The following is a 72,089-nucleotide window of genomic DNA, read 5'->3' as shown; positions in this document are numbered from 1 at the left end:
CACGATTTAGTTGCTACAAGTGGTAAAAAAAAGAATACACATACAAATACATTTGCTTCAAGATGTATTTGCGGTTGTAAATCAGTGGTATAGAAACATAATTTGTAGGAGACAGGGTGAGAGAAGCCAAATTGCTTCTCAGGATAATTGATGTTTCACCTTTAGACAGCACTCTACAGACTAAACATTTGACTTCAGACTCAGGGTTTTGGTGCAGTGAGAGCTAAAGTTGTTCCATGTTGACTAAGTTGAGTAGAACAGTGATGTGTGAGTTTAGTGAAACTATGCATGGGGTGACAAAAACACTAAATCTCCATTAAAAAGAACACTGCAGTCATACGATCCTGTACAGTATGCATGCATTATTTTCACTTATGGAAAAGCATCTGTTTATCTACAGCGCAGTGAAGAGAAAAAGCAGGGGCCGGTGAAGCAGTGGAAATAAGCTTTCCCATAAACACTGGTTACAATTGGCTATGTAAGTGGCAGAGGAGGAAGGTATGAGCATGGTGTTTAGAGGTGAACACTGTACTATGTCATCTATCCGGAGACAAAAGATATGTGCAGCTATGAGAAAACTGAAACAACTAGTAATGTAATGCTCACATCAGGTTTTTAAATGTTAGACCCAGAGGGACACTTTATTAAATATCACAGTTTCCTCAGCTGCAAATGCCTTTAAATGACAGTTACTACTCTATCTGCTGTTAACCATTAACATGACTACTTGTTGTGTATGAAATTATTGTATACGTTTATGAACATCAAGAAATAATGAGCTGCAGTGCCATGAAATCAAACGTAACCTGTCTTTTCTCCTCGGCAGATGGACAGTGAGCCCACAGAGAGCCGGTGAGGCATGCAGGAGGCAGGCCTCATGATGCAGCAGAACATGCAGCAGTGAGAAAAAGGGGCAGAGAGTGAGCACAGAGGACTCCGGTTCAGCACGTGTTCTGCTATTCTCTGCTCCAGATGTTCAGTCTTGCTCTTTCAGCATTTTACCTAAAGCCTCTGTGTCAGAACAACAAGGCTTCCATTTGTTCTTAACCCCAAAAAACGGCTGTTTATCACCACAGTTCAGCTCGTAATGGAATCTCGGCTCATGAGGCAACTATTCAAGCATTTATCCCTATATTTTCTGTTTCTGTCTGTGTTTTTCTGTTGCGGTAAGCCTGCATTTCACATAGTTCTGGAGTGTGTTCTCTTACTATGCAAGACTACCTTCATGACCTTTAGCTTTCCTCAAGTCTTTTGCCAATTTTTGCGTGTTAACAGTTCTGCAATACCGAGCTTGTACATGCAAACTTTTAAAGTGCATTGCTCTGCAGAGAGAGGAAATAAGATTAGATGAGATGAAATCATGTGAGATGCAGTGAATTTAGGCAGAATGACATTAAATGAGATGAAATAAGATTTGATGAGATTAAGGCCAATGAGATGCGATTACGTGGCATAAAATGAGATGAGATTAGACTGAATGACATACTAGAGACAATCTTGCAATGGGATCACATCAGCCGCGATGCTGACGTTCCAACCCAGAGTCGGACCACACCGACATACTAACCTAGTATTTTGCGCAAACATCCGTTCAGAACGACCATTAACAGTGATCTGCGACCGCTTTGCAAAGTACTCAAAACCACTTCCGCTAAAAGTTAAAGAGAAACTCCATCGATCTCACTTATCAAAGTCTGTTTACAGGTGCTGGGGAGTACTACTGCACAAGTGAAAAAAAGTTGTGTTATGTCTATAGAGTCAACGTCAGTTGAGGCTGAAGTTTGAAATTGTAAAAAACTCTGGGGGTGTGGAGTTGGAAAGAAGTGATCTTACCAGACCTCTGAAGCCCGCTCCTCGTCTCTGTTTGAGGCTAGCGAGTCGAGGCTACTTTAGCCACTACTAGCACACCTGATTCTGTCGGAGGTTGAGTTGCATTGTGGGTGACAACAGTATTATAGCAGTGCAATGCTATGCAGTGGTGTACTCTTTTAAATAGTACAGCAAACACGTGTAATGTGAGAGGGGTCCCTCATAGTGATGAGCCCACAGTGAATTATCACCCAACTCACTGCATTTCCCTTCAGACCAACGGAGCGCTTTAGCGTCTTTTAGCTCTGAAAAGTAAGTGATGCTAATATCAACGAGATCAAATTTAAAACAGGAACACTGGATTACATACATGCATCATTTTCTGTGAATCCCCTGTACATACAGTAGGTAGACTATTTGAATCCAGCACAAGAATGGTGGACCCCGCCACCAACAAAGAAAACTAGTGTATAGAGAGGTAATTACAGAATGTAAATACACTGAATGGCTATTGCAGAAAATGTTGACCATAAACAGTTAAAACATTGGGGTTTGATTTCATGAAAATTTTAAGGATCATAACTTTAAATGTAATTCAAAGTAATCCACATTTCTATGTGAGGATAGATGACAAAACTAATCAAAGAGGGTTATCTAATGTTGTGATAAAATTGGCATTTTATCAACGTGCCAGGATGTCCTACAGTACTGTCTACGTATAAATTGGCATCTTGTTTGTCTTTGTTAATTGAAAGCCTCTATACAAGCATGCAGAGCGGAGCTCAGCCGTCATCAAACTAACCAGATCACAACAGAAAATTCTTGCAAAGGATCAAATGAGTGATGGAACATGACAATAAAGACATTGCCCACCCTTTGGTTTTTTTTGCTGCCCTACTTTTGTCAAATGGTACGGAGGGAGACTAGAGGTAGTGTTGCAGTAATTCAAGCTCTTATCCACATATGAGGAGGGGAAAAGGAAACACTTTGAACTCAGCAGGAACAGCAAACAGATGCTAATGAACATGATGTTCTAGTACAGGCCTCTGGCAACAGGATTAAAACAATTTAGAAGGAAGTAAGGAAGAGTAGATATCCACATGAGCAAAGATGAACACTGAAAATACAGTACTGACGATGATTCATACACGGCCTGATTAGTATTATAAAGTAAATTATTTTCCTTATTAACTGTTTTCATGAACAGCGGAGCCATTCTAATATTACACTGATCCAATTCAAATGTTATTTTTGAGAATTTGTCCATAATTTGAATTTCAGTTAATATGGCACGATACTCCTGCAAGCAATTATGCTTTTGAGGTCATACAGACTAAATGAAAATGAAAGTTTGGGTTTTAAGGTCTCTCTAACTTTCGAGCACTTTGTCAATTATCTTTTTTTCCAGTTAATTTTCATCAAGGACATAATCTAATGGGCTGAAATGATCACAACATGATCTTTTAACTGTGAGAAATAAATAAAAGAAATGTAATTTGTAGCATCATCATATCAATTGTGAATGTGTAAAAGAATGTCTTTTAATCAGTGCATGGCACAAGGAAAGATTTTTCTGCCATGTTTCCTGATGTGATGTCAAGTTTCAGAGTTTTGTCCATTATTATAGTGAATTGACCGTCCCTGCCATCCACCCCAGTCCTTGTAACAGGAGAGCCAGGTGTAATTGCTTATTTGACCAGCTTAGTTTGTCTGAGATAGACTGTGATGGCTGCAACAGTGAAAGATGAGGCATAAAATTACATATACTGAGACAGCCAGCCAGCTAGTTCTGGTACAAAAGGTTGGAAAATGTCATAAGCTGCATCTTGGTGTAGCAATAACAAGCAGCAGCATAGCACAATCAGAAGCATGAATAATGTATTTACATGTGCACACACATGCCCCTCACACAAACACACAAGCACAGTACACATGTGCGTGAGCGCACACATGAAACAAACCGTGTCAAATAAATGCTTGATTATAATGTATGAAATGTTTCTGATCAGTCAGCTGAAAATCTAATTTCATTTTCTCATTAGAAGGCTCTGCCTCAGGCTCATTCTCTTGTCAGTGTTTATTACTCTGAAAACAGAAAATTAAAATCATCAGCTTGGTCAGAATCAGAGCTGTGAATCACTATTTATGACAGAGAGAGGGAGAGAAAAAAAAATATTAAAGACTGGACAACAATTGAAGGAACCCATCTCATTTTACTGAGGCAGTGGATTTATAGCTCACATGACCTTTCCTTCTCCAGAGATTTGTTGCTATGCGGTCGTCCATCATGTTTCTAATTTGGCATAAGGTACAGTGGGTTAGTGAATAGTTTCCATTAAGTTAGTGAGTCGATTTAGGCAAGTTAATGAATGGGTTTCAGTGATGAAATGATAACAGAGTATAACCATTTTTATGATCCGCTAAAATATTTCTGTTTGTGAGACTTTCAAATGCAATTTAAAGTGTTTTGTGCATCATCATAACTCATCGCAACACATAATTCAGCTTCAGCCGTTATAAACCCAACCAAATCACTGTAACTGTAACATATTGTCAGGGGAGCAGAGACATTGCAGAAAAAAACACAATACCAACAAATACAAAACTACAGAGATGACCAATAACAGAAAGGAAATAAATTGATTCATTTGTTTTCAGAGATGTACTTAAAGCTGCTCTAATAAATATTTTTATATTAATAGATCAAATAATTATGTGTAATATGCTGGTGTCTCTCATAGTCATGAACCGACGGAGAATTATCATGTGACTCTGCGCTTCCCCTCAGCTCGACGGAGCATTTCAGCCTCTTTCGGCTCATTGTTTCTGTTATATGGCCTGCAACTTTACTGTTTTAGTTCACTCCCACTGGTCTCATCAGCAGGCAGCTGTTTTCAGTGAAACATCTCTGATAAACCCACTGCACACGACCTGCTCAGCACCAAACAGCTTACAGTGTTACAGACACATTGAGCATTTAGCAGCTAAAGAGCCAGATCATTTCCACAGGAGTAAATTAGCAACTGTTTGCTAAGTTCTTCATAGGTTATAATATGTCACTGCATTTACTACATGTTGTTGTTGTGTAAGTTAGTCACTACTGGTTTTAATAGGCAGTTAACTGTGTAAAAATAGGTGTCACCTTTTTAAAAATTGGAACTCTATTCATGAATTCACCAAAGGCAGCAAACCTTGGCTGGTATTTTTATCCCCTCCCCTTGGATCTCGTACATAAGACAGGCTCCAATTTCCATTTGTGCCAAACAGTGTGCTGCACTGATGTGAACTGCTGCAACAGTTTCAACATAGACTCACATTCGACAGGCATATGTCTTCTTTTTTGGATCTCAGGTTTTTTTGTGGGTACAGTTAATGTTGATGTAAGGTTTTTACTCCAGACACCCCGAGCCTCCCAAATAATTTTGACACTATTAAATAAAGATCAAACCATGTGTTTCTCCCATGGGGGTTGATTATAAACAGTTTTTTACCTGACCTTACACATCAAAATATACAGACTGTTGAGATGAATTTACATTGTATACGTTTGAAAATAAATCAGGCTACAGAATTATTTTAAAGAGAGAAGCTGAACGCGATGTAGCCAATACTGTTTTACTGTATTAAAAACATGAACCACACTGTTGTTCATCTTCTTCTATGGTGATTTTCCTCTTAGTGCGAGCTGTGGGCTGCAAAATTGACATTTGTGCAAAGATGAATCAAATGAACTGCTACTGAATCAATTTAGTTCTGTCTGAGTTACAGTAGTTAAAAGAATCAGGCTCCTCTGAATAAACTGTGGGCTGCTGTACAGTCAGTACTGATGGTTCAGTCTCCGTATGCAAACTCAGGTTAGTCAGACACACTGTTGTCTATTACAACAAACCACAACAAACACTGAGCAGTGCTTGAGGTAACAGTGTGACTATTGCAAAAATATAACCTTTAACTATAAACTGTTACACTTACATATACTGCGAATGTCTTGGACTTAGCATGCCGACATGTGAGGATTCTTTCCTTAATCTGCTCTTATCTGTACTGTCTCATCATCGCACACTAACTAGGCATGTGTTTTGCAGACACCTCTGCAAAGACTTACTGCATTGCCTATTGCCTCATAATGTTTTCTCTATGCAGTATTACAGCCTTACTGGAGCAAAGCACAATTTCACACATCTCACATTAGGCTAACATCTGGTCTTACCTCTAAATGTTGTCTATGGGAATACTTCCATGCTTGATTTTTTTTTCTCATCTCATCATCCAATGGCAAGTGATGAATGTAAACCATGCAGGTATAAACAAGTGCAGATTCACAGCCTTTCTGCCAACTTTGATGAATATTTAAGTCCACTGATGTCGGTCATATCTGATGAAATATAAAATAAAGAGTCAAAGCGTAAAGTATTTCAGCTATGTAAGTCAATATCTTCAGCCTTAACTTGTCGACCACAGGATGTTTTACAAATTCCTAAAGCATGATCATATATATGCAGAAAGTATTTCACTGAGACTGTTGATTTGTTGGATTCTTTGTGGCAAGGTGCAGTCAGCCAAACCTTTGCTATAAACAGACTTTATTCCACATCACAGAAACATGTGTCCTGACCTTTCCACCAAGACCTTTCATTTATTTTCTAATACAGTTCCCCTTGTGAGTAACTCTGTTCTCATAGTCATAGAAAAGGTCAAAGCAAGCACTCACGTCTGATGTCTGCCTGCTGAATTAGCTGTGTCACCTTTAATTTCTTCAGAATCAGACCCCACCACTCTGCTGGGTCCCATTTGATTGTAGTGTGTGCTCAGTATTCATGCTGTATTAAGCATGGTGATTGTGCTGTATGTATGAATATGAAAGTACAATGGCAACAATAAACTAAAATATCCTAATTTAATACTTACAGAGCATACAAGATAACAAATATTAAGACATTTGTATCCTTGCAATGAGTGGGCACCAAAAATAATCATTTTGTATCTCTCTTGACTTTTTTCAGTGGGTAAAATAGACATGAAAGAGGTGCATCTCTTTTGCAAATCCCATTTATCCAAAACAGAGACGCTCCTTTAATAACCCAAAAAAGAATGAGGGGATGTGATTTTCCATTAATCAACAATGGCAGAGCAAGCTCATTTGTATTGTTATGGAGTGAATTCTGAATTTAGGACATTGTGAAGAAATGACCCCTTTATGCATGAGAACAGCCTCTGAGAGAGGAGGCGGGGGGTGGGGCCTGTCAAAGCGATGTTGATCGATGATGCTGCCTCAGATTATGAACACAGAATTAGCACATTAGGACTTGTATGATAAATAGACCAACCACCAGCCAGTCCCCAAATCACCTCCAAGAGCAGCTCAGCAGTTTGACTGCACCTGCAATTTAAGATGATTTCAGATTGCCAGCGTGTGTTTGCATGGAGCCTTCTGCTCAGCTCTTTGGGGTTACGCAACTGCCCACAGTGTCAATTTAGGCCACACTGGATGCTAAAGGTGAGGATTGACCTAACTGCATACAGCATTACTGTATGCAGGGCTGGTCACAGTGGCAACATTTCTACACAAAATCATTTGCATTCAATGAAATCACCACAATTAGTGGATTCACTCGCGGGGGAGAAGTAAGTTCAACTTTGCGCTGTTGACCAATCGCAAGTTGTCTTAGTGCTCACATGTTCTGGAACGAACAGCTGGAGATTTAAAAATGGAGGAAGCTAGCTTATGAGCTGTGTAGCACCATACACCTTTATTCAAACCCTCCTCTGTTGGAGCATGAACTTCTCCACAAAAAAGGAATGGGTTTACAGACAGTTATGTGACAGGAGGCGATGGTACCAATATATCTTTGAATAAAACGTGAACTTATTGTCCCGTTTGCATTCCAGCAAACCAGTTTGCTAACTGACAGTTAGCCAGCTACAGTGGCCTTTGGGTGGTTGACATATCACTGTTGAGGTGGTGAGGGAAATTAGCTCCTCACGTTTTGTTATAAAAATGTTTATTAGTTTATTTACAGTACTTTAACCAACGGATTAGCCTCCGTGGGTGTGTACTGAATTGGTTTGATTGACATCTCCCTCGCTTGTTTGTTAGTTTTGTTGCACCTGTTAAGGCGGGACAGCTTAACCTTTATCATTCTTATTTGTTCGGTGACTTCAGGTAATTCTCAGCGTTACTCCGCCCAACGTCAACCTGAGCACAGGTCTACTCAGCCGGAATAATTTAACACCTGTGTGAGAGGAAAAGGTCTTTAACTGGAGATTCACTCTTTACAGATACAGCTCAGCCTGTGGACGTCTTTTCCAAACATCTCTCACTTCATTTATTTTGTTCAGCGCAGCACTAAAGCTACACAGCGAGGTGACCTTGCTCAGCTGTAGCTATTATTAACTTCCTTGAGTTAATGAGCCACAACAATGGAGGTTTGTCTGACATGATAAGATGAACCTCAGAAGTCTGTCTGCTCTGTTGTCATGAATATTGCTGCAGTAAACTGGCCCAAGACACACAGTGCCTTAAAGCAAACAGTGAAAAGGTTTTATGAGAGGAGATATCACTACTTCAGTGTGCAAAAAAAGAATAATTGGTTGCACACCCACATCTGAAACGGACACTGGCTGAGATAAGGCTACGAATAGGAAACTTTGTAAATTGCTGACTGGCATGAGCAATTGGACACCTCTTTCTTTAATCAGTGATAAACAATACTCTTACTACTGCTACTATTAATTATAACAATAACACATATTTTTTATATATAAAGATAAAAGATATAAATGATGTAAATGAAGCCTTTGCCTGGACCTGGTATAGTGGGTTGATCATTGTGAGAGTACTGAGGGCACACTTTGCCACGGTTTGTGTTTAATATTAAACTAACAGTGTAGCTAAACAGTGCTGTACATCGCTAGAGCCTTGCAAATGAAGCTGAAAACAATGTTAACGTCTCACTTGTTTGTGCTGCAACAATGAAGACAAGTGTCTCTCTAATTTGGAACAATTTGAAAACAGAGTTAAGGCCAGTGGAGAAGCTCGACCAAAGATCGACCACCTGTCGCCACTTTCTTTCACCGACTGCAGAATGCAATCTTCAAAAGGTGGCTTCAAGTGGCCGGATGTTCAGTGCTATTTGTTTAAAATCCCCAGATCACACAATACTGAGCCCAGTGACTGTTTTAATTGCAATTTATTTGCCATTTGTGTCTTTCTATTGATTACCCCATTTGTCAGAAGAAAAGGTATCACCAAAATAATAAAACATGTGCAAAAGTGAAACAAAGGAACAGTAAACAGTCCAGCACTTTAAGTTGCTTTCAATAGTCAATCCATCCAAATGTAGCACACATTTTAACTGCATCTACTGCTGTTATGTCAGAATTACTATTATTATTATGTGCATTGACATAAACAGTTGATGGCGCAACCTTTTGAAAAAAAAAATTCTGCTTTATTCTTTTTTTTTTCAATGCACAAATTGAAAATGTGCATAAATACAGGTCGATGGAAATGCATGGAAAATACTTGCAGCTTCACAGAGAAGCTGGATTCTATCGTAGCACAGAGGAGGGGAAAGACTGGAGAGATACTGCAAGGATAAGCTAGACACAGTAGTTATGTATGTGGGAGCAAACCTACATAAACACCAGGGGAACATGCCACCTCCACCCAAAAACGTGGGACTCTGTGAAAACGATTTCTTCACTGAGCCACCATGAATCCTCTCAGTGCTTCACAGCATATTGTGTATGGACTAAACAGCCAACACCTGATGAGCTGAAAACTCCCACAGGCTTGTACAAACCCCATCGTTTTTGAAGTTGTCTTTTGCATCTCTGCAGGCTAACCTGTTTAATCTACTGTTTTGTTTTATGGGACTGTTTATTAAAAGCTGCAAGGAGGCAACTGCAAAATACTGAATCAAACCGTTTGGATCACTTTTACTCTGAAACCTGACAACAGTAGGTTTATATCTGTCTGATCTCCAACCAAACAGACAAGACTGCTACTGCTCTGCAGGGTGGACCCTCCCTCTCTCCCTGCTGCTGCTCTTCCATGTTCATGTCATTGCAATTGTTGCAGGCAGATACTAATATTCTTAACTCTGTCTTACTTTCTTACAGCTTTTTACATGAAACTTTCACATCAGTGAGATCAGTCTGCTTTTATGCTTACAATAAAACACACAGCTGACCTTCTCTTTTCTATCTTCCCTGCCTGGATGCTCACAAAGTGTCAGTATTTTAAATATTTCAGCTGCATATAGAAAAATCTGACCTGTAGTGTAAGCCTGAAGTACAGCGTCTCCAGTGTGTGTGTGTGTGTGTGTGTGTGTGTGTGTGTGCCAAAACATTGGTACACATAATGAACATTAGATTGTGTGGCCTTTCAGGACTAAAAGGACTGTAGGTGAGAATGTGTTGAGGGTAAGTGCAGACCCCTGGCACCCGGCGAGACCCCAGCCCTGCTCCGTCCCTCCCCTTTAGCTGGCCCCTTCTCTCTCTGCAGGCACTGAACAAAGAGAGGACCCAAACAATGGATCACTCTGAGAGCTGAATGGCTTTGCGGGTCAAGCACTAACCCCCACCCCCCTCCCTCTTTGACAGAAACACAACCCACACTTGTTCTGCTGAAGAGAGGCTGACCCTCCCGGCAAAGAAATAATGAACGCTGCCTGGGCATTAAACTGATAAAACTACTGGGACTGGAATCAGTTTGGCAGACAAATCACCTCTAATGGCGTGAGGCTGGAGCCTGTCTTCTGTCCTGTCTCCCTCCTCTTCATTATGAGTCTACTGTACACTGTCCAGGCATCCACGCAGCCATGCTAAGACGGTCGGCAGAGTTCATAGCTCAGGACGTGACCTTAAAGAGCAGCTGGCCGCTCTTCCTCCAAGCATCGCTCATTTTTTTATTTTTTTACGTTTATTTCATTTTATGTTTTCGGCTCAAGGTTGCTTGAAACAGTGTCACAAACAAAGAGGTGATTGTGCATGGCCAACTGAAAATGTGTTGGAGAGTTATTTGTTAGGCAAATTGACTGATCAACTGCCACAGGAGCTCCTGTTTATAAATATAAGCTCTGCCTATGAGATTTGCATGTTTCACAGTCAAATTGGTTAAAACTACATACTTGCAAATCATCCCCAGCTTTTATTAGGCTTGCTCCTTCCTGGAGTTTCATAGCATCACTTAGGTTAAAAACCAGACCACAGAAACATGAAGAACTAATTTTACACTTTGTTTTCCTGTGATTGTTTGAAGCTTCTCATCCAAATTTTGTAGCTGCAAAACACACCATCTGGTACTGTGAGGTTAAGGAATTATTTTAATGTTATGAATTATGCCAAAATGCAATTAGATCCAGGTCTGTTCATAGTCAGCATAAGGTACGATAAGATAAAACTTAATTATCCCCATGGGGACAATGGGTAAGATCATCATCATTTACTGACCCGCCCCCCTCCTCTTCGTCTTCCTCCACTTTGATTTTGTTCCTCCTCAGACCGCTGTTTAATCCCCATATTGTATATCAGGTGCATTTGAGTTCCTGTTGGCGTTGTATATGGCTGCCGTGACACTTCTGTGTGGCTCAAACGGTGGTTTTACAGCTCACCGTCTGCATGGGCAGCTGAGGTCTGGAGGCATGCAAGCTGTTCGGTCTTTCACCTTCGCTCGCAGCCCCTCCCCCAGGTCAGCGGCCATACATCGGATCAAGCTAGGCCTCATAGGGTCGAGGAACCGGTGCCAATCACCCGACAATGCAGCCTAAAGCGGGAGTGGGCGGAAGCTGTAAGACTTGCTGAAGCAATGGCACATGTATTTCTATCCTTTATTGCCATCAGTGTTTGTTTTTATTACTGGCTATTGTTCATTATTATTCATTTTTCCCTATACAACATGTATCTGGAGTTTTTGTCATCAAAGTTTTACTGTTTGTGAATGATTATTTCAGATTTCCTGTATATTCTTATATAATTACTCATATGGACTGAAAACCTACAATGAGTAAGGTAAAGGACATACTGCTTTATCAAACCAAGTCTTACCAACTTTGTATTTTTGCTAGCATGTCATTGTTGACTTAATAAACTGCATAAAATACAGTGCAGGTGAAATAATTAGTCGATTATTAGATGAGTTGATAGTTAGAAAATTGATTGGCAATAATTTCTTTGAGTCACTTTTCAAGCAAAAATACCACAAATTGACTTACAGCCTCTCGAAAGTACATTTTTGCTGGCTTTCAGCTGTGAAAAGTACACTTATTTAAGTACTTTACTTCAGTACAAATTTGAGGTACTAGTATCATTTCAATTTTGTTACCTTATTTATTTGTTTCACAGCTACTCCTGAATTTGCAAATTAACATTTTACACACGAAACACATGATCAGATCATGAAATATAATGCATTTTTATTCTTACAACAATTATAATAGTAATGCTTCAATAATAAACCAATTATACAATGTAAAATTATGATCTCAAGGGGGCAATTTTTTAAGCATTAGTACTTTAAGTACACTTTGGTGATAATACTTATGCACTTTTTTAAGTAACATTTTTTTAACATTTTTTAATTGTAACAATTAAATAATAATAAATACTACTACTACTACTACTAATAATAATAATAATAATTGTAATAAATAATAATTTATATTATGGTATTATTACATATACAGTATGTAAGCAAAGGTACTGAGTACTTCTCAGGAAGTCTATAGAAAACTGAATATCTTTTGGACAAAACAAGCAATTTAAATAAGTTAAACTGGGCTCTAAGAACTTGAGTTTTATCAATATTTTCTGACATTTTTAAGACCAAGCTATTAATTGAGGAAATAATTGGCAGATTAATTGATAATATGAATAATCGTTAGTTGCAGCCCTAAAACCACACAGTAACCTTCTAATGTCAACAGGTATGTACAGTATAAAGAATAGCAAGCAGCTGTTGCTGGATGGCCTGTGTGTGTCTGTACCTGCACACAGCAGTCGTCCTCTGTGAGGAGACTCCATGGCTCATTTGCCTGTGCTCCTGCACCCTGAGAATTGACTGTGTAAAAGAATCATCCTCAGCTTGAATGTATTATCACCTGATGCTGAACTGTTTAAAGTCTGCCAGCCCCAGAGATTGAACGCCTCACGTTTAACCCTTTCCCCACCTCTCTGCTGGATGGCATCCCATTTCCCTGACTATTACCGTGAGCAAATGTTTTCCTTCGCCCTCTCCAATGAGTAATTTTTGGTGTCTAACTTGTCTCTAACCTTTTCCTACCCCCCTTTTGTTTGGCTTTTGTTTGGCAACAGCTGTTATCATGGATTTCTTTTTTTTTTTTTTCCTTTCTGTTTTTTTTTTTTTCTGGTCAGCTGTGATTGCTCGGGGCAAAACAGGAGCAGATGGTGTTTTGCTATGCATGAATGGAGCGTTAGAGGAGTTGGACTGAATAGGCCAAGTTTTGAATGGTGTCTACACAGCACCTGCCTCTTGTAGCAGCAGGGACATCCTAGTGGCATGATCTGTCTTGGCTTCGCTGCCATCGTGAGGGATGAAAGAAAGAAACAGAGGGGGAACCTTGTTGGGTACCGTCCATATTTATTGATTTTCCTGCAAGTCGTGGCATAATGTGGTGTACAGTCAGTTTGAGTTAATTGGATGTGACACAGCGTGCACGTGTAATCTATCACTCTGGTCTCCTGGTACACTTTATCAGTTTTGTTACCATAGAAACGTGTTGGCTCTGTAATAGCCCATATTAACAGGCTAAGTAAGTTGCAATAAAAGGCAATTTCAGAGTTGGGATCCTCTGCTGAACACAGAGCCTATAAAATACTGATGAAATAAATCGGAAAGTGGCAGTGGGGGGAGGGCGAGCTGGATTTTACATTTTTAAACCAAACAAGTCCAAATAAAAAGGGACTGCTATCGTTTCCATGCAATGCAGGGACATCTGTCAACCTCTGGGGCATGATGATCTGTCACAATAAAGAAAGCTTTCTCAAATCACTGACAGCTTGCTGTGCAATGTTTTTTTTTAGAGCGACTGTATAACTCAACAGAGAATAAATGCTCCAGATGCATTTGGTCGGCTAAATACTGACAATGCACAATAACATACTGAGTGAACCATAATAATCTGAAACAAACCAGCTCCTCATATGCTCGCTGCTGTTATTGTTATGGTGACAACTGCCTCCAATAAACAGTTTTTCTTTGGGCTTCAGATGTTTATTCCATGACCTTTATGACGTTGACAGCGGGATAATGGCAGTTAGCTTATCTGCCCTCATTGTAGCTCGCGCTCAACTGCACAATACACAGTCAAAAATATATAAAAGGCATCGGCATTAGCATGAAAAATCCCATTATTTGAGTTTTGTTTGAGTGATTGCAAGTATCTAATGACTCTCGAGGCATTTCAAAGCAATCACAAGGCAGGTAGTTTCATCTGTTAGACTTCCTTGAATTGAGCATGTTGCAAAATTCAGATGTGGTGTTTTAACATTACAACAGATCCATATCAATCATCTGATTTTGATTACATACTGTTAATCATTTACAGTAAATAGGGTAATTGATAGTAATTAACAGCCACTTCGTCTGGTAATATTAAACATACAACTGGATTATCAATCCTTGCAGATGGTCTACTATATCAGAAAGGTTGTATCAGAGTTGTGATAGTGTGGCTGACAGAGGTTCAATTCAACAAAGGGGGAGGGGGGGGGGGGGGGGTGTAAGCCTAATGGCTGAATCACTGCGTCACCAAGGCAACATCATGGTGTAGAAATCCAAGGATGGAAAATGTGAGTTTGCATGTTGCGTGTGCACGCATGTGGCTGTGAGAGACGGAAACAAGAGAGTGCACATGCAATTGATCGTGCTTGGGCTCATATTTTCTGAAGAGTAGCACATTTGTATATTTTGTAGGGATTTTCTTCCTGATAATATATAAATATGAGCACTGCCTTCATTTATTTGCTTATTTTATTAGAATGAATGTGCTTAATCAGCAGACCACATCAATGATAAATAGAACTAAATTCAAAGATGTAGATAAGATCAGAAAGGTTGTGCAAGAGTATCATAATATTTATACTAGCCCCCCCTGAATATACTATTAACTTTGCTCGGAGGCACCATCTCTGGCGCTCCTTTAGTCTGGCAGGTCAAAAGTTCTCTAAACAAATGTTACCATTGGTCAGGGATGTCAACAATCCAGCCAGCCAACAGAGCAGCCAGAAGCCCCCCAAACAAAGGTCACTATTCATCTCAGAGGTCAATAGTTCTCTCCGTGAAGCTCATCATCGCAAGGTCAAGAATTCCTTTAACACAGTCAGCCATTCGACTGGAGGCCTACTTCCTCCCTCTAAACAAGGCTTGGCATTGGACTTGTAGAGTGGACTGTGTCTGCACTTCCCTGGACCAGGTCTTATCAGAGAAACCTGGGCCTGTTTTTTTTATAAGAGTAGAGTGGCAGGTCCTACATCTGCGACCAGACAGTCCAGACTGCGCGATTGGCTGCAGCGTGGGTCTGGTGGTCAGATGGTCAGTGTCAGCAGGGCTTTTGTTATGCTCACATTGTATCTGTGCGGTGAACGGGAAAACAACAAAAGGGCCAAATAAATCATTAAAATACAGAATCCCTCAGCTTCCACATCTGACTCCTCAGTCATCCTCGGCACGCTGCCGAACAACTGACCTCGGTGGGGAGGAGGAGGACAATTAGGTCACCTCATGATTGCATTACTCAAATGACATATTAATGTCATAGCGCCCTTTATGCATTTAATCAGCGTTAGTTAATGATGAGGACAGAAAGAAAGAAGAGCACGGGTGATATTGATCGCTTCATGCTTCTGTGATCGTATCATATTGCACTTTGGAAAAAAAAATGTTATCTTGCGAATACAACAAACAAAGTCTACAGCATAAAGCAGGTGAAATTTATTTATTCACCTATTCAAATTAAACCAACCCATTATAGGAAGAGCAGTGTATTATCCTTGTAAATTATGCGTGTGTGTGTACAGCAGTGTTTTGAAAATATCTGTAACCTTTTTATTGCAGAGTCCCATAACTCCAACCCTGGCTGTGAGATATTTGTACACACAGTGACCGCAGTACTGAGGGGTTATGGAATAACAAGGAGCTCCATGCATTATTAATGGGCTCTGCTGTGAATCTGTTCAGAATAATAACGGCGATTTCCCAGAGCCTCATTACTGTGTGTTTTTAAAGCATGTGTTTGGTATCCATGGACACCCGCTCTCACATTCTCCTCTTCTCCCCCTGTGTTAAGATTCAGGTCATGCACGGCACTTGCTGTTTTTAATTTTCATTTCATCATAAGCACTTTAAGACTGTTGCCAGCGCTTATTTGCAGTTTTTCCTGCAGACCTCTTCACTCGGGCTTCTGACAGGACAGATGCTGCAATTAATCACGGCAGAGAAATGGGCATCGTTTCCACACCGAGCTGAGGAGACGATCACCGCAGCAGCAGCGGCAGCAGGGCCTCAGCCCAAATTACAAACACTTCCCTAAAACTAGCTAATTGAAAACAAACCTAAATGAAAATTCTATCAAGCCGCTATCACAGAAGCACAGGAGCAGATTCTCTCTCCTAATTTGTAACTAACATTAACTCATGTATGAAATGTCTCAGCTGCCTTTGGAGAGAAAAAAAGCCCTTCTCTGGGCCAGTGGATTCACAGGCTATTGTGAAGATATGATAATTATTGTTTGCCTGCCTTCCCTCCCCCGCTCACCATATTATTCAAGGGAGCTCAGCAAACCCCTGGGGATGTCTTGGAAATGAAGCGATTTTGAAGGGAGTAAGAAAGAGGCAGAATCCAATGCACTGGTGTGTGAGAAGCTGACTGTTATTGAGACAAGTACCAGTTACATGCTGACCTTGTCCAGTATCAACACTGTTTTTACACACAGTTACAATGGACTTCCATTCAAATCACTGAGAAACAGCACACACTATAATAACGCCAACATGAATGCTCATATACCCCTGCCAAATATTTTTTCTCTCATAGAATTACTCCATAGAAAACATACAAATTTATTTTGCAATATCTCATAAAGAACTGAGTGCTATGAATATTTATCAGTGTAGTTATTTCCAATAGCTAACAAGGAGACGTGGAGCAATACCTCATAGAAATTATGGCTAATATAACTTTTGAAATAAACCGATTCCCTCAAATAAATATTTGTGATTGATAGTTTAATTTTGAACAGAGACACAAAGAAATATATAATACTTCATACAAAATTATGGCTACTATCATATTAGTGATGGAATGTCTCTGGATTTGTCTTCATGGCCGAGCAAAAACTCAAAACATTAAATTACTTTTCCTAGCGTGAGCGGGAAAACAACTTTTCAAGAACTCCATACCGATATGCATTTATTCTATGGACAGTTTTCAAAAGCAGTTGAGTTTGTAAGCAAAATACAAACAAAATTAATCGCTGCTATTGTAACTCATAAAAAAGTATAAAAGAGCAGAAATGCACTATGTGATATAGCAATCCACAGGTCGTTTAACAATGTTTTAATTAAAGCCTCACATATTAAAACTTTACAACAGGTGATATGAAAAATGTACAACATTTTCTTTTTTTTTTTCAGGGACTTCTGTACAGCTGGCAAAAATACCTCCGATGCCTTTTCAGTTGGCTTTGGCAGTGCAACAAACTGGCTCTGCTAGTTTTCTTTTTTTCCTGTTTTAAAACAATGACGGTATCAAGGAGCAGAGTAAAAATACATCAATCCCCAAACCATCTGCCCTGATCCGGAAATTTGTATTTACCATAAAATATCCCCTTTGTTACACAAAATAAAAACATAATTTAATTGTTAAACATCTGAAGTAAAAACAAATAGATTAAAGAAGATTTTTTTGGGAGGGGGTGCCAGTTACAAGCTTTTGGGCAAATCATCTGGAGGGTCGATTATTTGATAAAGGAGGTCTCGTCTCTCCCCACTCTACAAAACATGTACAGCAGATTACAGCTACAGTTTGATGATGTGATGACATAAATGATTTATGGCAGTTTCTGTCTCAGTCTGTTCATTCGTTCACCCAGAGATCTGAGTCCCAATACCTTATACTTTCAGTTCCCCTTATTCTTCAAGACATTGTCTGCGTTTGTGACATGGTTTTTAAAAGTGTTCAGATATCACTGGGCCTCCGACGTGTGATGATTTGATCAACCATTTCCTCCATGCCATTGTTGAACAGTTACATCTGCGAGAATGATGGGTGAAAGAGAAAGGTTGGAGTAAAGAAAGTCTCGCTATATACTGGCCAGTGTGGGAACAAAGACTGATGTGTGGGTTACTGGTTTCCAGCAAGGATCCTGTGAGTCATTCAGTCCAGGCAAGAGCTGATAGAAATCCTTTTGTTGAAACGCATTCAAAATGTCCTTTTGCTGCGTTGAACTGACAACTCTGGCCTCATAAATAAAGCTTTATCGTTAAATAAAACAGTGAAAGACACACGTCTTTCAACATATTGTGTGCCCAGTCAGTTTAAATTGACAACTGAAAGACCTCACAAACAAACAAACAATCACTGGGCACTAGCCCCAACAGGCTTCCGTCATAGCTAAGCCTATGACAGAAAAAACCCAGTTAACATGTTTACCCCCTGTACACGTGTCTGCATATCCGTCTATAACAATGGACAAGTTCTTTGTATAACATTCTAAATCTTACACACTTCTTAAGTGCAACTTAGAAAAGCAACGTGGAATGATGCTTTTATTCTATTCCTGTTCTTTGAGATAGGATTTCCTTTTGGCTCAGTAAATGCTGACCTGGGACAGGACCTGGGCGTGGGCCTGGATTTGGGAGGGGTGTGGTTGCTGCTGTGGGGCCGGCTGGGGGCTCCCTAGCGATGCAGAGCCTCCCACTGAATGGGGTGTACCAGGAGAGTGCTGGGGTGGGGAACACTGGGACTGGTGCTGCTGCTGCTGCTGCTGCTGTTGTTGCTGTTGCTGGAGATGTTGAATCTGCTGCTGATGCAGCTGATGCTGCAGCTGCATGTGCTGCAGCTGCATCTGCTGTTGCTGTTGCTGCTGATGCTGATGTTGTTGTTGTTGTTGTTGTTGTTGTTGTTGTTGTTGTTGTTGTTGTTGCTGCTGCTGCTGCTGCTGCTGCTGCATGTGGTGCTGCTGCAGCTGCTGCTGGAGGTGATGTTGGAAATGCTGATGCTGCATCTGCTGCTGGATCTGCTGGTGGTGCATCTGCTGCTGCTGCATCTGATGGTGCTGGAGGTGCTGCTGCATCTGCTGCTGCTGCTGCATCTGCTGCATTGCATGCTGCTGCACCGGTTGCATGGGTGGGCTCATCTGAGACACCGCTGTGGACTGGGCACCCGCCACCATGCCCCCTCCGGCACCCATCTGGCCGAGCATCTGCGGTGGCATCCCGGAGGACATGTTCGGGTGGGAGACTGTAACCGAGGTCACGATCTGACTGCCCCCTAGTCTCATCTGCAGAGGTTTTGGGGCAATGGCCCGTGGTATGGCTTGTTGGAGGGCCTGGGCAGCTGATGACATGGTGGGGTGCTGGTTGAGGGGTGAAGGCAGCACTAGGCCTGGGGACAGGCTGGTGGAGGCCAGGGTCTGCTGTACTGAGCGGATAGTCTGGGCCTCAGCTGATTCTGCTGCAGCCTGGATGGAGAAAAAAAAATATCAAAACCTGTATAGTTTCTAGACCTCAAATTGCTTCATTACAAAAGAGCCATCTACAACTTCACAGTGCACTATGTAATACAAGGAACACTGAGAAATGTAATTCACTTTTCTGTCAAATTCACACATTTTTCAGGTGAAAAGAAGAAACGGTTTCTCACCTTGGAAACCAGGCTTGCACGGTATGCGGCGAGGGCTTTTAAATATTCTTTCTTGGCAGCTTCTGTTTTGCTTTTGTAAACCTGTGATGACACAAAGGTACGTGTGAATGGACAAATACAGCTTCTTTTTAATTAGAGACAGTCCCTATTACCTAAGGCAATAAATACTTACACAGATCACATACAGTATATACATATTGTTTCCTGCCTGAATCTCTGATGATCTAATGTTCTGCAACTCTTCTTAACTAGTGCAGATGACATTTTTGACGAGTCTGAATAATCACACTTTGTAGTACCTGCTTCTGCTCTTCTCCCAGACCGTCCCACATGGAGGCCACAATCTTGGACACCTCTCCAAAGGTGGCGTTGGGATTCTGCCCCTTAATAGCGGCCTGGGTGTCTCTGAAGAACAGGGCATAAGCTGACACTGGCTTCTGAGGCTCATTGGGATCCTTCTTCTTCTTCTTCTTAGGAGTCTTGGGCTTCTTTGTGGGATCTATGGGGGCTGGTCGCTTCTCTCCAATGACCTGCAATGATTGACGTGAATTTGTTTAAAAAATCCCCACAATTACACTTTAATACAGTCATCCAAATGATGTCTAACTTCGCTCACCCTGTTGCCTTCGTCCTGGTCGTCTTCGTTGATGGAGCTGGACGGAGACGGCGTGGCGGACTTGCTGGCAGGCGGTGACGGGGAAGTATGGGTGATGTTGGGTCCCGCCATGTTTAGGCTCAACTGTGCATTGAGCTGGGATTGGTTGATGGTGGTCAGCTGATTCCGTGATATCATCCCATTGGGGCTGTTCATGCTGATGATGGACTTCATCACCATGGCTGGGTTGGGCGGGTACTGGCGAAGATGGCCTGGCCCAACATTCTGTAAAGAGATTAACACAAAAGCACAGGGGGCTTTGGTAAGAAAATAATAATCGAACGTAATATTTTATTGATCCCGTTCCCTCTGCTTTCACGCTTCCCTTGAGGTTCTGGCTGCAGAGACTTGCACCTCACTCTCCAGCTCAAAGGTATCACTGTCCTCAGTGTGATGCTCATGAAGCTGTGTCTCTTCACCAGAGAGGAAATCGGGTCATTGGATTCTGTGGATTGTTATGTGGCCGATCGCATGTCACAATGTCCTGGGTCTTAAATGTCTCCATTACAGGCCATGATAAATTATCTTGACACCCGAGGATCTGACTTTATAAGCCAGTAATAGATGGCTACACTGCTCAGTTGATTCATTTCAAAACTCTATTGTATGGAAATCTGTGACACAGCTTTTGACTGGCTGGTCCCTGGAGGCAAACAGTGGACTCAGTTCCCCCGCGCTGTGGTACATAACTTCAAAATACCACAATAACAAGAAAGACAAGTTCAAGTCGCAGTTGGTATGCATGCACCTACATGTCAGTTTAGTTTGAGGTGGCCACGAGCCTTCCTAGTTACTTTAAGGTTATAACTCTGTGAAAGGCGCCTCTTTCATAGATCATGTTTGACTGCCAAATTGTGGGAAAAAAATACTTCTATATAATCAACTCCATAAATCAACTGGCTGAAGGTATGACACTTAAGAGCTTTGGACAGGTCCCCTCCCTTCTACGATCTAGGGTATAATGCAATAACGTCTTCAAAATCTCTTTCACTTTTTTTTTCCTGGTAAAACATTTGGTTCTTGAAAGAGTCTCAGAGAAGGTGCAGGCAACATGTTTGCATTGATTGTGGCGAGGATGAAATTACAAGGACTGCCAGCTCCCCAGAGGGAAGACTGATCAGAGAGCCAGCAGAGCTGACATGGAACAGAGGAGGGGACGTGAGCACAACAGAAAAGGTGATTTGTTCTCCCTGGGTACATCCATCTGGTATTCAGCAGCACAAACCCAATCTCTCCCAACATCAACACATCATAAACCCACACACCTGGCTTTATTGAAAGAACCTTATGAAAGCCTGTCTTCAAAAACAATATTGTAACACCATTTCAGACAGAAACATATTGGATCTACAATCCATTTCTTTCTCATATGCCATGTCTACTGCTTATCATAAATACAATCTATGAAGTGAGAGCGGATTTATATTTACATGTGCTTGGAATACTCTGCAAAAGGTGAGGCAAAGGTGGAGAAGAAATTGAAGACATATTGTTGCGATTCTTCAGTTTTCTCGCTAATAAAAGCTGCAATAAACAAGCCTGTGAAATGACTGTGATTTACATATCTGCAACCCGCCATGTTCCAAGTGCTATTGTCATCTTCATTACTGGGAACACGATGGCTCGCAGTTTGCTCTCTGCTCGCTGCGAACATCAAAGATGCACACACTGAGCTCATTAGTCGTGGCCATCTGTATAATAGCACTTTTGCCCAATCCCAATGTTGCAGTTTTGACTTAGAGCAATGGCCCATTCTGCCATTTGTTTGGAATATGGCGATTGCTTCTAAATGGCCTTTGGATGGTGTGCATTTAAAAAAAAAATGCACTGGTGACCACAGTTAAAACACTTAACCATATCAGATTCAGTCTTACTTTATCACATATTATAGCAATAACTGGAGCAGCAGAAACGTTGCTTTTCGCTCTGTGTAACAAAAGAGCGACAGTGGTTACGTCAGTGAGACGCCAGCATTAGCACATGTCTGATTAGAATGAAAAGATAACAGTTAATAACACACTAGTGGAGGAAATCATCTTAAGTAACAGTCGCCTTGATTGTGAATATGAATCTGGTAGTAGGATGTTTATTTATGTCCCTCTACCTTCTCATTTGCATTTTGATTGCAGTATTGTCAGCAGTCACAGCAGACATCTAACTAGATATTTTGATAGTCATCGTAAATCTGCAAATAAGTCCTTATCTTGAGTACACAGTGGCCAGATGTGCCCTCCTCAGTCAGTTCTAGGTGTGCCGTCTGTCTGGCTGTTTGTACGTCAAACACTGACGAGCTGAAATCTACTCCCAAATCAATAAGAGTTTTTTTTTCCAGTGTAAATTAATTTTGTAATATTCCCCATTGTGTTGCTTTTAATGTGAAAGCTGAAAAAACTGGCAAAAACATAATGCTGTGAACAATATGCTGCAAAAAAAGAAGAGAAACAAAAAGCTTGTTTTGTACATTATTGTTGACCTCATACACACTTAACACAGCAAACACTCCACACTGAGCCACATAAAGCATTCTGAAAACTAGCAGATGAGAAAAAATAAACACTACTGACAACGTGTGAAACCCTTTCCACAATAAAACGCGGGCCAATAAACACAGCAGCTGGACTCAAAATGCAACATTATGCATTCACCGAGTGATAAAAATCTCAACACCGATGTCAGAGAAAGCAGGCTCCAGTCTGTTCTTAAAGATATTGGAAATCAGAATTTGGGGAGAATGTATGAACAGTGGCACCATGTACTGAGCTGTAACAGGCTGAAAAGAATGTTAACAAGTTCAATTTCCATTCAATCAATGCCAGAGCTCTTGGAAATGTTCCATGGCAGGAGAGGGGTAAAATCATCTATATGGTAATTATAAGGATGAATCCCCCAGTAACTTTCGCCAGCATGAAAGGTCAGTCCTATTAAAGATAGTTTATCAGTGCTCTGCACATATTCCTTTACTCGGCTTCTAAACGGGTACATCATTTTATTTTTTTTTTCCTCCATTTTCAGCAACCTGCTGAAGTCTGTGCTTAAGCCAAATGAGAAAAATGGAATTTTGAATGCCGGTAAAGGCTATAATAGCATGAAGATAAATTGTTTTTCTTTCCCCTGCCCTGTCTCAGTCAAACACACGTCTCTGTCCTTCTCTCTCTGTGCTGTGCAAACTGAGTCTATCTATCTCCACAACCTCTAACCCCCACTTTAAACAAATCTCTCTCCCTCTCCCTGGTTCTCCCCCCGCCCCCTCAGACTGTGAGGCCAGTAGGTTCCCTCCCCTTGGTCCGGTACAGCCACTGACCCATACCCCCTTTTCACCATTTCTCCTGATGCATTATGGGTATTTAAAACTTGTCCAACATGACATCATTTCATTTTGAGAGCAGCCTGAGAAAAGTAAATTACAGAATCAATCATGCAGAAGGTCAAGCTGAGACTTCATTACAAGTATTGCATGCCTGCATGAATATCTTTCATTTCTGACTGACCCAATATGTCACAATAGCTGTCTGTCGATGGGAGAAAAGAAAAAAGAAACAGAGTGAAAAAAAAAAAAAAAAAAAATCCACTCTCTTAAATTGATGTACAACTCATGTCAGTGCTTCTTGGCTTGGAAGGGAGATAAGAGGGAAGTGTGGAAAAACATGCTTTCTGCTACAGTGCTCACATTTTCCATTTAATTCAGGATATAGTGGTTTTTGACCAGTCAAAACCGAGAGTATTATACTCACTGGCAATCTACACAATATCAAGGCATATCAAATCATGTGAACAACAAACTACAAATGGCTTTTTCAGCCTCCATTTCATCTTGCATGTTGCATGTGGTCCAAACACACTATTCTGTATTCAGTATTAGCATATCTTTGCTGCTGTAAAGCTAATGGAATGAAACAGCTAGTTGGAAATAAAAAATATATAATGCATCGACTCATAGTGGCAAATGTAACAAGACAGCAGGGCTCATATCTCTTAAATATTGATTTTAACATCTAGTACAACTACTTGACTACTGCAGGTTTCCAATCCAATCATGGAGGACATTTCAGTACATGCTTACATGTGTCAAGAAAAACCTAAAATGTGGTGAAGGCACCAGGTGTTTTTTGAAATGGAACCCAGAGACCCTCGCTGTGCAGCAGGGAGAAAATCGAGAAGAAATTGTGAATAAAGCAATACTGGCAGCTCTAACTCCAGTACTATTTGGCACTATTGAGATTCAATCACAAATCAGGAGGACACATGCTGGGAGACAAAAATGAGAGTCAGAAGCTTGTTAGGAGAGCAGATTAAATAAATAATGACTACAGATTCAAGGCTTGCCAGACACATTGCAGCTGAGAAAATGTATTTCTCTTTGTAGAAGCCCGGCATCTGTGGCCAATTTGCAAGACATACGCTGAGCATTATGGGGAGAGGAATTAGCAGAACACTTGGCAATGCAATGACATGGAAGAAGCTTTTGAAAATAGCCCAGGTATATTCACTGGTTGGGTTTCTCATTAAGTTCTGATAAGAGACAGGCTTTCACACACACTAAATATTCTCAACCAGTAAGCCAGCATACAGAAAGAGAACCAGGACGAGTGTTTGGGAAATATGAGCATGGTGGCTTGATGAAAATGTAATTGCAATAGTGCATGGTTTATTTGTTTGCCCCTGCAGCCATAACAAATAACACAGAATGTAATCATGTATATAAGGTTGTCATTCCTTTATCAGTGTGCTGACAAAATGACAAAACACCCCTCTTAGGGCCTTCGTAAATCATTGTCTCTGTACAGAGAATGCACTGCGAACAGCTCTGTTACTTATCTCATTTAAAAAGTTGCGTTGGCTTTTCAAGGCGAAGATAAAAACCATAGATGAATAGAATTTCTATAGGCTCAAGACTTTTGGGGATCAATCCCATTTACAGGAAAAATGAGGGGCCACCACGAGCCTTCCTGCGGTACAATGTGTGATGACTGATAACGAGTGAGTAGTGTGCCGACGACAATGCCACGAGGCAAGGAGCAGAAACCACATTCTGCCCTCAGTTTTTAATAGAGTCTCCGCACAATCAGAGACATGAGCCATGCAAATGGTGTTAAAGAGGAATAATGTTTGAGAATCAAATCTAATCCTCCAGCAAGTCGTGAGAACAGTCAGGAATGTAATTGTGTCAGGGTTTCCGTTTCTTCCAGATGTAGAAAGCTTAACTGACCATGAAATGAAAATTCTTTAGGCAAAAGCCTTCAGGGCTCTCTCTTACTGTATGCAGCGGAGATATTTTAAAAGCCGCAATTATTTTACATGCCAGAAGCATGGAAGCAGGAAAAAGATCTGTAAAATTTTATAGCCCCCTTCTTATAAGGAATGTAAATAAATATCTGTGATATCAGTGGGATTCAACAAATGTGCTGGAGAGGAGGAGGGGGGGAGCAGGGGGTCTAAAACACATTTCATTTATTCACACAGTTCTAATGATCATGGCACCTCTTCTCAATGTGTTTTGTGGTTCACAAAGCAAATTCAGCATCAACATTATCATCATCATCACCTCTCCACTCATGCCTTTGTCCTTTCATTTCTTTCCTCATAAATGAATCTTCCATTTTTGTAATAGGTCTGTAAGACAACTAGTCAGCCAGTGACATTTCCATTATTCCTCCTCAATGCTTCTATGATTGTGGCATTTGGAAATGCCTTTCCATCCCAAGACAACAATCTTACAATCTATAGTATATAACAGCATCAACATAAAGACAGTGATTGCTTCATCTACTGCTCCATGTTTGACCATCTGTATCAGGGGGAAGGAGGATTAAGCTAAAAATATGTTCATCCACTTGTTTCTTTGAGGCTAGTTCTCTACAACACAAAGACAAAGCTGATCCTAAACTCCAAACAAAGCATGCGTCTCTTCTAAAGACCTCGTGTGACATTGGACAGAAGCATGCATCAGCATTTACGGCACAAAAAAACGGCTTCTGGAGGCAACATGAATTAAATATGAGCATGTGAAACTGTGGCACTTTTGGGTCCCATTTTCACTGTCCTTCTGGGGCTGAATGCGCTTTGTACTCTAACACCTGTGATCTATTCACATCTGCTCACCTTACAAAGGGGGATCATCCACACTCTGTGTGCTTTTTAAAAAAAAACTCCTCACAGTAAGTAACATAATATCATGACATTTACTCAATGTGATCATATACCTCCTGTGCTGTAAACAAGGCCAGATGCTGTGCCAGATGCACTGACAACAGGAGGCGTACAAAAACTGTGAAGGTGACATTACGGTTCAGTAAAAGGTCTCATTTAAGGACTGTATGCTTCTGATATCAAGGGTCTCCAGTAGTATATACTTATAAATAATATCTTTTAGTTTGGATACACCATCAAAAACCACATCTGGAGCAGCAGCTACAAGTAGGACACATACTGGAGCAGCACTAGTGCAGGATTTTCTGTGTGTTGACAAATGAGGATAACAATTCTCTGGTCGCAGAAAATAAAGAGACTTTAGTCCACTACTTTAGTAGTGGTATATATGCATAGCAGTGCTCACCACAGGTTGGCCATTGTTGACAGACACCCCTTCCTGGTCCATCATGTTGCGTGAGATGGTAATAGAGGGCAGATCCAGGCTCTGAGGAGGGAACTGAGGGATTAAGGGACCCCTGTGCAGAGCTGGGGGCTCTGGCATTGCCGGGAAAGGTGAGTCCACTTCTGATAGACCCAGACCAGACTCCGTCTCAGGTGGAGGTGTAATGGGAGGAATCTCAAACTCCTCGTCTCCCAAGCTAGGTGTATGAAAAGTCTGCAAGGAGGAAGGGAGGAAGAGGAAAATTGTGAAATCCAGCAACACAAAAACAGCCAGGAAGCATTCGCTGAGGTGGGCCTTATCTAACATGCCGGAAGGAAACCTTCAGGGATTAAATCAGACAACTTTGTTTAAGAGAAGGAGTGTTTTAGTAGCGTGGTAATACACTTGTCTGTAAGTGCACTAAGATGTAACATTTCCTAAACCTATTAAAGTCCACTTTGAGGAAAAAGATGGAAAAAGGAGCATGTGGAAGAAGACGTCAAAAGCAAAAATATCAAGCAGCAATCACGGGAGGGAGAGGATACATGATAAAAGCCCTTAATCTTTGGGATGGAAGATGTTGGGTTGAAGTGCAGTGAAAATACACGTCACAGGGAGATGGGTTTAAAGAACATTTTCAAAGATTATTACGCTTGGCCAGAAGTGTTTCTTTTTGTTCCCCTTGCCTGCACCCTTAAATCTGCTCATCAAACAGCCTAATCCTTCTGCCTTTCGAATTAAAGCTTTTGGTCACACTTAATTTGCTTATGTGCCTTTTTGGAGATGGGACTGTTCACCTACTTGGTTCTTGTTTTCATCTGCACATTGCATTAAGCTGCTCTTTGGAAAGCCAATATATTCATATCCTCACAATGACCATGCTGCAGGTCCACATACATGCAGCTGCACAGGGCCCAGCATTCTATCTGAGGCGCCAAGTTACTGAAAAGCTCTTCAAAGCATGGGTCTCCTACTAAAAGTGACATGATTTTAACTGCTAGCACTTGGCATACGGCTTGAAATCATAGTGGCATGGTGCTAAAATCAGGTTAAACTCCCTGTGCTGTTGGATGCGTTGAACAGCATGTGACACGAAACAAAAAGAAGCCAGCTCTGCATCGAGAAAAACTAAGTGCTTCAGGTTGATCTCAAACACCACTTTCTTGGTCTCGGGTCACTTTTACAGTGTAAAACCTGCCTCCAGCGACCTCATCAACTATTTGAGATTGCAGACAGTCCTGGCATGAAAAGAATTGGTTTGGAGGCCAAAAAACAGGAGTAAATAGACATTCATACCAATTCGAAGAGGCACCAATGAGTCTGCCGCATGCAATTCACCTTTTCACACACCTGTGTTTCATTTTCAGCAGGATTGTGAGTCCTGGAGATGATCATGTCTCACTTTTTGAGATAAACCCGGTTTCTTTGAAAGGGGAGCTGGTTTTACTCACATCCTTCGTTGGCTCACTTTTAACAAAATGTGACAACATTACAACATTTAGTCACATGTAAAGCATTATTGCATGCATAGGAATCAAACTCCTACCCCAACAGAGGTGAAGTTCTACTGACGTCCAACCTATAAACCTGATATTAGGAGCTGCATGACCTGCCAGCAGAGCTACCTATGGCCAACAACAAAGCTAACCAGGCATGTCTTCCCTGTCTTCCCTGTCTTCCCTGTCTTCCTCTGCTCTGTCTTTCTGTCTCTGGTATAGGATAGAATAACAGTAGGGAGACAACGGAGGGGAATATGCCAACACAGCCCCTGATTAGGGAGTATTAATGTTCCCCTTGCTTGCTTTAGCACACAGACACTTGAAACTAATTCATTGCCTACTCAGGGCAGCTGTCTTGACAAGCACTGATGAATTCCAGTGGCAGAGGCAGCTAATAGAGTTTTCATTCCCCCCTTTTCTGCCTCTCTTCCTGCTCCCTACCACTGTTTCACTTTTCACTGCTTGTTTCAAAGCTAGAGAATCAGTTCTCCTTTCAAAAGGAGCTAAGGTCATATTCATCACAGCCCTGGCCTCTGGCTCGCAGAGTGCAGAATAAATCACAAGCACCTTCAGTAGGAACCATTTACTCGGAGTCCTCTGCTGTCATATGTCATATGCCTCAGTCCACTCAAAAACCTCTGGAACTTAGTTCACATTAATGCCTACTCAACAGCATGTGAATCAAAACAGAGCATAAAAAATATAAAACAAAACTGCCATTAGTCATGGACAAAAAGTTCCTGTGGCACATGGAAAGGATCAGAGATCGTTCATCATCACGGTCTTCATTCATCCTTTTCAACGTCCCCTGTGGAGCAGGGTCAATCTCCACACCAGCCTTGGGATCTATGGTCCCAGCCTCATCTGTATCATATCCTGTAGCAATCTGAAAACACTGGCACACTATTATAATCTCTCTGACAGAAAAGAATCAGCCCTGTCTTGCCTTGTCCAGTACAGTCAGATAAACTGTGCAGGCTGTGATACTTTGGCCACATTTATCCACATAAGCCCTTGCAGTAATGCTTTTGAGGAAGGAAACATATCACTTCCATTTTCTTTTTTCTTGCTCTTGCTCTACTATGGATACTATTTGCTGATGCAAGTAGGTTTCCTCTGTGTAAGGTAAACCAGGGCAGGACTATATAGGCCATTGGATCCTATAGGTGGGTGCATTGTGGCCTGAATTACAGAGCCAACCTAGAGATTTGAGATGTCAAAGAAGAAGGTTGGCTGAGGTGAACTTCACTTTTGTAGGAGAGCAGCACAAGCGTGACCGTGACCTTTAAGCAAAACACAGACATGTACTTGGAGGAGAGGAATGCTAGTGTTTAGTGTCTGCTCAACAGAATGGAAGTAGAGGACAGAAAAAGAAAATAATTACCGTGGTGGAGGGAAAATAGAGCCGGATCGGTATCAAAGACTGAGCTTGTGTGCATCGCCTCTCTTTGTTAATGATGATACAAATTAACATCTGCACCAGGGGCACTGATAATGGAGACATGGCGTTTGTGTCTCATTTGGGGGGGTATGGAAGATGTCAGCTGTCTGCGAAGAAAAGGCCCTCTCCCCGGGGAAGAGGTGCCAGATTTTACTGGAACCCACAGAGTGTTGCAGTGTTGCACACTGTCTAGTGTCATTTCACATAAAGCCAGTCTAATTCTGCACCAGGAGCAGCTTAGGGGGCTCTGATCGGAGATTAAGAGATGCACAATCCACTTTCTTTGCATCACCAGCCTGATTATCCATTTAAATTGTTCTGAAAGGCTCAGCAGAGCCAAGTGCCAAGCCAGATGCTGGCTTGGGATGTGCAGGCATGTACATGTTAAAGGGTGGGCAAGGAAGAGCATGAGAGAGAGAGAGAGAGAGAGTGTGTGTGTGTCTTTCAATTGGCAGCCACAGGGTCCAGTGGTATGAGGGACAGAGCAGGGCTTGTAACAGAGAGGCCTGATGTACCCAGCATGAGCATCCTGAGCAGGTATGTGGGAAATCCCCAGTCCTGAATGCCTAATGGAGGTGGTAAACCTGGACCAAACTATAATGTACTTCACATAATTATATAGACAAAGAAAAAGGGTGGGGTTTATCTAGGATGTAGTGATAAACAACTTAATAAATTATAATAATCAGAATTACTTGCATATGTACAGCAGTAAATAAAGTACATTCAATGGTAAATGTTGTGCCTATCCATCTAGCGGATGTTGAGATATTTCATATTCATCCTCTAGGCACCATGAATATCTCTCCCAAACTTCATGGCAAACTTTCCTTTAATTGTCAAGGTATGTCACTAAAAAACAAATATGTCAACCTCAATGTGGCGCTAGAGGAAAAGTCAGGGGATCACCGAAGTCAGTAGGCTTCATCTTCTAGGAAACATGAATGTGTATACAAAAATTCCATCCAATAGTTAAGATACTTCAGTCTGGACCGCCCGACCAATATTGCTATCCCTCGTGTAAAGATTGGCTAAAAGTGACTATAGTGCAAAGGGTCTACAAAATGTTGTGTTAAACTCTATATGCTGCTTTATATGAAGTATAAGCTCATTGTTTTAACTCTATATACCAAATGAAACACGAAAACAATATTTACAACAATAGAAACATACAGGGAGGCGAGTAGGAGATGTGGATCAGTGAATTTTCCCTTCCGATGTTTTTATCTCTGTGGTGCCATGGTGCTCTTTCAATATCAGGACAAAGAGCAAGAAAAAGCTTTTCAGGCAATATTCCCAGTCCTTCAATAAACATAGTAATGCAATTCACAGATGCAATAACCAAGACTTGTTAAAGGCAGCAGCATGCAATTACAGCATATAATAGGCCCTGGAATCAATAGAGGCAGGATTGAGGATCCAGTTTCAAATATCTAGACAGGCAGAGTGCAGCTACTCAAATGACAACATCAACCATGGCACCCCTAATCAACATTATTTCAAATTTGGATCATTTGTAGTCAATTTCTACATATTTATAGTTCATTACACGTCCCTAATTTGATTGGGAAAGTAAAGTGATACATCTGAGTGGAACACAATCTCAGTGTACAGTATCCTCTTCCCTGAGGGAAGCAGTCAAGCTTTCCCTGCTAGGATGTATGCTTTACCAGGCACACCAAGGTCATCTTATCTCATCGTCTAAGTGCATAAGGTAAATGATACACTGGCCATCTAAACAGCAAATACAAGTCTGCTGTTCTGATGTAGCAGCACTCTGCCTTGTGCACAATACACACTGTATGCAATTTCAAGTATATAGTGTGTGTTGTGCACACAAATAGTAGCTGGATGTAAATAGGTTTATATTTAGCTTCAAGGCATTTGCAGTAACGCTTCTTGTTTGCAAGCAGTTGTTTCCAAGAGTCAAAGCCCTGACAACCAGAGTAGTAAAAAAATTAAATATACTCTCACCAAAGACAACAAACTATAATACAGTATATTTAAGTGAAACATTATTCTTTCTTTTGAAGAAAGAAAATACACATTCTTCCTCTTATAGATGAAAGGTTTAAGTCATAAGCAATTTCTGCTACAGTCTCACTTGGCCTGGGACTGGTATGGCCAGTAGCTTATGGCAGCTTATGTTAGCTAATGTTAGCAAACTTTAGATAGACATATTAGTGACTCAGTGACTGACTTTATGGCCCTACTTGTGTAACTGTTACACATGTTTTAGCATTTACCATTTTCCCAAAATTGTCAATTGTGCCCCACAGTAGGCTAGCAGCTGTTAGCAAAAGTTACATTGTCGCACTTGAAATGATAAAACAACAGAACACTTGCGTTGCAATTTCTTCACGTAAATCAACAGGTGGTTGGAAAAAAAGGGCCGCAAAGCTATTGACTGATTGTTCAAGCAGTCAAATTTCACCAGGTTGAAGCTAAGCACTGCTGCTAACTTGCACACTGTCTTAGGAACAACATGGAAGTTATAATATTATTGTGGGAAAACTTGTTACAATAAGTAATGTGCTTCTAAGAGAGATACATTTTGAAGTTACACTAATTAGAAAAGAAAATCATTTGGAGAACTAGCGAGCTGGCGGTACAGCCTAGCTAACAACGGAATCTTTCTACACAAGCCAGATGTTTGAGTCCAACTAAAGACACAAAAAGTAGGGGTGAATCTTCATAAAATACATAAAGGCACAACCCTCTGGTTGAATTTGAAAACAATAGCTAACCAAATGTGGTGGCATAAATTTAGCCTTGCTGTCAAAGTCAGCTGTTCATCATGGAGCTCTCATAACGGAGACTTCCTTTCCCACTGTACCCTCAGCCCAAGGCAGGCACATTAAGTAGATTAATATGGCATTACAGTGAAGATAGTGTGAAACCTCACAACTCAAAGTGGAAATTACATTAATCTTACTTTAGCTCAGGTTGCAACAAACAATACTTTGGACACTCCATCCCTTGAAAGGAAAAGTCTATGCTTAAGACTTCTTCTCTCTGCTAAGCACAATACCATCTGTGCCCTAACACTGGAAACAGTTGTTCCTTTTGATAAAATGCAAATGAGCTAGGCTGTTTTTATCAAGGAGCCCCCCCCCTCTCCCAGCCCATCCCCCCTTTCCCTGACTGCCACAGTGGGCCCTCGCAGCTGGGGGCTGAACGCTCTCCAAGCAGCTTGTGTCGGCGTGGTCCCCGCTGCAGTGGGCCTCAGCAGCCAGTGGATACAGAGGATGTGCCCACTCAGCGTAAATGTGGGGGAAAATTAAACTTCTTCCACAACAGTCTGTGGCTTTGTGAAGTGGCCACTTTATGAACATGAGGTCACACACTCAAAACACTTCTGTGTAGCTGCCCGAGCATGAAAGTCACAGTTGCATCCCAACAGCCCAAGTGACGTGAATGAAAACAATAAGGTTAACAATGACATCTATCTCAGTAGTTTGGAGCAGTGTAATGATGCTTTACTGTGGGTTTTGAAGCCAGATCAATCTCCCTTGCTAAACTGGATGAGATTGGCCTGTTTGAACCACAGAGGATGACGGATATTTTTGGTGCACTTGTCTCTAATGACAGGGCAGCGGAGTGGGTGGAGGGGGAATAGAATGGGTAAATTTAGCACACTGTTAGGACTACTATGGCTCAGAGAGGCGGTTATATACCTCGAAAGAAACAACTGTTCCCTTCTTTCTTTTAATGCAACAGTACCGGGCACATAGTTATTTCAGCAGCTCCACAGACTCAGATTGTTGGTGACATTTCACTTTTTCTAAGTGTCAGCAGATAGAGTGGCTCTCAGAGTGACAGAACTATACAACCTCTTTGGGCTCCTTCATTATGTCTTTGAAAAGAGGAAGAAAACAGGTGTTTATATCCGCAGCTTTCTGGGATATCACTTTATCTTACAGAGTGCAGCTAACACAGTCAGATCACGTCAACTCTCAGAAGTTACTATGAGGCAATATGTGGTGAGCCTAGGTCATCTTTCTGTAAGCATATTGTCTTGTGTGGATCTCAGGACAGGCAGCATTTGAGCAGGAGGCATTTCAGGCAATAAAAGAATGTTAACTGTGACAAAGATGGAGAAATTCATATCGGAATTTATCGTTATGGATGTTTTGGAGGGCTTTACTGTGTGAAATATAGGGCTTATAGGGAGTATGTTTGCATGTTCAAATGAATTTTAATATGGAAAAAAGTAAAGTATACTCACATCACCAGCAGCGAGCAGGGCACCGTTCGCCTCCGCCATGTTCATGTAGTTGTTGTTATTCTGGAACTGCAAATGAAGACAAAAAAAAACACAATGAGCCTACTCGTCTCCAGATAACATCCAGTGCAACTCGAGCTCTCCCCTTTCATAACGGACACCTGTCACTCAAACAGATTGTCACACTTGGCTCTGAATGTTTACACACCGAGTTAACCCCTTTCTCTACGTGCACGGGCGCATTCTGCCACTCTGCCATTATTGTGACATGACAAGAGGCATGCGAGAGGCCCTGGTCAATTCAAACCAGGGTAATGAGAATCTGGTCTGGCTATTCAGCTCTTATGGGATGGCAATTAAGAATATGTTTGCATCACAAAGCCAAGTATCAAGATGCGGTGGCAGGTTATTAACTTCAAATAAACTATGGCAGAGGAGTGATACTGAGGGGAAATAAGGAGGTGGAGAGTGTTTTTCATATGGGTGGAGTACATTTTCAGTTAATGGGAGCTGGGTTTTACAATTCATTTCACCCACATGATTTTGACATTTATCCTTTCTCAGGAAGAATCTGATTTCAACATAAAAGTCTTTTGGATCCATCATATTTTGGTGCAACAAACGTTAACGAGTAACCACAGTGTCACATTGTAAAGACACATTAGTATTTAAGACAGTTGATAAGCTATTGAAACCCTGTACTTTGGTAAGAAATAACATGTTTTCAAAACATACCCCCCCCCCCACCCACAACCCACACATAGCCTGCTGGCAAAATGGCAGCCACTTCCTTTCTTTGGAGACACAACCATGCTGACAGGTAGGAACAATGGGACATAGAATGAAGAATTATGGGCTAGCAGCTGGGCCCAGGAGCACAATGCACCTCTCTGTGAGTGTGGAGTGCAAAACCCAGCCTACACGGCACGGAGGAGAAAGAATCACAGCGAGTCTGCGTCTTCATGAGGTTCCACTGAGAACACATTTTCAACAAAGCTCTGCAGTAATCTCTTTTGTGTGTTTATTACAAAGTCACTCTCTTAAAAACATTATGAGACGAAGAACTTCAATAGAAGGAGGGAGAGAAAGAGGGAAAAAGTGGCTTCTTATCTTAACAGAAGAAAGCAAACAATAGTGAAAACAAATGAAGATCAGAGCGAACTGAGAAGTGCATTAATATAGTTTCTAACCCTTTGTGTTTTTACCCCTTCTCCTTTTCTTCGGAGTGGTTAGTATGCGAATGTAATTACCGAAAGAACTGCTGCTAATCAACTGCGAATGGTATCCATTAATTAGTCTATGCCCTGGAGAGGGAGTGGGGAATCAGCAGCAATGTTAACAGTGTTACGCACCAATGAGAAGGGGAGCCACAAGCTCTGCTAGCAGTTGCTGAAGCAGGTGGTTTGTGCTGTCTAGGCCTCCGGTGCCGTCTTACCTGGAGCTGCCCCACTAAACTATATCTGACTTGAGCAATGGGGGTTTACATGTTTGCACGAATGCACACACAAGTGTATAAAGACACACACACACACACACACACACACACACACACACACACACACACACACACACACTCAAGTGAGAAACATCTGTCAATAGCTAGCACCCCTTCATTTCCCAGCTGTGTGTAACTTTGAGACATGACATGGCTGGGTTACGTCAGCCACTCGGCTGGTAATTAACCTTATGCTGGGCTTATCTTGGAAGTGTTACTCCGTCCCCCTTCTTCTTTTAGATAACAAATTGAAGTCTCAGAGATATCCTTCTCTATTCAAGCACTAGGAACATTGTTCTGATTGTGGGGGGAGATAGGGCTTCGTGCAGTGCTGTCTCTGTTTCTTCTATCCCTGTGTCTCTCTGGATGTGAATAAGATTTTAAAAGAGCGAGCAGACAATTGCTCTTTGTTGTAAATAGTTAACTGAGAATTCAGGAAAACCCCATAGAAATATAGACAGATCTGAAATCTTTATACTACTTTTAATGTAGATGCCTCTGTACTTTCCTGCATGTTGCACGGAAGAAAACGAGCTGAGAAATGTTTCTGTAAGGGGAGTAGCTTTGTCTCAGGTTCTGTGCAAACGTCTTAATAGTCACACTTTCAACTCAATTACTCGCCATCTTACACATCACTGGTTAATGTGGATGACAACTTCATGAGCATGTAAGTGTTTATAAATCAGTAAGCGATGTGTCATTAATACAAACACCACATTGAGAGGTACGGTTGCATTACATACTGTAAGCACAGGACATTAGATTCATTAGAGAAAACATAATCAAGTTAAGTCCAAGTGCTAATTAGTGGTGTGAAACTCCCTGGGCTCTGTCTCTGTGAGTCATGTTTTATTGTATTTCCAGGGCCTTTTAAAAGCAGTTCCACGTCTCCTCTGAGAACTGTGACTAACATCCCAAGAAATGTCCCCAGCCACCGTATCAATCTTCACCATTAAAAGCTGTACCATGTTGCGGCGCAGCCTGGGCCGGAGGCCTCGGTGGACGACCAGAGCAGGGACTGGAGATTATTATTGTTATTCCCAATTCATTTTTTTTTTTGGGGGGGGGGGGGGGGCATTCGGTGCTCATGTTCAAGGCAGTGCCGATTGAGTCAAATGCCAGATTAAATTAAGTGTGATTGGAGGGACCACGCAGCTGACGGTAAGAGCCCGCGCTAAAATGGGTCAGCGTAGACAATGAAGGCTCTGTAATTAAAATGATGTGACGAGCTAGATGAGGGCAACTGCGTGCGTGTGCACGGAAAAGCATTTTGGAATCAGAGATGTAACAAAAGTTGGGGGAAACCTGAGGAGTGGAATCACTTGATTTTTGCAAAACAAAAGCTCCTGAAACAATAAACTGGCATTAAAACATCTAGTAAAGCACAATAGCAACAGCTCAGGCAGTGATGTTACGTGCACTCAACAAACCAGCATCTCACTTCTTCACATTTCTAAAAATCAGTCATGTACTTCAAGAAGGGACCCAAAGGGAAGCCATAGAAAAGAGTGCTTTAAAATAGCTGTGGGGTTGGAGGCTTTTATTAACAGAGTGAATTCACAGTTAAAGGTGCTCTGTAATATGAGTCACACTAAGAACCAGACATGGCTACATGGCAGAGCAAACCCTGGGCACTCAGTGTTTTTATTTCTCCTTCTGCACCACCAGCACATTTCTTCAATAACTGTTTAACAGGAGAGAATTAAGAGCTTACATGGACCCTGATCCTGATGTGAAAAGACTCGACTGTGTGCATGATCGCAGGCAGACAGAGAACCAAGCAACCTCGCAGTGAATGGCATGAATATGAATTTCTAGGTTTTTCCGTCAATGCTCAGTACTGCCTTTCTTTGTAGTCGAGATGACTTCAAGGATATTGTTTGAATAGTTGTGAAAGCTTCAGTTATACATTATCAGACAAAATGGTTCCAATCACAACAAACATCAGCAAGCATACTGCCCATTTGTTATTTTTCTGACTGAAGCCAGTATAATTTTGATGCTTGATCCCCCCCCCCCCACACATTTTAAATCCCAGAGCAGGAATATTTGTATGAAAGAGTGTCCAGTGGGAAATAAGATGTTTTACAGCTATTATAGCAAACAAAATTATTTCAACCTCAGGGCGAACACAATATTGCACCAACATGACCCCATCTCACCCCCCATATGGTGGAGTAACCACACAGATCCTATCAGTAAACATGAACTGGACAACCAAGATCCACAGAATACCCGCCTGAAGAGCCTCTGATAGCACAGCTGCCGTCTCTGCATGCATACAAATGGAAAACAAACATGCACATACCTCCTCATCTGAGCAGTGACTACTGCTTGGTCAATGGTGATTAAATGGTCAAGAGTGACTGGGAAAGATACTAGATGACACTGACACAGCGTTTTACCATAAAAAATAAGTTATCTTTAAAATCTGTATTTTCAAATTACCTTCAGCAGACTGTTCCTTGGTTTTACAGAAGGATCAAGAAGTCACAATATCGGTGCTGTCTGTCAGCAGGTAACCAAATTGGACACATTCTTCCTCCCCACTGAAAACCCACCAAACTAATTCAATCAAGAGCCCAGGCTTTTCCAGAAATATATCAACTGCTGACAAGCGATTTTACAGTTCAGCTTGAGCTCAGTAATCACAGCCTAGCATGTGTTCTCTGGGACATGACACTTGTGCTAATATGTTCTCCAGTGGTGTCCATAAAAGACAGCAAAAACACCACAGTTAAAACTCAACCCCCAATCCAGAGAAACCTGCGGTAATTTGCTGTATATTATTTTACGCAATTTCCTTTAAAGCTCGGCCTACCACCAGGTTTGAGCCTCTCGTTCCACGAGGGGGATTGGAAACTCAAAAGAGCAGCACCGTTTCCTTTCCTGCGACCCTGGTTAGGCCCCGTAGCCTCTGGAAAAGTTATCTCCTGATTCCCAAGGTCCTCCTCACCAAATACATGCTCATTTACAACCCAATTCAGCATAAACACTCTGCAGCTGCCTCTCTGGTGATCACAAGGCCTATTCACGCCCAGCAGGCCGCCGCGCGAGCAGCGTCGAGCTGACATATATAGATATATTTCCTCCTATGTGTGCAGCAGTCAATTTGTAAAGCGACTCCACAACACAGCATGTCCACACAGCCGGCTCGCAACCTGTGTTCTGATCTGCAGGCCGAATTGATTGGTAATTCAGTTTAAAGCTAAAATCGTTACTCCCCCAGCCCAGCACTTTCTTCCAGCATTAGGACTGCTACTCCTCACCTACATATGGTAGGATTGAGGGGAAGTTCATTGTAAGCATCTCACTCTTCCTCTGCCTCTCAGTGTGGAGTACCACCACAAAAGTGCAGAGAATCCAGCGTGAGAAAAAGTCTAGGTCTTATCTGGGATCTGAATCAAGCTGATGACAGTTTTGTTCAGGCTGTGTGCTGATTATCTCCTCTCTCACACCACGCTGACCACTGTGGCCTGAACAAGTGTCATCATAGCTTGCTTTGCTTTAGTAAACAAAGACCAGGAGGAACAGTTTAAACCCTTGCGGATATCTCACACCTGCCACAAAAGACCATGTTTCCTGGTACGGAATATGTTAGACATGAATGAGATTCAGGTAGGAATTTGGACTTTTAACTTTTGGAGGCTAAGGTCTCTAAAGTATGTGTAAGACATTATAGACAGAGGTTGTCATGAGCAAAACCAAAAGCAGAGCCTCTGTTCTTCAAATTACTACACATGGTACAGGAACATTACAAATTCTGTCACGGGGTATGAAACCAAGTTTGCATATGCAACCAAAATGACAAGCTTAACTATCAAAATAAAGGAAAAACTTTAAGCGATTTCACAGCTCACCAAATATGTATTATGTTTTTTCAAGCTTCCCAGTCATTATGGCAGTGTTGAAAGACAGTAAAAGGCGAGCTATAGTTGGTGCATTCAGCATGTTCCTTGGGGCTAAATTTATATTCAGCACAGACGCACGTCTGTGTACAAGAGTGATAACATGGAAACACAAACAGACCAGGGTGAAACAGCATTTGTGAGATTTCTGCATTTCTTTTAAAGTGTTTGAGAATGACATTGTTGAGTTAACTGCATCAATACATATATTAGTTCAGGCAGAAAAGCTGTCAATCACAGAAAAGTAAACTTCTGGCACACACTGTATTGCCGGAATCCACTAGTTGTAATTTAATAATGGATCTCGCAATTTAAAAGCACAATTACAGTCATGCTGGCAGCTCTGTGAGGCCGTACTTAGGAACAGCAGTGCATGCAAACATTCTCACTATAGAAACACACACTGATGTTTAGCAGGTAATGTTTAGCATGTTCACGATCTTAGTTTAGAGTGTTAGCATGCTAACATTTGGTAATTAGCATTAAACACAAAGTACAGATGAGGCTGACTGCAATTTCATTGGTTTTGCAGGTATTTAGTCATAATTGGACAAATCAAAAATGTTACCTGATGATGGTGCAAGACAAAGGTAAAGAGTTATCAAATTAATGTCTGTTCCAAATGTGCAATCCATCCAATAGCTGTCGCGACATTTCACGCAAAACCACAAATGTCAACCTCATTGAGGAGCTTAATGAAAAGTCAGTCAATAGGATCCATCCTCTGGGCACCATGAATGTGTGTACAAAATTGGCAATCCTTCCTAATAAAATACTCTTCTTTATTCTATTTTGAATTGTTCCTTCCCTATGTTTTTTTTTTATCATCAAGATGTTTATTGTAAATAATGCTAACATCCTGGGGCTTCTCTGTCATCAGGTTTTATATGTAAATGTTGATTTTAAGAGTAAACATAGTGACAATACAGTCACACGTTAACACCATCATTTTGTAGCATGGCCACATCAAACACTGTGTTACACAATGGAACTAAAATACACTGAGGTTCACCATAGCTACATTTTCTCTAAGGCCTAAGACTTGCAAATGCTGCCAAAACAAAGATGGTCTCAGCATTTGTCATATTGGACCCATAGCCTGAGCCTCAATACTCTGCAGGTCAACATCCAACATCCCGTTTTTTTTCCTAGCTGTTGAGTCTGCTCTGTACTCTCAAGAGCAAATCCTAAAAGAAAGCGCAAGCTAAATGGGGTTCCATCTTTGATCTGGCGGGGTGCAAAGCCATTGGCCCACAGCCACAAAGGAGCTTAGGAGATGGAGAGGGCCTCAGAAACATGGTGTAGCTTTCCCACAATGGCTGCTGTTGCATGGACACACAGCTCTTGAGGAAGCAACATGAGAAAGGCTTGGCTTGGTGGTGTTGTCTTGCTTTTACTGCTAAGCCATGTCTCAAGGCTGTTTACACTCAGCAGCTTTGAAGCAACTCCAACTCAAGATGGTATCAGAGGTGTGGATTTTAACCAAGCTTACTCTGCTCACCATTCTCCCACTACAGAACGAGGAGGTTGCTGAGGGGTTAAGGAAGCTAATAACTAAAACTGGTTACATGGTTAAATGTCAGACAGGAGAATGGGTTTGTTTTTGGTGGCGCTAACAGTAATTGCGTGTGCTACTTCTCTTGGTTTGTCGGATGGCTATGAGCTCTGGTGCTTGGATTCACATAAAGCTCAATTGAAAGCTGCTGGGACTTGAGTCCTCTCTTATTGCTCTAGCAGCACAGATGCATTTTTCTATTCCCCGTGTGCCGCTACTGGCTAATACACTCATTATAACCGGCTTTGGGAATGTGCACAGTCAAGAGCTTTTAGTGATGGACTCAACACAATCCTCTATTTCTTATCTAGTAATAGCAGAAAAGGTAAATATTTGGGTTTTGTACGAGGACTAAAATAGGTAAGATAACACATATTCAAATATTGAGAGCAACAACGTCAAGACATTCAAATCAGCGAAGGCCTTAATGCATAGTATGGCGTCCTTTTGGACAACTTGGCACAGTGGCTGGCTGCTGCTGATGCTAATAAACATAAACAGTGTGCAAAATGAAAGATTCTTTCTGGGAGCTGTGACATTTGAAAAAGACATCAAAACACCTCAAACATCAACATTCTTTGTCTCTTCCAGTTACTTGCTGATCAAAAATTCTTGAGTCCAGTTATAGATTTTAAAACCATTCTGTGTGTACTGTGACAATACTTTCCAAGTGGGTGTGCAACCTGTGTCTTTTCTGTTATTATTACCATAAGCCCACAGTAAGCACAAACCGACCAGTTGTTCAATCTCTATAAATCTGAAAAACACAAACTGCTGAGCGGTGACTCATATATCAGTCTATTATATACTACAGGACTGACTGTATTAAACAAATGGCTAGGCCTGCAGCTGGAAAAGAGAGGCAATATAGAGAGAGCAGAGGTTATTGTCTAATTTAAATCTTGGCTGCTTTCCCAGAGCTGTACCACATTCCAATTTGTGGCTGTGTTGCTTGGCGCTACTGACAGAGGTCCGGCTGCAAATACTCTCGGGCTCCTCTCCAGAAATATGTCTCCAAACTGACAATCAACAAGTTGGCAGAGATTAAAGGAATGACTGGGACATATTAGGTGAAATAATGAAAATGCACACATATAGATGTTGTGCTTTGTGTTTTTTTCCTCCTCCTCCTCCTGTGGTTGTAATAATGTATCTATAATCATTATGACTTGATGTGCAACAACAAAGGCTCATAAAGCCAGTGCATTGCGTCTGTAATGTCTTTCGAGTTCCATAATGAAATAGCAGCTGGAAAAGACATCTGTGAACACATAGTAGTTACACAATGGTTAGAAGAAGCAATTAGCTATTTCAAGCATTTTCTCCTTGGCATACTATTGTCCGTTCATCTGGTAGATTGACAGCACACCAGGACATCATTAGCAAACCTGACGGCTGTTGAGTCGCAGACATTGTTTTTCTTGTGACAGCAACCATCAGGCTAAGTGCTTCACTAATGTTTTTAACAGTATTTAAACTCAAAATGTCACTTTAACATTTCCTACTTCAAAAGCAGTGCGAGATTAAGATACCAGCTTTGAATAATTACAAACACTAAGCTTCAACTTTGATTCCATATCATTGTGCTGACATTTCAAGAGATTCGGCACAAAGACACAGCACACATCTTTTAGTCATAATGCAGAAATGATTCCTTTCCTCTGTGTAAAATGACAGGTTGGAGATCAAAGGCGCATGGAAACCTGGAGGTCTGCTGTGTATTGAAGCAGTGCTTTTTTTAAGAGAACAAGGTAAGTTAGCAAAGTGTTTACACATGGAAAAAAAGTAAAAATCTCTTCTGTTGATGACATTTGTAAGTGTGTGGCTAATCAAATGCAACCATTTTCTCTGGGCTGAATTTCCCTTGTGATACTATCAGGAAAACTAGTGCAAATCATTATTAATATATTGTACACACTGAAGTTAAAAACAAAACGGGTGACTGTAAACCAAAATAATGTACACAAACCTAAGATTTTGTCTTGTTGTCACTTGTTGACAACATTCTTGCACATGAAAGTGTACAAGTAAATAACACTGAATCTGTTAGGTTAGGTTAGAATAGGTTGTATTTGCACAACCCTTTACAGCTGTATTGATTTCTTCCTTTGACCACAGCTCCCTTCGAGCACTTTTATCCCATTTCTCCAGTGCAGGCAGCTAAAAAAAAAAAGGGGGTCACTGACATTTTCTGTATTTGAGCCTTGACCTCTATTTTAGGACCATGCTGTGAGTTTCTCCACTAAAATAAATGAGAGCATGGCACAGTCTGCTCTGCACTCACACCTTCACATGCACATGTTATCCCATCACTCTTCATTTGTCTTTATTAGGGGCTCATGTTTGACCCGCCTCTCCAATTCTCTGCCAGTATAAATAGTCTGCAGAGAGCATCAGAATGTGTGATGTAGTAGCCCAAATCTCCTGACATCTTGTTGTTTCTATGCAGAGGTGAGGAACAACTGAATGTAAATAACTAACACAACCAAACCTTTTATAGCATAAAACAAGGGTTTCCCATGTCAGTCAGGTTAATAAACCCCGAAAGACAAATGTCACTAATCCAATGAATTGATATATAAATGAAGCCTGTAATGATAAAATTAGTGATTTCAACAGGGGGCGCCATGCTGGAAATACTGACTGCAGCTTTAAGGCAGAGTGAGAAACAGAATTCCCACTGTCAACTTGTCATCAGCTAATTTACCTGGAGCCAGAGGGGGAGATTCACTGGACACATAGGGAGAGTTAATCTCTTCATTCATCTTCGCTAAAGAGATCGACCCAATTAGCTTGCCACATTGACTGACAGCCCTTGTGTTTGCTTTTCTCCCTCGACTTTTTCCCCCTTCTTAAATCAGGAGCTATGAAGTCTATGCTGGCTCCAGCTGAAGGCCTGTGAAATTATTTGAGGGTACTGTACAACAGTGAAATAATCATGATGTCTTTATTCAAATCTGTCGAGTCTGAAATATTCACCACTGCAATTTGCTGTGACTGATTAGCCAATGGAAGGGTTGCTTGGGGATAGCTCTCCAGAGCTCTGTAATTGAGCGGATTTGACTTGGGAGAGGGGTTTTTTTCTGCTGATAACTACACACATTCCCCTTTTTAATGTACTTTTCTTTTTTTAGCCTCTCCTAAGAGCCAGTGCACATCAGAATTATGACACTTGCAGAAACAGCAGTATGTAGGACAGTTTATATTCCGATTGCTGTCCCTAGAAAATGTGAATCCACATCGTGTTTCGTCTGATGACTTACCAAAGTATCTCTGGCTGTAGCCCAGAGACCAGGCAGTGTTAGTTGGCCTGGTCACTGCAGAACTGTCAGATCTAGAAACTCAAAGATGAGGGACAACAATGGCCCCGAGGGCCACCACCGTGGCCTCTGACATCCCACGATGCACACAATATAGAGAATGTTGATGCAAACGTCTATGCGCCACTACTCATTTTGTATTACAAGATATGAAGGCTTAAAATGCTATATAGGTATTTTGCTAAATATTACATGAATTTGATCATCTCTTTGGGGGGGCTTTGTAAAAGAGTGCCCATTATCCTAAAAGCTCATTTATTTTGTACTAGCCATGTGGGGTACTGTTATTTTAAAGCAAGACTGTGTAACACATGCTCCCTCTTACAATAACAACAAGTAATTAAACTCATAGTTGCACAATTGAATACACTCAGGGGTTTTGCTGGAACAGCCTGGTCTGGTACGACCAGTAGCTTGTGGTGGCTAATGTTAGCAAATGCTAGCAAGATTTAGATATATATTGTTTAACAATTGACATTACTACATTTTAACATTTAGCAATATTTTGAAATTTTCACTAGTTGCCACGGTTGACGCTTTTTAACTAAAGCGACAGAGGATTGCTTTTGATAGCTGAGGCAAAGATTCAATGAAAATCTCTCTTGAATTATAATAATTACTACCTCCCTTTCACACATCACATCCGGTTGTACCTGCGAGGCTCCTGACATACATATTGATGATTATATTGAAGTGATGACCTGAGACATTTTGACAAAAGTATGGCTCTATTCTGCAGCTGGCACACACACGTGAGGGATTGCAAGGCTTAAAAGGGATGATAAACAGAACTGAAATGGCTAAGCCATCAAATAACGTCTAATAATGAGCTGTTTCATTATAATCCTGTATGGGTAATTATGAGATTAATATGTCAATGCTGGTTTTGGCAGGTTCTGCAGCCAGGAAGGGCTATATTTACTACAGTCATTTTGCCACAATGTACTAAAAAACAGCTTTCTTTCACATTAAATCTCATTTATATTGTACAGAGAAAGAAGAGAGAAGCTGTTATTCTTTTCCAAAACACACCACTAATGCTCTGGGGCATGATTTGTCATTGTTATTCAGTGCTCGCTCACCTACACTTAAAACATGATCCTTCTGGATTTTAATTAAGCACCAAGGTACCTCCCAAGGGGTTCTGGCTTGGCAAAGGAAACTAGTTTGATTTATGTACTACTTTGTTGTTCCCGCTTGAAGCTTGCCTGTTATGAGCGACTGTGGTGATGAATGAAAGAACCGGACAATTATTCTTGTTTGTTAATTAGTTCCCGTTAGGAATGCATTCTTCTGAAAATATCAATACCCACCTATAGTGGAGCTGAACACAGAGCTGTCTCTTTAACATGTCATCTCCTCACCTCACAGCAATCTAACATAAACCAGTGACTATGACTGGCTAATTTAGGAATCTTACTGTAAGATGGGTACATGTTGACACATGTTCAGCTAAATTTGGTGACAATTCACTGCTAAAATCAACAAAAGCAGAAAGCAATTTGCCTCAGTGTGTTCAGCTATCTACAGCAGCAACTAACACAAATCAGCAAATTACATAAAATACTAGTACTTATTTGCAGAACACCATGAAATTCCATTTCAATAACGATTGTATTCAAACACAATTTACTGGCTGTTAAATCAGTAATTATCAGCAAACATTGTGGCAGTTTAACATAATTCCTAAAGCAGAAATGTACATATTTGTCAATTACCAATATGCCTCTCAGTCCTTTCGGTATGCCATTAACACACCCTTTTAGTATTTTACCTTTAAAGTAAATTATTTTATGGTTAAATATATTGATGCACAAGGCAAAACAATAAATGACATAAAAAACATAAAAGCACAGGTACTGTACAGTGATTCGTAAGACTGAACATTATTGCCACAACGTCTCAAAACATCCCTTTTTGACCCTCTAGAGGCCAAACACATTTCAGATAGACGAACACACATTCTATTCCAGAAAGTGTTCACATGTACTTAGTATAACACAAGTATTATTGTCATCCAAAGATAATAGTGTTGTTTCTCTTTCTAAATAGGCAGTACTTATTCAGTAACTGTACAGTGTGGACAGAAGCCAGTTTTCAAAATGAAACTTTAAGTATTGGCAAGAGTATAATCCAGACTACCCAGGTGTACAATATGCAGCTGTTTTTAATAGCAGACCACATGCCCTGCAATAACAGATGACAAATACTCACAAGTGATGTAATATTTCTCAGACAATAACCTTTTTTTTAATGCAATCTGGTTTTAAAGGCACTACAGCTGTTGATTGTGTTATGGTGTTGATGCTAGAACTGAAGTTTCTTTCACTTTTTATTCAGGTAATAAACACTGATGACAACAAACGTAATGTAAAATCGCTGTTTTCTGACAACTTCATCTTGGCCTGCTGTGCCACACATCCAAGTTGACAAATCAAAGCATTAGCTGGAGACATATCTCACGGCGAGAGTGGAAAGTGAAGATGGTCAGCCTCCTCGGTGACACAAAAATGGTTAGAGAGACAGACCTTGTGCGAGGTCCGCTCTCCTAGATGCATATCAGAAGCTAATGGAGTCTCGAAACCACAGGGGTGCTACGGGATCGCTACGGTTAGCTCGTGGAACTGGTGAAGGTCACCACTGCTGAGCTGAGCAGCCACAAGCCCTCATAAAACCATGCAGCGTATCATTATTTTCAAAGTGTTTCATTATGGACGGTTAACCTTGGCTAACTCCGACCTAACACTTTAATCAGCTGCCTGTAATGCCTTTGAAACAGCGTAATCATTCAGCTTCTCTTCTTGTTTATCAGCGGGAGAGACACAAATGTAGTGGAGCCTATAAAAAAAAAGAAGAAGTGATCCCTTCTCCTGGGCCGTGCAGGTTGAACACTTACACCGTGAGTCAGAACCTCCGAAGATGAAGAACTAGATCAGTTTCCTTGGAAGGAATGTCATTTGAAAGAATCGTCCAGTGGCCGTCCAGGGAGGGAAGTCCTGCCAATGCTGAGGCCTAACAGACCTTTCTTGTTTCTACTTCTGCCATACCACACTATGACCGCATGCGAGAGTCCAACAGCCAACAGAAACACACACATCACAATAAACAAGGACATGCTGTGAATGACCCTCTCCTTCAACTCCCCAAAATATCAAAAGTCAGCTCAAGAATTTCATGGATCCCATTCATGATCCTTTATTATGTGGCTGGAGCTTTTACTGAGGCCATGTCCATTGTTCCTTTTGATCATGTAACTGAATAAAAACTAGACAAGATTCATGAATACTGCATGATTTTCATCTGGCTTGAAATCTGGCATAAAGAATCTTCAAAGCGGTGATATTTCAGAAACATGTTGAGAGCTTTGCTCATTCAAATGAAGACAATTGTTGGGCAATTATAGCCAAAAGAACAAGGCAAGAGTGATGAGTAAACAGTATTTTCTAAAAAATTGTACTGTAGTGTAGAACATCTTTGATTTGTCTTCTCTACAGTTTCCAGTCCTGGCAACTAAAGCATGACTAACGTTCTTATGGTAATGTTGAAGCAGCTCTCGGTTGAGGGTTAGGGGAAGATTATGATTTTAGATCAATACTGAAAAGGGTCAGTGCATCCTGTCTCAAGCTTCAAGTCAGTACAAAAGTTCTTTATGGTGAGAAATTGTAAAAATGGTTGTAAAATGTGTAAATATTAGTGATAAATTAGTCACACCAGTAAAGCGTAATTGTTGTGCAGAAGGGCCTTTTTACATGAACTTGTTCTCTAAGATGGATACAAAGCTATTTCTGACTAATCTGACTGTAGTGAAGACAAACATATTCTTCTAACAGCAGCCGTCTCATTCATTACGGTTCAGCGAGACAATCCTCCATCAGTGCACTGTATTGAGATCTTGATATCATTCAAGCTGAACATGAATTATGGCAAAAAAAACTATTCATGCCAAAGAATATTCTTATCAGCCTAATTCATGTATATAAAAGATCCAATCAAACTGTGGCAGGGTGAGATGGCACTTATCCAATGCTAGGAGACTATTAAAGCTCATTTAGGGGGTGAAGTAGGTTTATAGGCTGCGGTATTATTGCTATGGCAGTAACTGCTCAGAAAGACATTAACATTATCCAACTGCCACAAACAGACTTTATGTTTGAGAGGGGAGTGTTCGACAACCACAACTATCAAGAAGATACTCACCAAGAATGAATGCATATGTTTCATTTTGTGTGTTTTTAAGGTCTTTTTTGTAACAACTGTATTATTGTGAAGCCCTTTGTCACCTTGCTCTGTAAAAACAGTGATCAAAGTTGTTTATTTCACCTGTAAGGCGTAAATACATCAGTCTATTTCTTAAAAGATGTGTTTTAAAGTGATGCTTACATGTTTTGTTGTGTGTAGTCTTTCTTGAACTCTGCATGCGTTTACCCCCACTGTTTAAGCTCTTTGTCCAACGGGTCTGAGGGATATTTGCACACCTGCTGCTGTTGTCAGTCCTTTTAGTGCAACCTGGTAACACTGCATTATGGGAATGTGTGATGTAGGAGGGGGGCAGGTGAAAAAGGGTGCATTAATCACACTGCATAACATGTAATACTACACACAACCTGCAGCCCATACACCTCTAATGAGAAAGAAATTCACATTTGCCCTGATACATGAACAACTGTTGGAACAGTGACTAATATTTCTATGGGTAGGCTGCTTTAGTTAGAATGGTCACAGCTAAATCAGAGTATATACAGACATCCTACACACAGACAATAATTCTTGTTTGGTTGACAGGACTAATTAATGTCTTACAGGACTAATATCTAAATTGTGAAAATGTGATGATTTGCATTTACCCAATTGGAAGCTGAGTAAATACCAGGAGCAGTTGCAGGAAAGAAGTCTAATATAGAGATGGCAGCAATGACTTCAACTAGTGCAGCCTAGAAAATATTACCCATAACTGTGAGAGGCGGAGGACATTCGTCAGTGGCCTATGCTCCTTGAAAAGAGCTTAGAAGAGGGGCTTAAGTCAAGCAAGTCAAGTTAAAAGGGAAAACAGTTGAATGTTTTGATACAGTCTGTGAGCCCATTAAGAGAATTGGACATGAGATCTATGAAACATGGAATGGCTGCCTCTCTGGAAAGCTGAAAATGAATGTGTCTTAACAGCGAGGCTAACCACTAAGGGGACACAACACTTATCGAATCAGCCAACCAGAAGTGATTGACTGGTCCATTTGAAAACTGTTTAATTCACGGTAAAAGCAGTTTTCTGGGGCAGGCACAAGTTTTTTTTTTCAGTCAGCAAGGTTGTAACTGTCAAAGATGTAGTGAGCCAAACCAGATTAAAACAGTTCATCATGGTGGAAAAGTACCTCTTGTGGGGGCCCTGCTTTGATTCAAAGGGGCGCAGAATTCACAAAAATATGAGAAGACTCCTTCAAATGCCTAGGAGGTTAATTTGACTTTTGACCTTAAAAGATAAACCAATCCAAACAGTAGATTTATTATTCTTCATGTCAGTGACTTATATACAACTTCAGCAACTGAAGTGCTTTTCGGTACTCGACTCAAGTTGTATCTCAGTCTTATCTTAAGATCATCAAATCCTAAAAATAAAACTCCACCCCCTCACTGACCTCGACAGCGTCAACTCTTCCTTTATAGATAAGGTTAACAACCTTCTCAAAGATGAGTTCAGTCTCTGTGTGGAACTGTGATTTCTGGATGATTTTAGAGTGGGCTTTGCTTTTGTAGCTTTGTGTGTCACTTCAGTTTAAATAGGTTTGTGTAAAGAAGTCAGTGCGGATTTCTCTTTTATGCTACATGTGGTTCAATCACCATCAAAATAAATGAAACACTCGAATTATGAAACTGTCATGTTTAATTTGCACTGTAATGACGCATCAAATAATTACAGATTTTGGAGAAAAGAAAGAACGAGGCAAAGAGCAATTTCCATTTGAGTACCAGATTGCACTGTACGGCATGTAAACTCTCTACTGTGTATCCCATGATCAGACATTAGGAACAAAAATAGTTATCATAGCGATCAGTAAGATAAGCCGTTTTTATTTACAGGACATTTAAATAACCAGATGACATTTTAAGCACTACAACTGAAAAAAAACCAACTTCTCTTTCATGACTTTGGATGTCAAAATAAACATTTCTTTTCCTCAGGCGCTTTCATGGTTTGATGGATGGTGTAGAGATATTGTGTACATAATCAAAATCCAATAACAAATGGGACTCTCCTGTGGATTCATCCTCTTTGTATCACTGAAAGAAACAGCCATGGAGCTACAAATAGTCCAGAAAGAGAGGGCTGTTTTAGTTCAATGGGGACGGGTTAATCCTCAAGGAAGAACGTAAAATGATACACACATTGCAGGCCTACACAGTGCAATACATCTCTTCAATATTTTTACTTATTACTTCATCATTTTACACACCTTACAGTTTAAGTATGCTTAAAAGGGCATACTTTTTTACTTTTATGTTAGTACTTGTGCTTGACATTTGTCTTGCACTTTTCTTTATACCTTGTGATTTGTTCATGTGCTGCTGCTGTGACATACTAATTTCCTCCCAGGGATAAACAAAGTATCTATTTATCTATCTATCTATCTATCTATCTATCTCTAAAGACATTCAATATGTACACATGGACTCTTGACTGGTTTTACATTGGAGCTCTAATTGGTCCCTGGTCAAGAGATCACAACCTAAGGCCAACTCAGTGCAGCGAGATGTCTACAGCCATGTCAAAAGGGCACGGGATGCCCGTTGGGTCTACAATCCACCAGTTTAGAAACAACTTGAGAGCGTGAGGTCTTCCTAAATGAACCACACTGAGTAATGAAGTGGATTTATGAGCAGTGATGGCAGCATTGCAGAAGGTCTTTACGAGTGCTGATCTGGGTAATGGTCTATGTCTGTCTAAGATTTCAGAGCCTTTGTCTTATGCACCTCATAAACAAACAGACAACCTGGTCTTATTTGCCCCACAGGTTCAGACCGTTGGCGCAGATCATCAGATTATACTGGTAAAACAAGTTGAAACTGAACAGAAAATTCAAAGGGACTCAGTTGGTGTGGGTGTGTGTGTGTGTGTGCGCGCGTGCATACGTGCCATATGTCAACATCTCAACTTGATCGGCAAAGTAAAGAGAGTGACAGCTGTGATAATGTGGTGCCACAGGAATCAGAAACTATCAGGCTCATAGTTTAATACAAGGCTGTTACAGCTCTAGTTTGGGTCTCTTCTTAAGAGGCAATCACTGTGAATCCCTTAAAAGTCAGTTTTCATAAACATTTATAGTTTCCACCACCTCTATTGATACTGCATCAGTGTAGGATCATGGAAGCTATCATGCGCTTTGTTCAGCAGAAATAAGTGTTGGGACACCATGCAGGGAGGGAGCTGTGCATTAACAAAATGTTAACGTCTGCTCTGTGTAGACATATGTGTAGTGCAGTCTGTCAGACAGAGCAGTCATTCTTAGAGGCAGGAACTCCAAGTACAGTGTGTCTTCGAGCAGGCGGGACTAAAAATAACACTCTCTAATCTCAGTGGGAAAATTAGGTGTTTAATAAATCTGTTGAACTACATCTCCTGACAAGCTACAATTAAAAGACTCAGCAAAACACATCAGCTATTCACTTCTTGGACATTTAAACATTTAACATGCACCTTGAAGTCATATCCATCAACTGCTGAGTTTGACAAAGCAGACAGCCTGTGAGGTTACACCCCACCCCCCAACACACAGACATGCACATTTAAAGCTGTGTTTGGATATGTTTAGAATGTGTGTGATGAAATGGCACCAGCTGTGTACACTGGAGAGATGCACAAGGCCCCCTGGTTGAGCAGAGTGTTAACCCTTTCCCTCCCAATGAAGCAAAAAGGACACAAAAGACAAAGGAGGTCTGGCCCACTATGGTTAGGGCACAATAAGAGGTTTTTGCCCTGGGGGTTGTTGCTGTTGAAGTACAGTAATTCACTAAGGACCTTCCCTCAGTTCTTTAAATCTTTGTTGTCTTTAGTTTCCTTACATATGCATGGTTCAGTAGGGAGCACATGAACCATGAGCAGGCTTCTGTTTCACCTACACCACATTTTACAGGCTCAGTAAAATCCTCTGATAATTGCAGCTGCAGCCCTACATCATCATGTCAGGTCTTACAGTCTGAACAACTTCCTAATCATTGTTTTTACAGCACAGTGAGTCTTTCATAATATAGGTGTGTGGATGATAAAATACAAAGTAAATGGTAAATAAAATCTCAGGAGTGCCTTACATACTGTATGTTAAGTTTAAAAAATGAGGTAGAATATGTGCAGAAATAGAGAATTTGTCTTATTATAAAGTATTTAAAGTTGTAATCCTTAAAATTAAGGCCTGGTTATTTTGGCGACAACCGTGGTTACCGTGGTGACAGCAAGTGCAAACAGACTTTGAGCAGCTACTTTGTCAGAAATGCAACCGAAGAGCAACTGGTGTATCTGTTTACAATGCAACCAACCAAACTACTAAACGTTGTTTTAATCAAGAACTCAGTCAATAAAAATTACAACCGCAATCTGATTTCATGCTGAACATGGCACAAGTAATTTTCCACAACAGCATGGTACAGCAAAGCCGGTTACCTTGCTGAGGAGTTGGCGGACTCCGCTGAACTCCTCACTGAATGGCTATTGCACAAAAAATGCCAACCACAAATAGCAAGAAAATGGGTTTTGAGTTCACGACCATCTTAACCTCCTAAGACCCAAGCTCTATCTTAATTTCTCTTTGCTATTTGGGCTTATTGGGGCCTGATAAGTATAAAAACTAAGCATCATCTGTTGACATGATGTGGTTCCGCATACGGGGACAATTTTGAATTTCCATATAAGCAGAATTAAGTATTATGGTATGACCCAAAATGTGATGTCCACGCATGTGGATGCCAGGTCTTAGGAGGTTAAGGATTACAACTCAAAGTCTACAGACGCAGTCATTGATTAGAAATGTGATATTAACTCATCCTCGCTGGTTGAAATGCTTTATTAAACACAAAAGTTGCATGTCTCCTTACAGCACTCAACATCAACAATAATACAGTTTCCATCTACATCTACATTTGTCTATATGTTTTGCAATAGTGCCAGTAAAATACTCTGATGTATGGTCAATTCCCAACTACAAAGACATATGATGCCTCAGTGGTGCTGGTATTAGTTTTGCAAATAAACCTCAAGTGTTAGCACCAGTGCAGGTGAAGAGTTTGTATTAACATCTGTTGGTAATTTCAGTCTCTCTGCGCCTGGAGGCAATGAAAGCCCACACTAAATGGATACTGTATCTGAAACATTATTAAGCCTTAAGAAAAAAATAGACCAGATGGCCATAAATATGGGAATAACACTGGGTCCCTTTCATGAAACCATTAAAGTCAATCATATTTGGCTTTTACAAATACCAAAACCAGTCAAATCCAAACAGCTTCTTGTCTTTGGTTGATGCTGTGCACGACTGAAGAGCTTTCCCAGAAAAACCACATAACTTTAACGGTCTCGCATCACTGGCATCACCAAAATAAGAAATTGGACAAATGAGAACTAGATGCATATATATATATATATATAGTGGCCCATGTATTCATTTAAAGCTGCTCTTACACATTTTACTGACTACAACCAGGTGTTCCTAACACAAGCCAAAGAGCCAGTAAAACTGAGAATCATTATCACAGATAAATTGAAAACAATGCAACTTGAAGTAATAACCAATCAGTAAAAGTAGGGGCCTTGGCGGGTATGCCCTTGAGCATAGCTGATCCGTGTTCAACCTTAAGTCAAGGTAGTTTAAGAGAAACAGACCCTGCTGTGACAGCCCTGTCCCCCACCTGAACACTCTGCATGTTTAAAACTCGCAGAAATAGACCTTTACAAATGTAGCTTTAAGGAGAGTTTTGATAAAGGAACTACATTTAATTCTAGCAGATTACAGCATGTGATTTTTCCTGCTAAATTTATTTTACAAGCATTATTCAGCTGTGTGAAGTTGTGGCATGTTTCTCCTCAGCACTGCTGTTCCTCCTTCATCTCAGTGCCAAAAAACAGTCAGCTTCATTAGTCATGACTGCAGCACCTAATTAAGTTTGTGCCACTCGTTTGGATTTTTCTGTAAATTTAAAATAATCTCTGATGTGTCAAAGTGCCTTTGGGCCATTTCTGTCTCTGTTGTCATTAAAATTTAACATTTCCTGTGCCAGCCGTTTTTTGTGAGGGTATTGCCTGTTTTCAAATCAAAACTGTGAATCTAGTGAAAGTTTTGCTGTTTGCAAAAGGTGCTGTGACAGCTTATAAATAGATTAAAGGAGTAAGGCTTCAGTTCTGTGTGACTTATAAACACGCCACATCTTTTAGATGACAAACTGCTCTGCATTGTGCTACCTTTCAGCGAGTTGATTCAAATGGCTTATTTGAAAGATGCATGCAAAAGAGCCTATTTGTTCACCATGGAAGTACATTGTAATTAGCATGAACAGCATGCTTTGTACTCTCCCTCTCTCTCTCCAACATAACTGGTGGAGATACTGGATAAGCACCTTCCCACCACCCTCCCCTCTCACTCTCTTTTTTTTGCATTGTAGCCAATTACTGTTACAGATGGAAAATTTCACTTGACCTGGGGAATTTATGAGCAGGAATAAAATCGTACTTCAACTCTTACACCAATTCAAAGCAATGTAGTTAAAACTTCTCAAGGCTGATGAAGACATGATGAAATTGGGCACATATGACAACTTGGCCACATGACAAAGAGCTGATGAAACAGTGAGACAAACCTGGTAACTGTTTAGTGCAGCATCAGATTGCAAGGGCAAACAGAGCTGCACTATAGGGCTGAATAATTTGGGAGAGGGTGGTGGTGGTGGTGTGTGTGTGTGTGAGGAGGGGTGGGGGATGTAGGGGCCACCATTGTTGAAACTTTACAAAAACAGCACGCTGCAGTTGTGTCATTAGTCTGTCATAGTGATGTTCCCTCTTGCTGGGGTGCAAGGGAGTCAAGCGCCTGATGGATATCAGGCCGAATAGTTCAAGTGTTACATCACTGACAAAATATCACAAATCATCATCTGCGTTTTACATAACCTCTGCCTCTAGTCTCAAAGTTCATAAACTTGTCACACCTCAACACAACTTCGAGACAGGGCTGCTTGTGTACGGACATAGGGAAGGGAATAAAACAACTTGTGCAACAATGCAGAAAACAGGCTATCTAACCTGGGAGTGAGTAGATAAAACTGTGTTGTACGTCATGTGGCTGCCTGCATTAGTATGACAGACTCAGGGTTTACTGATGCCATGTTTAAGATAAGTGCACAACACAGCGCAATGCCGAGAATGAATGCATTCACACTGAACAAATAGAAAAGTGTGTTGTCTGTTTCCCTTTCTGTGTGTTTGAGCTGTGAGGCTGAAAATGTATAACCAGAGAGTTCATTTTCAGCACTATCTGCAAAAGCTATCACCTAACATGCTGAAACTAGTTAAATACTCTAAATAAAGTTGTGATGGGTGAGAACTGATTTGACGTTGTTGTGCATATAGATAAAAAAAAAAGAGTAACACACTAACAAATCTAAGGGTAAACAAGTGTTTCTACAACATGCTATTTAACTGCATCATGGGGAGGGTCATGAAACAGGATCACAGCCCAGCAGAGCAGTTTATTTAATCTTACTATCATCACATTGTAATGCACACAGTTTAATGTAGGGTGCTGATGCAATGATCCATCACTGATGTTTAGGAACATGTTAACTGTATAGCCAACAGCGCCCATGACTGTGCATCACATCACTCTGGTGAGAGTTTGGCAGTGCAGTGTGGCTGCTCTGAGCTGGACAAAAGTAACACTGTGCCAATACACTTGTCTTCTGCTCTCATTTCCATTACTAATACACACCAACAAAGTTTGTGGCAGCGGGGGGGTTAATAATCAACTCCAGAAAGACAGCAATGATGAGTCGCTGAAGTCAGGGGGAAACTAAGTGGAGGCAACTAAGATAATGAACATATCATTAATTCAACTTCATTTCGGACAGATTTTTGCTCATTAATGCCGCGGAGTTAGGGCGCACTCGTGGTTTCAGCACCAGCGTGGACACACAACACAAAACTAGGCTACAGACCGAAACAGAAGGGTTTCTCACCTTGTTGAAGTTGTAGTAGCCCAAACAGTGGGCAAAATCCAGGTTCGGTGGATCTCCCGGAATAGAATTTCCACCAGCAGACGGATAAAACCTTACATCCATGGTGAGTGAGGGAGCCGCGCAGCTGTAGCCTGCTCTGCACGGAGATCAATGTGTTTCTGCCGTTTACAATCCAAGCGCACAGAGAGAGACGGAGAAAGAGAGGCGAGGTGAAACTGACCCAAGCTTTGTTGGGGCGAATGAGATACTGCGGTGGGGAGGGAAAGGGGAGGGGGGGGGGGAGAAAGGTTCGGGTGAAGTTTTGATATTCCTCCTCTACACCTGGTTCAGCCGCTTCATTTCAGTGGAAGCCCACATGAAGGTTGGACTGAGCCGATAAAGCTGTCCCTCAAGGAGCAGTAGACTCTGTGTGCCCCTGCATTTACACACAGCTGCTGCTGTATACAAAGAAGCCACGAGACCGGCGCCTGAGCGTGCGTCCACCTCCTCTTCCTCCCCTTCAGATGCAGGAAACAGAGAAAAAAGACAAAACTGCAACAAAAGTGCCAATGATAAGCGCGTGAGTAAGTCCGCACGCCAGAAAAACACAGCGCGCGCTCTCTGAAATGTGTCCGCGTCCTCCGACGTGTCTCTCAGAAGTTCATTTGTCCAACTTGGAAAAGTAGTTGGTGAAGCAGTTCTGAGTGAGAAGTAGCTAGCCGGCCGCGCGCGCCCATCTGCTAAATACAGCGATGTGAGGGTTTGTAAAACAAGCGGAACAACGCTCCACAGATGGCGCAATTAGTGGATGTGATGTAGTACACTGAGTATGCGAGTTCAGCCTTCGGCTTTTGCCTGTCGTAGTGATGAACAAGGCGAAATGTGTGAACAAGCCAGCCACTCCCCAAACACACGAAGCCACTCCCATGAAAACACTGCATTTAAGTCCATGTGACATGTTGGCTTAAGGGAGTTCATTTTACAGGAGTCCTTTTTTACATGTTTATGTGCATTTTATTAGTTTTACCTATATTTGACATTACCGCGTCATTCTTCTCTGTGTTTTGTCTGATGTTTAAAGTGATGGTCTGTGTCAGACAGCACACTTGAAATGAGCTCATGCAGTGGATGCTCATGCTCTTTGTATTATGACAGTTTTATGTGACATGTTATAGTCAGGTATAACTTAACATTTCATTCCACTTTCCCCTACATCATCAAATGCTAATGCTAACAGGGAGCTGGTGCCATTTTTTTCTGGGAATACACATGCCAGCTTTTTAATGTCATATCACTTTATTCTCATTTGACCTCTCATTTGTTTTTGCAGTCCATGTTTACTCGCCTCAAATAGCTAATGTACCGACCAGATGTTAGCTTTAACTAGCTAGCAATGCATAACCCAATTGCATGTGTCTAAGGCTGAATCCCCGCCACATCAGGTGTTGCGTTGAAAACGCCAGTCCTGCCATTCGTTTGAATGTGGGTAGTGCGTTTAGGCTGCGCTGGTAGAGACCGCAGGGGAGTCACATTCTGCCTGATTTCTTGTGGCTTTACACAGTTTTTTGAAGACTGCCTCTGGCTGCACACATCCCTGTTGCAAAGTAACTCTGGCATCATTACCTGTCGTCTGTGTTTTTATCATTTGGCTAGCTAAGGTAGTCTGGTATTTGCTTGCTGTTCTTATTTTATTACTAAGATTAATGTTCACCCGGGCGCTGTCTTCCCTTTGACCTCGCCATCTAACTTATATCAGCTACACTTCCTCTTTCATTCCCAGTATCTGCACTTTTAATAATCCTTATGTACTTCAGTTGAGCTACATGTAATCATTCAGACACATTTATTCATTAGATTGCAGGGACTTGTTATGGAACAATATCTGACTGATGAGGACATCAGATAAAAATGTACCCCGTCTACAGCCGTGCTCTAGACCCCATATAAAAACAATGGTCAGATGCAATAATAATAGTAATAGTCTATTAAGTAATTATGAAAAGATGAAGAAAAATATGAGAAAGTGCCACAGCGTATGGGAAGGGCGGAGGTGAGGGTGCTCACAGGCCACTGAGAAAACGATACACCATGTCCTTGTTAGCCTAATTGTAGTATTTGAAACTATTTTTTGAACTTTCATGAGATGAACACACTTTAAACAAGCCCTCATACAGAAATGACAGTTTGAAAGTGTTACAAAACAACCTTCATTAGCACAGTTTTGACAGAGAGACGATGTGTTGTATTGGTTCTGGCTTTGACTGGAGCTTTGCTTAAAAAAACGGACCCATAGCTTAACCTAACATCGACAGCTACGGGGCCAGTCAATGTGATTAAATGGGGGACGTCATCCTTCTGACATGAACAAAAATATCAACCACTGATTGAACCATAGTGATTACAGCAGATATTAGATTACAGAGAAAAAAACAAAAAGCTATTTTGCCAAACATAATTTTAACCCCCTGAATGTATCTGCACACAGACTTGTACCTTTGACTCTTTATCAATGAAATGTAACTTCATTACTGCACTTGATAATTGCAATGATGATTCAACCAGGCGGGTCTACGGAAATACAGAGTAGCACTTATGTATCCCTGGACACCTGACACCACCATGTGCACTTCACCACCAACTGTTGTTTTACTGTAAATGCTTACCATGTGCATGCAGTCTGTGTACAATTCTCCCAACACACTTCTCAATTTTCTTCTCAGTTTCTGAGTCATAAACAAGACAAGATTGTGCAAGTGTTACTTTTAGGTGGCGTCTGGAAACTGTTATTTCCAGACAACCAGATCAGAGATAGTATTTTTGAGTAGAAGTACTTCACAGCACTGGAGGAGAATAGGTGTACACCAAGGACCATAGAAGCCCACCTACAGTAAGACTGTGTCTGATCAGGTTTATAGGTAGCTTTACTGTATGTGTGGAAGGAACACGTAAAAATACTTTTATTGTTTACTGCTAAAACTGTTAAAAGGGTTGTGTTAGAAAGTCATAAAAAGATAGAAAGTAAAGCCCTATAAGTCAAACTGGGTGCAGTAAAAAATATTGACATGGAGTTAGAAATATGTTACTGCTTACTGAAGGGTTTTCAGAAACAGGAAGTTGTTTTGTTTTTTATTAGAAATTGGACTAAAATCAAATAGTACACCTGTTTGTATTTTAACGTACCTTACATTTGCTGTATTGTGTGAATATCAGAACATCTATGTATAGCACATATAGCCATAATTAATGCTATTAATTACACTTATGCTTTTCCTGCTGCGACATGTCAAAATGTCTGCAATGAAAAAGGCCAATTATCATTAGCATGTACACTGAATGTCTAACACAAACAAAGAGATGAATAAATAGAGAACTGGTGCATTTAATGCTCACTATACTCCTGGTTGTGTGGTAAGCACACACAAAAAGAGTCTTTTTATACACCTGTCACATTCAGCTCTCCAGAGAGGAAAGAAGAGGTCAGACTAAACATGAAAATCAATGCCATCGGCCATGAGAATACATAAGCAAAGCGTTGCTGTTATGTCATATTTGTCTGCAAATGTCAGGTTTTCTTTATTTACCATTAAATCTCTGCTGAAATATGTCAAAATGTGTTTTTTCCATAGACTAAGATGTGTATTCTGTTCAAGTGAACATCCACTACTGTTTAATCATAACCATTCTCCCATCCAATAATGTGTCATCTTACAGCTGGCCGGTGGCAATGAATAAGAGGTGTTATTTTTAATTGGATACAGTTGAAGGTGAAAGTGCAGTAATAGAACATCCTAAAAATATTATAATTGTTGTTAAACCTTGACAAGTGTGTTGACATCCACTTTGTTTTCTGTGTGTTTTCTTTTCAAATATGTGCACAAAAGTTTACATTTGTTGCATTTGCATTTAAAGTTGTGGCAGCCGAATGCGTTTCTGAACACTTTGAGAGAGGGTTTACATGAACAGATATCTCAGTGCATCATGGGAGCATTTACACCATTTTAAGTGCAAGGGTTTAATGGACCTCTTTAAACCTGCTATCACCATATGAATTAAAATTCAGTTTGTGTCCTGATATGCTTTTTAAAAGATTACTCTTGCAACTGGCATAACAAATACAATACCTGTAGCTAAAGTGTGTTCAATTGGGAGTACTTTTTCCTTCATTATATACAAATATATTCTACTTCTTCGTTTTGTCCTCTCTCAGTTTGTGCTTTTAAGATCAAATTTCCCCCTGCCCTTTAACTCTGGGAATTATTATTCGAAGTCTGCAGATATGAAATATATGAGTCACGTGTGCCATCCTGATGTTTTTAAACCACTGAATCTTGCTATACACACTATACTATATATTAGGAATTAAACGTATACTTAACACACTCACTAATTAATTGATGTTTATAACACTATAGAAGTATATACAATAACATCATGTATATTAATTTATATGGAATATATCATAATATATTTCTTTACTTTTACTCAGATAGGTTGTGTGTCTTTCATATACCAGGGTGCTTCAAGCACTTGTTATGAGACAGAAGAAAACACTATGCAAGTGGGATGTGTGTTGGCATGTAATATACGCAAGCTTAATCAATGACATACAGTGCTAAACTCTGCTGTGCTGTGCTGAAGGAGATAATCCTCATTTGAACGCTCTCCAGTGCTTGCTTAGAGATGGTCAACACTCCATGATAGTCGCCAGGAAATCTACTTTGTAATTAGGGACACATTGATGCATATGCAAACCATTTTTCGTCATGTTCCTGTTTGATAGTGGCTCTTGCATGCATAACGAAGCAATGCCTTCACATACTACACACTCTGATACGCCCACCCAATCAAATCTCATTCACTCTTGCACATACAGGCACATAAAAAAAACCCACGCAGTCTCCCACACACCACACATCAGATAAGCAAGCTCCTCTACATTCCCAATTCACCCTGGTTATTGGATGTTTGGTTTTCAATACGACACGAGTGTGGTGTGTGTGTATTTCAGCTGCTGTTGTTATTTATTCCTGTTTTTAATGTTGTTTGGCTGTGCAGCCGGGGAGCAGAATTAATTTCTTTTTCTGATGGTTGGGTATCAGTGTCTCAGCCAGATGAATTATGCTTTTCTACCATATGTCATTTCCTCTCAGCCTGGCAACACTGGAACCATTTGGTAACGTGAAAACAAATTATCTTCTGCTGGCTTCTGCTCAGATTCAATAAAAGCAGTGCTGCGTAATTATATGGAGGTACAAAACAAAATAAGCTTTGCATACGAAATAATTAATTAACCTAATAATCTTTATTTACTGTACTCTCCCCTTCATATTAAGTATGTGATTCTGTCAATGTGCGACACCTTAACAAATAACTGCAGTCTGATGTTTGTCACTGAAGTTCCGCTGAAGACAATTTTGTGTTACAAAAGTGTTACAAAAAACTAATTAATCATCTCACTTTAGTCATTTTAAATCATGTTTGATTTGATGCTCAGGTACTTGCCACGTTCACAGCTATTATGATTACCAACACCATCACCCATGGAGAAAATATGCATGCTACAGCTAAATGTGGCTTTTCATTTATGGGCAGACACTTTATGAGACGTGCATACATCAAACAGAATTCACACAAGTAGTGTGATGGGAAACAAAACAACAATAAACATAGGAGATTAAACAGCGGGTTATTGTGCTGTCTTTTGACTTACATGGACAATGTATCACTAGAATGAAGCAAAGGTTGGTAAAGTAAGTTAAACAAAGTTAGAAGGGGCAATATTTTCTGAAGAAATGTAAGTGAGCTTGCCACTAAAATGTGTGTAATGTAATGTAGTGGAAATACTGAAAGAAGTTGAACTGGCAGTCAAAATAAAATTAGTGAAAGAAGTTGAAGTTGAAGTTTAAGTGTAAGCACAGTTTAAAGCTGAAGTACAAATTTGACTGAAGTAGCAGTTAAAGTGAAAGTTCTGAAAGGAATTGAAGATTCAGTTGAAGTTCAAGCCCTGAGAGGAACTGAAATTGTAAAGTTGTGATAAATTTAGCTGCAAGTGTCAGCTGAAGTGTAATAACTGAAAGCAGACGAATCTCAGTTAAACAATAAGAGATCAAAGCAGTGAATGTGTAACCACTGAAAGGAGTTGTATTGTCAGCTGAAGAGTAAGACATGAAAGCAATTGAAATGTCACTTGAATATCACTGTTGAAGTGTCAGGTGGTTTGTAAGCAGCAACATCAGTTAAAATGTCAGTTAACGTAGCTGAACTGTTGCCTAAAGAGAATAAATGTGTTTGTCAATTGTGGCTGAAGGCAGCAAAAATATTAGTCGTTATAAGTTACAGTTGGGTATGTAAGCAATGACAGCAGTTGAACGCTGAAAGCAAACACACTAACTAGTTGTCATTCCTGAGTTAATCATTGGTTGGTGAAACTGCTTTTAGGTGTCATTTTTAATTTCTGCAAAATTTTGGAACATGCACAATCCCTTATTTGAAAGTAATAATGCATTTCAATATGCTTTGTAGGAGTTAATAGTGTTGACAAATACTCTGATCTGAGTACAATGACACTGAACTGGCTCCACATCTGCTTTTTGTGTTTTGGTTTGTACATCAGAAATCTGAGTAACACTGACAACATGAGGACTTGATTTGCAGCGGCCTTGCTAATTTCACTTTTTGTTCCATAGAATAACATTGCTCCAATCTATTCCTTGTGACGGGTATTAATAGTATTTTTTTTATTTTTTATTAAGCAAGAGATGGACAGCTTTTCTTCAAACAAGCATTACACAAAGAAAAATGATACTGAATTTAGAGCGTGAAGTGTTCTTGTCTCAGACAAACGTCATGCATGTCATTAGAAGTGTAAAAATGGGCATAGTTGCAAGACTGTTTCTGTGGAGTGTTGCCACTCCACTGAGATTTACACACACACACACACACACTAACACACACTCATCACTGACAAATTTAAGTCTGACACCCTCTCAGAGATAGACAGTGGCCTGCAGCTAGACACTGAAAACATAAGGGGATAACACACTCCAAACCTCACACGCCATTACACAACTCGCTTAAAACTTCCATTACTGTTCTGAGTACAATATATGTCCCATATAAAATATGATAATAATTATGCTCTTCAGTTACTATCCACATTTTATTAAAAATCTTAAAAGGCTGTAAGGCTGAAAGGGAGAAAAAGCAATAGAACCTAATCAATGGTGTTTCAGCAGTGATAATCTGTTTAGTAGCTCAGAGGACATGTCTCTATGTAGAGAATGTGTTTCAGGCCTTAAGTCATTACACATCATCTTCATCCTTCTGTTGCCCTCTAGATTCCTTAAGTAATGATAATAGCTACAACATGACCATAAAGAGGAGCCCTGCTATTTATAAGGAGAGATTTGCTCCAAGATAAGGTCTTGTGTAGCTATGAGAAAGTTTTTTTTTAATGGCTGAAGACACTGACTTGCAAAACTTACATTTTAGATGGTGGCAAGCTGAATGATATTCTGAGATTTAGTTCACAGGAATTAAACAAAGGCTGAGTCAATCAAGTTGTTCAGGCCAGTTTTGCAGGCCAAATAAGCCCAACGGTATGCAGTATGCATATGTTTTATAAACCAGGATGCACTAATAAATGCTTTATATTATTATTGTTTAAATGGACTATGTGTAAAGTGAAAGACGTGACGCCTCCACAACTGACTCTGCAGCACCCTCAACTCAATGGAGTGTTTTAGCATCTTTCAGCTGATTGTTTTGATTTTACCGCCTGCAACTTTACTATTGGATTGGATTGGTCCGGTCTCACTTATCTCATCAACACAAAAGCAGACTGTTTAGAGTTAAAAAGCTCTGATAATCCCACTGTATGCTACCTACCCAGCACCAATTGGCCAAAGACAAAGTTAGCCACTAGCTAGTAGTAGTGAAGCATTTCACAGCTGAGAACCATATTTTTGTGGTTTGCAGGAGTTGTTGGAACATGTTTCCAAACTTTATAAGGTTGTCATATGTCAATGTTGTATTTACAGCTTGTCCACCCCACCTCAAGAAAAAATTTATTAATACGGCTTTAAAAGACAGATATCACAATGTAGATGCTATTATTGTACAGTCCAGCCACTGACTGCTGTACTGTCACTGAGGGTGAAATCAACCTGCTGAAATGGCTGTTCCTGCTGGTAGCTAGCCAGGAAGCAGTAGCCAAAATTTCACTCTCTATTTAAAAAAAAAAAGTAAACTCTCAAAGGTCCAAATTGTTGCCTATTCAGATATCAGGGGTGGCACTGGGCACCCTTTTGGCTTCACCACTGATTCTTGAAACCAACGAGACACTGCTAGATTTGACAGTCTGCTGCATGCTACATACTGGAGCTAGCATCTTACAATGTCTCATCCTGCAATGGTTTTAGCCCCTACCCTCACTCTTATTCCCTCCTTCCAACCACTGTGTTTGCTTTTTATGTCGAGCCCTTGGGGCCCATTGGCTATATTATACTTCTCACTAATGATGAGGGTGATTAGACATTAAAGGTAAAGTAGCTTCATTTTTGGTCTTACTGGATTTGCAATAACATTCTCACTGTTAAATCACATCCATGTCTGTGCTTAGATTTTCAGATGTGTAATTCCCCCAGCTACTGTTTGTTTCAAATTCATGGATATTGTATTCAGAGACCACAATGTTGTCTGCAAAACATTAGCGGTAGATTTTATGATGGTTAGTTAGTTAGTAAATAAATATTAGTTAACATCCTCAAGAGTTGCACACAACATTAAATAATTTACACCTGTGCACTAACAAAACACCTTTTTGTTTCTGGATATACCGCTGGCTATTTTATTACAAGTCTCAGGTCAGTGTGGACCAATAAGGAACAAGGGCTGCATACTGACAAATCTGCAGGACACTTAATTATATTATTCTCAATTAAAACCTGTCAGCAAACCTCAGCAGCATTAGTCATCTTAGCACTTGTCATTCATACTAATTAGCACTTGCCTTCCGTGCCACATGCTGGAAGAGGATATTTCAATATCCCATTAAGCGATTCAAAGATATGCCCTTGATTGACGTCCCCTTAAATCCGGGAAGTAATTACATTATATGCTTCAGTTTTCTTTTAATAATTTCAGATTTCCTCAGGTTTTTTTGAGTTTTATGTTTAATTTGTGTTAAATGTATCCACATCAACACCGTGTGAGAGCAAAAAAAAAAAGAACATCAAAACAAGAATGAGCAATTAATGAGCAAAGCTAATGTGTGTATGTGTGTATACATACTAATAGTAAGTAAGTAAATGCATAAATCTGAATCATACATGCACTTCATTACACTACTTCACTAGAAGACAGCCATCAAAACAACACAGTGACCACATTTACATGGACAGCAAAAATCCAACTATCCACTTTATTACAAGTTGAAGAAACCAGTTGCTATACACAGTGGACTAGACGGAGTGGGCACCTTGTTATTTAGGAAATTACCATCCATGTCTATATTTTGTGTGGATAAAGTTTGTGCTTCACTCAATTTACTGACTTGCTGATTTAAAGCTGCCTAAATGCTGAGCAGCTACAAGACATAGACGCGCATCGACCTCCCTGTCAGCCGATTTCATTAGGAACTCTTTTCTACTGAATGTAGACGATATAGAGTCTAAAAATGTTGTTTTTATGCCTCCATGCTGGCGATAGCTGTGCCCAGAGGTATTATGTTTTCGGGTTGTCGGTCCGTCCCATTCTTGTGAATATATATATCTCAGGATCAAAACAAAAGCACCACCTTTTGTGCAGCTATAATTTATAAGAATTCATCTTTATATAGTAATCAAGTACATGTGTACAGCCGTAATTCTAGTTAAATGCTGTAAGCATCACAACAAAAGTCTATTGTGCAGGTGACATCTCAAGAAGGTAGATATCTCAAGACTTTGGTAAATAAAATGAAATACCACTAGGGGTAAAGTATATGTGCATACTGTATTTTTTTGTGATTTGGGTGAACTGATCCTTTAAATTTGCAGTTAAATAATTGCACTTCATTATTATGTCAATCTAGAGTGTGATTTAGATGTAATAACTCTCATTGCATATTGTTTGGTCTTTAGAAGTGTTTTAGTTGTTTTAAATGCCATCATCATCAAAAACCATCATTGCTTAAATGAAAACACATGCATTCAAACCTCCATGTGTTGTTGCTGTCTTTTAAAATATTTACTTCAATGCAGTATGCCACAATAATATTAATTACTGTGTGTTTTGACAGATCATCTGTTACTCCAGAAAGGTTTGCTCATGAAAAATATTATAAATGTGCCCCATAGCGCTGCACGTATTCTAAATGGTCCAGCGTAATGAGTTTTTCGTAATGAACGTCCAATGCATGATGATTAATAGTTCTGGGTTCTTATTTGTTGAATGCAATCAGTTATTCTGTAACATGTCAGGGCACACTTCTTTTTGTTTGTCTCATAGTCTTAACAGAGAAGAAGCAGGTCTTTGTTCTGCTTCACATGTAAATTACAGTGTTCACAGGGTAATTGTAACCTTATCATACAAAGAAAACACAGTCACACAGATTATAACCTATTCTCAGCATAGTGTGAGGGTCAAAACACCATGAAGGTAGGGAGTCAATAAAAAAAAAATGACAGGTACCTTATGTTAATACATGCACTGTGATTTAATACACAGTCTACATCATGTCTTCTTATTGATTACGGTTCTTAACACTTTTATCTGGTTCTGATTCTTCAATATCTTTGATATAATTCAAACATAAATATCAATATTCTCTGTCTTGGAGTGCACAATATAAATGTTTTGTTTACACATGTTTCTACTTGAGCTGGACATGCTGCTGTACCATTAGCTGATTCTGGGGCATGACTGGGAACATCACAAAACACCAAAGGCATTTTTATATTGTGCTGCTGCTCGATGCTTTGTTATGTTGGACAGACTTCCTCCATTGCAGGAAGTTATTTCTGCAGAGTGAATACATTTCTTTTCCCAATTTTTGGCTTTGATAGCAGACAGTAGAAAGGTGACAGGAAGCATGTGAGGAGAGAGAGGAGGGATGACTTGCAACAATGGGGATTGCGTACTAGTGATTACATTCACTCGACTGTCTAGCTAATCAATGCCAGTGTTTGCAATTCTCACTCTCTACAATATCAGCACAAGGCTGTACATTCAAGGAGAAGACTGTGGCTTCAAGTAATAAAAAAAGCAAAAGCCGATTGCAAGTCTGTGACAGGACATAAACTTCGTTTTCTGTGTGAAAGTCAGACGTACTACACACCCATCCATACCATTACTTTCTGCCCTGCTACACAAATGGCACACTACTTGAGTGTCAGCACTGGCAGTAAATTGTGAGGTGTGGAATCGCCCAATATGGACGTAATTCCAAGGTATCTTGAGCTACCACTGACACATGTATACTAACCTTTTTATTAGAGACTGAAGTTGACTCATTTTGAATGAGGTTCAAATGGAGCAGGAGATTTTTTAGCCATGCTAGCAGCATGGTCTGATGTCGGTCGGTTGATTCATCCACCACATTGGTCCAGGAGGAAATACTGTATCTCAACAACCACTGGATGGATTGGCATGAAATGTTTTACAGAGATTCATGATTCCCAGAGAATGACTCGTAATGGCTTTGGCAAGCCCCTGACTTTTCTTCTAGGGACACCATGATGTTCACATTTGTTGATTTAAGTGAAATGTCTCAACATCTATTGGATGGATTGCCATGAAATTTGGTACCCACATTCATGCCTCCTTCAGAATAACTTGTAATAACTTTGATGATCCCTTGACTTTCCATCTAGCGCCATCATCGGGTTGTATTTTTCAAAACTAATAAAATTCCCTAGTAAAATAAAAAGCTTGTATTTGTATTTGCTGCTAAAAACCAAATGTTAGCATGCTAACACACTAAACTGGTGACATTATACCTGCTTAGCATCAACATGTTAGCATTGTTCCTGTGATAATGTTAGCATGCTGACATTATCATTTAGCTCAAAACACCACCACCTCCTGTGCCTAATAGCTACAGTCTCACAGTGTGGCTGTACTAATCCTAGCATTTAGTGGTAGTTTACTGGCAGTTAATGCATCTAAGGCACTTCCCCATCAGCTTTAGTTTGTGGCAATGATTGTGGCCACTTGAACAGAAGAAAGGGTGTAATGGGGAGTGTGGCTTTCATTTTCAGAAATACAAGACACATGAATTTATCTTTTACAAATGTTCGACAACCCCAGTCAACTGATATTGTCCTCAGATCATTATTGGTTTGGTTGGGTTACCACAGACAGCTCTAATCATCTCAGTCCATTTGAACTCTGCTTTGCTTGTAGCAAAACTGATTCTAAAGGAAGAGCCACAGAGGGATGAATGTTTTAACAAGTACTACTCTGTCTCATATATGTCCTCTAATCACAGTAATAATGCCGATACCTCTGCAGCATCAAAGACTGGTTATTCTATTTGATCCAATGTGACCATTCTCTGATGCCTGTCACTGGCCATATTCTTGTGTTTATATCATGGGTTTGGAGGAATTCTCATGCATATTTATGGCCCACTGTAACTGAATGCTTAGCATGAAATTAAATACTTTGCTGCTTGAGGGTTGTTTGCCTTGAGACACAAATCTAAATCTACATATTGCCCGTTGCATACAAAGAGAAGTGCTACAGGCTTGAACCTGCAGTCTAGTAGTCTGTTGAAATTTGAAGATATCAGATCATTTGGGTGTGCATGCACATTGTTTCTGCTGTCGGTTAAACATTTCGAGTTGTTTTATTTTCATTTACAATTTTATGTTTAATTTACAAGTTAAGTGAGATTTGACTGGATTGGTAAAATGAGTACATGTATTATTTTCTCAATTCCTCATGTTTGTTGCCTGACAATCACATCATGCTCTGAGCATCAAGACGGACACAGCACATGGGCTCTATGAACACAGCATCATTTTCCAGCTACATTAAAATAACTGCATTTTCTCTTCCATGGTCCAATAACTGAAGAAAGGATCTTGATTTGTTTTCCCCTATGGCTGCAAATCTCATTTTTATAGCACAAGATATTATGTGCAAACCAATTCCAAATCCACTTTTCCAGTCTACTTTTCCATTATCACAATAAAATCGAGGCTCATTTTTATGATGGCTGAATGTTGAAATACATTAAAATGGGTCTGAGAATAGCCTTGCCCTCTTGGCCGTTGTCTTTTGAATTAAATGTCAACACAGGTGTAAAACAAAATGTAACCTCATATTCTGCTGAATATAAATGTGCCATTTGCTGATATAGATGAGTCTGGAAGAGAAAGAGGCTCATCTCTCTGCTCATAAATTAACTAGGGGCTGTCCGTGGTTGAGTGACACATCTTTGATTTGTAGCAAGCAGTTAATTTCAATCCAAATCCTTCATGCTCAATTCTTACAGCGTCTTGCTTCCTAGACTCCCATGCAGAGGGGAAAAAGAATATACTGCCATCAAATAAATGACATGCCATGCAACCTTTCAAAGTAAGCCATTTGCTAATGTAAGCTAAAGCAAACCCCATACAACTTCAGACCATCATTTAAATAAATGTGAGCAGTCAGCCAGTTAACTAGTCAAAACTAATTGATGATGGTGCCTGGTGACAACCAATTTAATGATTTCCACCACTGATATTTTTCCACTGTAATTGATTTCCACAGTGTAATTACAGTATGTCCGGATAAATGCAGTGTTTTCAGTAGAGCACCATATTAAGTTGTGCAAGACGAGGCTCAGGAGGGCTGCCCGGTTGGACAGGAGAGAAACAGAGGGGTGGCTGGATCCGAGCCATGACCCTTCTACTGTCTCTCTCCAAAACTGTCATTTCCATTAGTGTAGACTCACCAGGACCCTGACAAACTCTCTCATCCCTTCCAACTCTATTCGATTGGACAAGCACTGGACTGTGTCGTTAAATTCTTCATAAATGGTTTGTGTTTTCTGAAGCATGAATAGCTCCACAGTGCTGGTAAATGAAATCAGTATACAGTTGTGGCTTGTGGAGTTGTTATATAGTGGAGAGGCATCTTATAATGCTGTACCTTTCATTGGAATGTGAAATAGGTCTTAAGGAGTGCGGTTATGAGCTACAACCTGGACCTCGTCCAAAATGCGTTCATGAGTGGTGGAATTTGGATTTGCAATAATGATAGCTTTAAGATAATTTTCTATATGGGACATGTAGACCATACGGCCTGCATATGTCGTCAGTGGCTGATTATGAAAGAGCACATACTTTATATGTGCTTGCGTGACCCAAGCCTGGCTATTCCTCATGATATTCATGATATTCAGTTCACTTCAATTCAAATAGTAAGAGTATACACTTTGACTTGAGCTGGACTGAAAGAAAAATATGTGAATATGAATAATAGATCTTATGTAACTTTAACTCTGTATCATTGTTTTGTTTTTTGTAAATCAGGAAATGTATTCTCTACATGTGAAATAAAAAGCATTAAAAAAGCTGTATAAAAAGTGGCATTTACTGCAAGACAGACTGAGAAGACAAGACAAGACAAAACAGAGCAAAATTGAAGAAGAGAAGAGCAGAGGGGTATAAAGGATGAAATGCTCTCTACAGACAATCCATTTACTCCCAAACACACCTTGGGTTATTGAGAACGATAACAATGCAGCGAGGGCCTTTTGTATTGCAGCGCACAGACACATGTTTCTCCTAGCCTGACATAATTGCCATTCTTCCTCTATTTTCTATCTGGGCAACATCAATCTCTGTTGCTGGTCTGTCAGAACTGTCGGAGGCACAGAGCAAAGTCAGGCTTCCCGTATCAGGGCTTTGTGAAGTGCTGGAGCAAAGCACAAGATGCAGCTGAGGACGAGAGATCATACAACTGGCTCAGCCAAAAGACTCCGTCCTCCTCTTTACATCATGTGTCACCAGATAGATTTAGTGTAAAAACTCAGCACCAAAGCCCCATATAGGCTGACAGTAACAAATTGATTCTTGTTGTCTCTGTGATGTCTAATATCACATCAATAACAGCTAAAATGGGATGGCTAAAGCAGGGAGCATGCGACAGTGAATATGGGGGCACATCAGAATTGATGATGATGTACACGCATTATATACATGAGTGTTAAGGTATCAGGTTTAAAAAGAGCATGTTAAATCACAAAGCATGAGCTTGTGCAGTCTGGAAAAATACACACAAAAAAACGAAAGAATATCCTGTGCACTGTGAACATAGACTAATCACTGTTTCAAAAAATGTTTCACAACTTTGGGATGAAAAAGATTGTTTGAGGGGAGAAGCAATATTTCACTGGGTGAAATAGGTGCAGGCAATCTGCCTTTGGAGTGGAGAAGGCAGCAGTGTTTTATAATGGAAGAAATTCAATGTGACATGTCGCGAATGAATTGCTCAGTCAACCAGAAATATCCCTTGTTCTAATGGCTTGGGACATTCAGTGGCGTGTTCTCTCCTCCTCCTCCCCCTCCAC

The 72,089-nt window shown here is 40.5% G+C and overlaps 1 protein-coding gene across 1 annotated transcript; it reads right to left on the bottom strand.

The window, feature by feature from the left end:
• Window positions 1-18,638: 18,638 nt before the first annotated feature.
• tox3 (TOX high mobility group box family member 3) lies at window positions 18,639-56,668 on the bottom strand. The gene is made up of 7 exons (XM_070909782.1): window positions 56,567-56,668; window positions 34,088-34,153; window positions 26,902-27,153; window positions 20,310-20,573; window positions 19,993-20,223; window positions 19,694-19,774; window positions 18,639-19,511 (listed from the first exon to the last, which is right to left on the bottom strand). The coding sequence occupies exons 1-7, from the start codon at window positions 56,666-56,668 to the stop codon at window positions 18,639-18,641; spliced, it is 1,869 nt and encodes a 622-aa protein (XP_070765883.1).
• Between the last annotated feature and the right edge of the window lie 15,421 nt (window positions 56,669-72,089).

This window comes from Enoplosus armatus, chromosome 1 (assembly GCF_043641665.1).
Source record: "Enoplosus armatus isolate fEnoArm2 chromosome 1, fEnoArm2.hap1, whole genome shotgun sequence".
Taxonomy (NCBI): domain Eukaryota; kingdom Metazoa; phylum Chordata; class Actinopteri; order Centrarchiformes; family Enoplosidae; genus Enoplosus; species Enoplosus armatus.
The sequence above is the reverse complement of the archived record's forward strand: the minus strand, read 5'-3'. Positions and strand labels throughout refer to the sequence as shown.

What these genes read in the sequence shown, in the direction of transcription:
- tox3 (XM_070909782.1), bottom strand. Translation starts at nt 56,668, where the DNA reads ATGGATGTAAGGTTTTATCCGTCTGCTGGTGGAAATTCTATTCCGGGA. An exon ending in TCAACAATGGCCAACCTGTG is followed by an intron (nt 20,574 to 26,901) that starts GTGAGCACTGCT and finishes ATCTCTTTACAG; the next exon opens with AATGTTGGGCCAGGCCATCT. An exon ending in GTGCAAGCCTGGTTTCCAAG is followed by an intron (nt 19,512 to 19,693) that starts GTGAGAAACCGT and finishes TTCTCCATCCAG; the next exon opens with GCTGCAGCAGAATCAGCTGA.